General features: G+C 32.7%; 6 protein-coding genes and 1 long non-coding RNA gene across 9 annotated transcripts in view; 5 read left to right on the top strand and 2 right to left on the bottom strand.

Moving 5' to 3' along the window:
- The window catches only part of LOC133173535 (TBC1 domain family member 13-like), a 16,849-nt gene extending 12,521 nt beyond the window's left edge, over window positions 1-4,328 (top strand). The window contains exons 12-15 of the mRNA XM_061308520.1: window positions 1,936-2,017; window positions 2,782-2,839; window positions 3,024-3,103; window positions 4,069-4,328. Coding sequence (XP_061164504.1) covers window positions 1,936-2,017; window positions 2,782-2,839; window positions 3,024-3,086 — 203 coding nt within the window. The 3' untranslated portion in view covers window positions 3,087-3,103; window positions 4,069-4,328. The remainder of the gene's footprint in view (window positions 1-1,935; window positions 2,018-2,781; window positions 2,840-3,023; window positions 3,104-4,068) is intronic.
- A 2,121-nt stretch (window positions 4,329-6,449) lies between these two features.
- LOC133173534 (uncharacterized) lies at window positions 6,450-15,315 on the top strand. Its single transcript, XM_061308519.1, has 10 exons — window positions 6,450-6,519; window positions 6,698-6,934; window positions 9,787-9,930; window positions 11,017-11,199; window positions 11,381-11,443; window positions 11,524-11,688; window positions 11,794-11,875; window positions 14,041-14,219; window positions 14,892-15,053; window positions 15,182-15,315. Exons 1-10 carry the CDS (start codon window positions 6,450-6,452, stop codon window positions 15,313-15,315), a joined length of 1,419 nt encoding a protein of 472 aa, XP_061164503.1.
- A 711-nt stretch (window positions 15,316-16,026) lies between these two features.
- Window positions 16,027-17,032, top strand: LOC133173152 (uncharacterized). The gene is made up of 3 exons (XR_009718998.1): window positions 16,027-16,132; window positions 16,351-16,473; window positions 16,852-17,032. It is a non-coding gene; the product is annotated as an uncharacterized LOC133173152 (long non-coding RNA).
- A 473-nt stretch (window positions 17,033-17,505) lies between these two features.
- Window positions 17,506-20,147, top strand: LOC133173533 (protocadherin Fat 1-like). The gene is made up of 6 exons (XM_061308518.1): window positions 17,506-17,518; window positions 18,311-18,501; window positions 18,641-19,201; window positions 19,298-19,470; window positions 19,566-19,621; window positions 19,808-20,147. The coding sequence occupies exons 1-6, from the start codon at window positions 17,506-17,508 to the stop codon at window positions 19,996-19,998; spliced, it is 1,185 nt and encodes a 394-aa protein (XP_061164502.1). The 3' UTR covers window positions 19,999-20,147.
- Window positions 20,148-27,758: 7,611 nt separating this feature from the next.
- On the top strand, window positions 27,759-32,647 carry LOC133173771 (uncharacterized). Its single transcript, XM_061308802.1, has 5 exons — window positions 27,759-27,802; window positions 28,078-28,202; window positions 28,297-28,449; window positions 28,525-28,571; window positions 32,563-32,647. The coding sequence occupies exons 1-5, from the start codon at window positions 27,759-27,761 to the stop codon at window positions 32,608-32,610; spliced, it is 417 nt and encodes a 138-aa protein (XP_061164786.1). The 3' UTR covers window positions 32,611-32,647.
- A 6,105-nt stretch (window positions 32,648-38,752) lies between these two features.
- On the bottom strand, window positions 38,753-44,618 carry LOC133172971 (late cornified envelope-like proline-rich protein 1). 3 transcript variants are annotated; one of them, XM_061307840.1, is made up of 4 exons: window positions 44,609-44,618; window positions 44,449-44,523; window positions 42,698-42,730; window positions 38,753-39,566 (listed from the first exon to the last, which is right to left on the bottom strand). In XM_061307840.1, exons 2-4 carry the CDS (start codon window positions 44,501-44,503, stop codon window positions 39,070-39,072), a joined length of 585 nt encoding a protein of 194 aa, XP_061163824.1. In that variant the 5' UTR covers window positions 44,504-44,523; window positions 44,609-44,618; the 3' UTR covers window positions 38,753-39,069. The 3 variants fall into 3 exon arrangements, with proteins under 3 accessions (XP_061163824.1, XP_061163823.1, XP_061163825.1); XM_061307839.1 differs by lacking the exon at window positions 44,609-44,618 and having other exon boundaries at window positions 44,449-44,568; XM_061307841.1 differs by lacking the exons at window positions 42,698-42,730; window positions 44,609-44,618 and having other exon boundaries at window positions 44,449-44,568.
- Window positions 44,619-47,335: 2,717 nt separating this feature from the next.
- Window positions 47,336-62,057, bottom strand: LOC133173532 (phospholipase A and acyltransferase 2-like). Its single transcript, XM_061308516.1, has 4 exons — window positions 61,920-62,057; window positions 61,569-61,755; window positions 61,339-61,468; window positions 47,336-47,434 (listed from the first exon to the last, which is right to left on the bottom strand). The coding sequence occupies exons 1-4, from the start codon at window positions 62,029-62,031 to the stop codon at window positions 47,336-47,338; spliced, it is 528 nt and encodes a 175-aa protein (XP_061164500.1). The 5' UTR covers window positions 62,032-62,057.
- Window positions 62,058-72,089: the final 10,032 nt, after the last annotated feature.

Genomic DNA, 72,089 nt, shown 5'->3' with positions numbered 1-72,089 from the left:
GTCTTGCCAGGTATTAACACCTGTCTCTATGTCTTACCAGGTATTAACACCTGTCTATGTCTTACGAGATATTAACACCTGTCTATATGTCTTAGCAGGTATTAACACATGTCTATGTCTTACCAGGTATTAGCACCTGTCTATGTCTTACCAGCTATTAACACCTGTCTTTATGTCTTACCAGATATTAACACCTGTCTCTTTGTCTTACCAGGTATTAACACCTGTCTATATGTCTAACGAGGTATTAACACCTGTCTATATGTCTAACGAGGTATTAACACCTGTCTATATGTCTTACCAGGTATTAACACCTGTCTCTTTGTCTTACCAGATATTAACACCTGTCTATGTCTTAAAGGGTATTCACACTTGTCTATATGTCTTAACAGGTTTTAACACCGGTCTCTTTGTCTTACCAAGTATTAACACCTGTCTATATTTCTTACCAGATATTAACACCTGTCTATGTCTTACCAGGTATTTACACCTGTCTGTATGTCTTACCAGATATTAACACCTGTCTATATGTCTTACCAGATATTAACACCTGTCTATGTCTTACCAGGTATTAACACCTGTCTTTATGTCTTACCAGGTATTAACACCTGTCTGTGTCTTACCAGGTATTAACACCTGTCTATGTCTCACCAGCTATTAACACCTGTCTTTATGTCTAACCAGATATTAACACCTGTGTCTTTGTCTCACCAGGTATTAACACCTGTCTCTAGGTCTAACGAGGTATTAACACCTGTCTATATGTCTTACCAGGTATTAACACCTGTCTATGTCTTACCAGATATTAACACCTGTCTATGTCTTAAAGGGTATTAACACTTGTCTATATGTCTTAACAGGTATTAACACCTGTCTCTTTGTCTTACCAGGTGTTAACACCTGTGTATATGTCTTACCAGGTATTAACACCTGTCTTTATGTCTTACCAGGTATTAACACCTGTCTATGTCTTAATAGGTATTAACACCTGTCTATGTCTTATTGGGTATTAACACCTGTCTATAAGTCTTACCAGATATTAACACCTGTCTATATATCTTACCAGATATTAACAGCTGTCTATATGTCTTACCAGGTATTAACACCTATCTATGTATTACCAGATATAAACACCTGTCTATATGTCTTACCGTGTATAAACACCTGTCTATATGTCTTACCGGGTATTAACACCTGTCTATATGTCTTACCAGATATTAACACCTGTCTATATGTCTTACCAGGTATAAACACCTGTCTATATCTTACCAGATATTAACACCTGTCTCTATATCTTATCAGGTATAAACACCTGTCTATATGTCTTAGCAGGTATTAACACCTGTCTATATGTCTTAGCAGGTATTAACACCTGTCTATATGTCTTACCAGATATTAACACCTGTCTATATGTCTTAGCAGGTATTAACACCTGTCTATGTCTTACCAGATATTAACACCTGTCTATATGTCTTACCAGGTATTAACACCTGTCTATATGTCTTACCAGGTATTAACACCTGTCTATGTCTTACCAGGTATTAACACCTGTCTATGTCTTACCAGATATTAACACCTGTCTGTATGTCTTACCAGGTATTAACACTTTATTTAAAATTACACACATTAATGTTGTATTTATCATGTACAGTAAAAATGCTTACAAAGAACCTTATGAAGAAATATTGGTTATAAAGAAGTGAAAACATTTTTTGTCCAGTTTAATATTATCATCGTTTTATTTGGATATAAGGAAGGTTAGATTAAAGAATGAAAGCAAAGTCCCCCAATGACTTCCTTATAAGCAGTTTTTACTGCATGTAGAGTATACGCGTACTCATTTCAGTAGAGATCGTAATTGTGCAACCACATACAGTATATGCATATATCACTACATTATACCATGAAAAAATATATGTTTATATTATTTTCTAGATGTACTACGTATATGGGATTCCTTGTTTGCTGATGAAAACAGATTCAATTTCCTTATCTGTATATGCTGTGCCATGCTTATGTAAGAAATCCATTTTACAGAAACTCTAATACCTGAATATATCTAGACAAAAAATAAATAAATTGATTTGAAAGCATTGCAGGTATTAAATTGAAATATGAAGATAAAGAACAGTATTCAATCTCGAAAGTCCAATGAAACGATACAAATTTGGAGCAGAGCAAACACGGACCTCAAAATTTAGAGGTGTGATCAGGTGCCATGGAGGAGTGAGCATCCCCTGCCGACCGGTCACACCCGCCGTGTGCTCCTTGTCATGATCGGGAAACAAAAACCGTAAAAATCCGTAGACAGTTCAGTGTATAAATAATTGCCTAACAATTAGTATTAAAAGAATTCTGTGTTTTAGATTGTGTGCTAAGACTTACCTGGGCCTTGTTTCAAATTTTCTAAGACCTGCCCTGATGAACATCTTGACCAAAAAGCTTCTGCAAATGAACTCATATCTGATTAGAAAAAACTGATATGCGCTTTTTATTGGTTACCTCTTCAACATTTCTTTTACAAAATTTACGAATACTAGTATTAAAACAAATATGATTTTTTGTACTTTTTAAAAAACTTTTTTTTCTGGATTGACAAAATTTTGAATAACCCGCAGCCCTGTGTTCTTCACACTGATCGTGGAAAAATGTCTGTCCTCTAGAAATATAATTGAAAATGTATTAATACTTATACTAACGAACCTCAAATGCAAAATCTATACTTCTTGATATAAATAATCGAAAAATAATTGGTTGTACATGATTTTCCATGTTATTTAGGATTATCAGGGATGAAATTATCAACGAAGATTTCCCGACAGTGATGAAATTAGTGCAGGTAAATCTAGGTTAAAGTAATTAGTACATGTGAATCAAGAAGTAAAGGTAAACCAATCAAGAAATAAGAACAGTTCAAACAAAAATTTACTGGTACATGTGAACCTATTTAACTGTGTCGATCATCTGTTGAATGTATGCATATAGACATGCTTAAATCATTACAATATTTCTCTGTTTCTTAGAACTTCCAGTTGTCCAAAGTCGATCTCCAGTTGGTGCTATCTAAAGCAGTAGACATCAGATAACAGAAAATCACTCAAACGTACGTATACATTGGGGATTTTATATATTTTACAGGAATAGATATTGAAGAAAGGTCCTTTGATGTTGATTTCATAATGTTTAATTGTCAAGATTTAAGAGCAGTAGTGGCGATACTTTTGATCAGCCCTCATATTTTCCTGTAAATATATGTGTTGAATCAATCGTCATATTTTCCTGTAAATATATATATTGAATCAATCGTCATATTTTCCTGTAAATATATATATTGAATCAATCATCATATTTTCCTGTAAATATATATATTGAATCAATCGTCATATTTTCCTGTAAATATATGTGTTGAATCAATCGTCATATTTTCCTGTAAATATATATATTGAATCAATCGTCATATTTTCCTGTAAATATATGTGTTGAATCAATCGTCATATTTTCCTGTAAATATATGTGTTGAATCAATCGTCATATTTTCCTGTAAATATATGTGTTGAATCAATCGTCATATTTTCCTGTAAATATATGTGTTGAATCAATCGTCATATTTTCCTGTAAATATATATGTTGAATCAATCGTCATATTTTCCTGTAAATATATATATTGAATCAATCGTCATATTTTCCTGTAAATATATATATATTGAATCAATCGTCATATTTTCCTGTAAATATATATATTGAATCAATCGTCATATTTTCCTGTAAACACATATGTTGCTCCTTTCTTACAGTAAGCATACCATTAAATTGTGTCGTGTGTAAATTACAGATTTACATGTGACTAGCACCGTGAAATTGTCACGTTATTTCACGGGTACTACTTATTGCTAAAAGTTATTTCAAAATTTATTTCCTCACGAAATTTTTGACTTTCGGACGGTCATGCATAATATGTCTGACGTCACGATACATAAAATAAAGTATTGTTTTACAAGGAAAACAACTTTCGATATTGATATATTCAATTTATTTAGTAATTAACATTGCTTATTTTTTTCTCTGTAGCCTTAAGTGCAATCGCCTTGATATTTGCTGAAAGGGAAGGATAGCAGACAGCCTTCCATATTTAGAAAAGAAAGACTGCGCCATTGTCCGTGAAAACCCGTCTTTCATGGCATTTCTATTTTTACACGATGAATAAGTGTGTGTTGCGGGTCGTCATAAACTTGAACACATTGTATACTCATGTATTTTTGATACAATGATTGCCAGATTGTTTTGTTTATAATTTGTTGTTATGGCAATAAAGCAATATACATTCCTAAGTTCTGTTCATTTCTATTATATTTGAAATATTTCGAAAAATTGTTTAAGCTGTACCTTGCTAAACATTGTCATTAAAAGGAGAAATTGTAATTAGCCCTTTGCCAAATAAATTGTTATTTTAAAGAATGAAACCCCTCTCTATATTCCTTCCCTTCTCCAATCCCAAAACTATCAAACCCATTCAGAAAGACTAGGTCCAAGGACATCAATTAATTCGGATACTTCTGACCTCCTAGCCCATTTGCTGAAACCTTTTATGGAATTTGGCAAAACGTCTCCTTTGAAATAACGTATTTTAAAGATCAAGAGTCGGTTCGATTTGTACAAATTTTCTTTCAAAAGCAAATATATATGTAAGTAACAGTGATGTTGTCCATAACCTTGCATATCCTTCATTACAGAGAAAATTCTTGCAAAAATGTCTTTTTCTTCTCTCAGCCAAAGGTATGGTGATTTAGATAAACAGAAAATAAAAAAAATATATCAGGATGTCCTGTGGGAAACAAAAATTAATTCAGTTGTAGTTTTGTGACAATATGATAGCTTATATATGTGAACGAAACAATATTGTTTGTTTATTGTTGTTTATTTTTCACTCATATGGAGACGCCCCCACCTGCGGTGGAGAGCTACAAATTTTGACCTATACTTGGCACTCGGGACCATTGAGCAGTGAGGGATCTTTTTCGTGCCAGTAACAACTGCGACATGGGACCTCGGTTTATACGGTCTCATCCGAAGGACCGGTCTCCACGTCCCACATGGGATTCGAACCCGCGACGTAAGGATCAACTTCCTACTCTGCGACTCAAGAGCAAACGCTCCAATCATAGCGCAACGCGGGCGACACGAAACAATATGTAAGCATTGCTTAATAACACTGTGCTAAAGCTGAACACGATTTGTAAAAGGAATTTGTCCGCCATATTCTTTTATTCAGTCGTTATATCTGAGGGTCCATATATAGGCCGTTCACTAAGTCACTGAACACGATTTGTAAAAGGAATTTGTCCGCCATATTCTTTTATTCAGTCGTTATATCTGAGGGTCCATATATAGGCCGTTCACTAAGTCACTGTTCAGTGTAATCGGTCATCACCTATGGTACATAGCTATTGTAAAACACTCGGTAGCGACAAAAATAACTGTTTACTTCTTCCACGGCAGGAGGGAAAGAACACTTACAACTGTTGCACGCGTCAGTGTAGTATACAAACAAATACACTTCAACTGCTATGAAATGTAAATAAAAGTAATGTAAGATAAGCAGCACGAACACGTGTCGTCCATTCCACGCTGGTACCCGTCACAATAACGCAGTCAGGTGTCACGAATGCGAAGGAATTACCCCAATGCTGATATCGAATATAGTGAAATCTAATTTGGCGTATGCCTATTTACGAGTCATCTTCAGCTTTAAATAGAATTCAAAAAAGCATTGCTAACACTGTGAATAAATAAAGTTTAAAAATAGATTTCTAGTGGTACATAAGTTTTGATTGGTCAATAAGTTTCATCCTTCAGAGATGGTGTGTCGTACATATATGGTCAACTATTTTTGATTTCAGTTTATAACAAGTTGTATGTGTTAAGGGATAACAAGTTTGATAAATATCGCACCAAATCACAAAACATGGGGGTATCTTTTTATCATTTTGAAAAGAATTTTATTTTATTAATTCCTTGAATTTCATATACCCCAATATCCTAACTCATCTATATATTTAGGTTCTTCACACGTCATAGGCGCAAAGGGTGAAACTTTTTAGAACGACTTTTACTTGGTGAAGCAGTAAACCTGAGAAAAAACAAAATATTAGATCTATATGAATATTTTTTGTATGAGCGAATAAAATGTGATATTTTAAAAGTGAAAACAATATTTTATTGGGAAAACTACAATCGGTCTGGTTCCATAGAGTGGTAATTCTTAACAACCGTTAATTGTAAATTAAATAGTTATCAAATTTCATTTTGTACTCAATACTTTCTCTAAGATCTTTCAGAACAATAGATAAACACAATCGCTTGATTGCCTCGGAAATAGAAGATTGTAAGAAAGATAATTGGTCTTTTAAATATATAAAGTAGATGATCGAACGTTTAGAATATCATACTTAATGGAGATGATCAAAACAGGAGATCTTTACCTTTGGATATTCATCCTCCAGATCTTCATAGACACTTCACGTAAGTTATAGCATTCTGATCTTACAGATTTGATATTAAATCAAAAAGTACTTTATATTTCTATGATTTGAAACATCTTAATTCCTTTGTAAATATACAAGTGTTACAATGTCTCCACACACTACATTGAATCGTTAACATATAAAAACCGTAGTTCCGCTTTTTAAATATTCCACAGAATCAAACCCAATAGTTGAAGGTAGTCAGAGTTATAGATCGTGTTCCTCTAACCGGTTCCTGACATTTACAAGTGCCTCGTATTACTACGGAAGCTGTACCTGGAACGCTAAGAATGCATTAAACAGTAACTGTAACTATCCTACGTCCTGTACAATCCATGCTTCTAACACCTGGCTAGGACATGACCCCTGTGTAGGATATGTCAAATACCTCACCTGGACGGAAACATGCACAGGTAACACTTCTCATGACAAATTAGAATATTGTTTTAATATATACACATATTTTTAAAAAAAACATTTTTGTTTTGGCTTTCAAAGAAAGAATTAAACAAATCAAAGATCTTTTGGAATATTGGAAACACACATTAATTAGTATAAACTAAGAATTAGAAAAGAATGTCGAAATTTATATATGTGAATATCAGTGCAATAGCAGTTGTGACAACAAGATTGTGAAATGCTGGATCGAACATTTTCACTGACCATTTTTAACAACTGCATAAACAATTTATACATTTTTCATCCGAGTAATCGGTGAAAATTTAGATAAAATTAATTACATTGTATATATACATGCATTAGAAAAAATTACGTTACTGTATGTAGGCATTAATTAAAATAAAATTTACATATTGTATAAAAAGTGTCATAATGTCTTCTATTTCTATTAAAAAAAAGGTTCTCTATTTGATATCTATGCATACACAATATCATTTTTCAATTGCATAATTTTAACATTTAGAAAATGTTTTTCTCTTTATAGTAATATCCCGCTATCACCTACAATTGTTGTTTACATCTCCCAACTTATTCGATACTCAAGAGCATGCTACGAGTACGATCAATTTTTTAAACCAAGACAGGCTACTGAGAGATAAGTTGATGTTACAGGGATTTCAACAACATCGTTTAAAATCAGCATTGAGTAAATTCTATGGTCGCTATAATGGCCTTTTTTTTTTTAGCAAATAAACGTGGTAGTGGATCGTATTTTGGCTGACGTGTTTCATATCAATTGTTAGGCCTTTGTTTTTCATAATGAATTTGACTACGGAATGTTCTGTCTACCTGATCAATACATAGGGCTCCTGGTGGGCGTGACCGGTCAACAGGGGATGTTTACTTTTCCTAGGCACCTCTGGAATTTCCAGAGGTCCGTGTTTTATTCCCTCTTCACAGATCTGTATTGTTTATAGATTTTTTGAGATCGATCACTGTTTATTATCATCACCTTTTTCATTACACACTTTATGCCGATATCTTAAAGGGTTTCCTATCATCTTAATTTTCACCATGTATAGCTACATTACTATACAGTTATGGACTCTTTCAGTGGTGAATATGGTTTGTTATTCACCAGAAAAATATCAATATTGATATTTTTCTGGTGAATAACAAACCATATTCACCACTGAAAGAGTCCATAACTGTTTTATTATATAGTCAGGATTTGAATGAATCAGACACTGAAGGCTGCATGACGATTCCATTTTCATTAACTACATGTAACTTCTGTCGTAGAAAAATAAAAAAAATAATGTCCAGATTACGACGTATAACTTGCGTGTTTCCCTTTTGCTGTGTGTAAGACATAGAATTAAATGTTTGGAAAATAATCCTGCGATAAACTTGCCTAAAATTTTTCCTGTTCATATATACAGCTGGCTCCGGCCGTGGCAACCATTGTTTTCAACGTTATTTGAGGTATTGATCGATTGTGACGTCACAATGCCGCTGCACGCGCACTGGTTCTCCGTTGAATACGGCTTCAAATCCAGTGAATATGTAGTATTATGAACTGTTTGCGTTTGTATAGATTATATAGGGACTATTTATAGACTATATAATAATTATATTTATTGTCTTTGGTTTTTCTGTATCCTTATAGATTTCCTTTGGTTGTACTGTTCTCCTTTTCCGACTCTTTATAGAGATTTAGTAATCATTCGTTCGTAATGTTTAATAATATAAAAATAGCTAGGTATGCTAATTCTATTGTCTTTGTTTTTTTTCTGACTCTATATAGATATCTGACCCCATATAACGATTTTGATATCTTTGGGCAGAAATGTCTTAGATTAATCTTTGACTGTATGTAGATATCTGGACATATTTTGGTTGTATTGTTTTAGATATTTATCGGTATCTCTTAAACATCTTCTTATTTTAGCAGTAGAGTTTAGACTTTATCTCTGACTCTTTAAAAGATATTTGGACAAATGTCAGTTGTATTGTTTGGCTTTTATTCTGATTATTTATAGAAATCTTGACTAGGCATTGGATACTTGTATCAGCTGTAATCGATTACAGTGTTTGATGTATTCATGAGTAAATCAGTAATCATCGCTTTTTTGTTACAAGTAGTTGTAATGTAATCAATTGCAAATGCTCTGAAAAATTCCTGTTATCAGGATTTCGACCTGTCACAACCGCCGTGTGCCCTTTGTTATGATTCTGTCAACGGAAAATCCGTAGATATTAATGAAAAGAAGACCTAACAATTTGTATAAAAGATTTCAGACAACCATTCGTCCTAACGGCCTTTGTTTTTGCAAAGAAGGCCATTATATCGACTCTAGAATTTACGAAAAGTTGACTTTGAACGAGAATGATGATATTCGCGTATCCCTCGTTTAGAAAGTGTACATACGTAGAACATGTTCTTATGTATCGTATCAACTGGGAGACATAAACTCTAGGTGATAATGGTATATTGCTACATAAATAAGGAAAGTTGAAGATGAAGATAGAAAATTGAAGTCACTCCGTTTACCATAACGTATAGTTTACCATCAATATCTTTCTCTAATAAAACGAAATAAAACGACACTACAGATGTGTCAGACTCTGTGATGTCTTTTATTTCAAGTTCAATGGGATATATCGAATCAACGTAGGAATGAAAATTGATATTGGTAATAATGATAAAACGTCTAAATATTTGAACTGTGCTGATTTTTTTCTTTGACTCTGTATCGATATATGGACATAATAGTTGTATTTTCTTTGCTAATTTTCTTTGACTCTAGATCGATATTCATCATAGTTTTGTATTGATTTGTCTTTTTTCTCTGACTCTTTGTAGATATCTGGACCACGTGGACTTCTTGGAGTTGTCCCAGCACCTGTACCACACAGACACTGACCAGAAGCAGGTCATGTAACAGACCTAGTGGATGTTCCGGGTCCACAAGCCAATCTAGTAGTTGTCTGTCTGTAGGATGTCCCCGTTAGTATATAATCAAAAAAACTCAATATATTGAATATAATCAAACAAATCTCAATATTTTGCTTCCAGAGTGACGCAGAGTTTGATTATTGTCCGTTTTTAAAGTTTTGTTTCTTAGGGTCCCGCATCAAAATTCAGGTGATCTACAGTAATCGGATAATCCGTTTGTCCAGTTGTTTGTCTGTTTGTATGTCAATAGATATATGTGACAAAATGACTTTAGTTATATGTGACATAATGACTTCAGTACTTTTCATCCTACCGACTTAAAATTTATTTTACCGGTATCGGAAAAATAAAGCAGGGCGCCAGTAGTTTTACAGGTCACATACTCGAAGACCAAGATCAAAAACAATATTATTACCATTTAACATTTTTGCAATCTATCTTATTTTAAACTTCAGACTTCATAATATATTTATATAATTTAATGTTGGTTGTAACGCGTCATTTGATTGGATAACAAATTAGTTCATATCGTATAATCTGTGTTGCCTACGTCACAATGACTTACGTCAAAAACGTATCATTCCGTTACATTTAAAATAAGTACAATTTAAAGGCATTTTTGAAGGAGAAATTGTCTTATTTTTTTTACACTTAATGATGGAAAATTAAATTAAAGAGATGAATTTAATACTACCCAAGTTATACTGGTATAACCTGGGTTGGAAAAGATTACACTTTTTTATTAAACGCTTCGTTTTTTATAAAGCGTTAACTGCCCCAACCCAGGTTATACAGTAAAACTTGGGAAGCTATTAAATTCATTCTTTTAACAGATGGAAAACTGTAAGAGAAAGACATCTAAAGATTTTGTTGTCACTAAGCCAGAAGTCAATGGTTAATGTTGAGATGATTGATAAAGCCACTGTAATGCAATAATTTTTTCGTAACTTACAATTAGGAGCAAATTGCCTGGAAACAACCCCTATAGTTTTTCGAATTTTTTAGTCAACGTCAATGACATCGATTTTTCAATGAACGGATATTTCATGGTGTACATAATTATATTTTTTACAATATAGAACTTTGATCCAAATCTGAAAAACAAAACTATCTTTTTCTTTCTATGCTCTTCTTTAGGACATGGTGAATGGGGATCGTGGGACACGTGGAATTCCTGTACTGTTACGTGCGGTGGGGGTACTAAAATACGGTCAAGAGAGTGTAACAACCCCTCCCCCTTAAACAGTGGTAACAACTGCGGATATCCCGGCCCATACACAAGCACAGAGACTATCAGCTGTAATACCTTAGACTGCTTCCGTAAGTACCGTTAAAAACCATCGTAATTATTTTAATCGTCCTTAGGTATCTTGATTTATAATCAATAGTACAAATATATTTATTTACCTGGTCATTGTCTATTACCAAATTTTTATTATGAAAATTAAATGTATTTGTATATATCTCATGTATATTGTATAACTATTAAATTATATATTAGGTTGTGGAAACAGGGATTACGTTTACTCTCTATCAACGACTTTGTCAACGGATTCTACTCAAAGTAAGAATAACATTTTAAAGTAAATTTTTTCCATTCTGTAAGTTTACAAATAAATGGACATTTAAAAAAATCTCTATTAGGGCAAATTATTTTGCTGGAAGACGCCTCCCTTCGCATGTCTTGTTGTGGAGTTATAAAGAAGTGGACTTTCCATGCCGGAAAATCAGGTGAAATCAAATTCCAGGTGTGGAGAAAATCTGGAACCACTTACACATTGGTAGGACAAAATAGCTACACAGTACCAGGTAGGCAGGAGTCTTGTCGGGGCTATTGAATGACAGTGGACAATTCTAACAATTGATTGTCAGTGTAACTACGTTTTAATGATTGTCCTTTCTGTTTATTCCTAGCTGGTGCCACTGGTGTAACACACACTTATCAGGTGCCAGAGTTCGACAGAATAATAACACAAAGCGGCGATCTTATTGGATGGTTTGTAGAAACTTATATATTATATATATCCTTCTTTTGTATTGGAACTCCATAAAATAATAGTTAGTCATTTGCAAAATTATTTTGTTATAAAACATTCTGATTGTACACACAAGTACTCTGAAGTTGATATTAAAAAGAAGCTCGAGTTTCTGATAGACAATATCTATGTGGTTTTTGGAGACTAGGTCTTCCAACAATCTATTGGAATTCCCATGGATACCAATTGCGCCCCGTTGTTAGCAGACCTAGTTTTGTATTCATATGAAGCAGAATTTATTCCAAATATATACATGAGAAAAATAAATTTCTTGCTGTGGCCTTCAACTCGACATTTAGATATATCGACGACGTATTATCAATTAACAATACAGTTATTTCCATTCATATGTCGACACGATATATCCAAGTGAGCTTGAAATAAAAGATACTACAGAGTCTGACACATCTGTTTCATATTTGGATATTTTACTTGAAAAAGACGTTAATGGTAATCTAACAACTAATCTTTATGATAAACGTGATGACTTTTACTTTTTAATCGTCAACTTCCCTTACTTATGCAGCAATATACCCTTATCACCTGCATATGTGGTGTATATCTCTCAGTTGATTCGATACGCAAGAACATGCTCTACGTATGAACGATTTCTGAATCGAGGTAAGTTATTGAAAAACAAGTTGATGAAACAAGAATATCAACGGTCTCGTTTAAAGTCATCATTTTGTAAGTTCTGTGGTCGATACAATGACCTTTCAGCAAATACAATCTATCATTAAGTCATATGCTGACTGACGATTTTCATACTAATTGTTAGGCCATTATTCACACACTGAATTGTCGACGGATTTTTCCGTTATTTACCGATCATGACAAGGAGCACACGGCGGGTGTGACCGGTCGGCAGGGGATGCTCACTCCTCCATGACACCTGATCCTACCTCTGTTTTTCGAGGTCCGTGTTTGATCTGCTCCTGTAATGTTTTAATGGACTTTTAGCTTGAATACTGTTCGTTTTTTCCATATTTCATCTACAAGAAAATACCAGGTATTTCAAGTTCTTCTGTGATTTATGTCTTTGTTCTTAATTTTTCTGTTTTTTTAATTGTTGTTCACGCAAGTCTCCAACCTGACCCACCTCTAGTGTTTCCAGAGGTGTTTCTGCCCTATTCATGTTTTTTATTCCTTACTGGATTTCTGAGATTGGTCACTGTTCATTATCTTCACCGTTTACATCTATATATTTACATTTCCAATAAATTTCCCCTATAATTCTTTACAAAATAGAATACAGTTCATTTCCTCATGAACTACCATGAATGGACATGAATATCTTCATTGTTATGTCATAATACCTTACTTGACGTCAAAACTATAGTGCAAACTGTTTTGCTTAAAAAATGACAGTTGAATGGCGTTATTAGTGGCAAATCATCAGAAAAATAATGTAAATATAAGAAATGAATTTAACTTTTGAAAATTCATGAGGTACATGAACTACAACGCTTCACGCCGGCATATTTATCATGAAGCGCGTTACGCGCTTCATGAAATATGCCGGCGTGAAGCATCGTAGTTCATGTCCTCATAAATCTTCAAAAATTAAATTCATTTCTTAAATAAATTACGTATGACTACAATTTTGTAACTATTTAAGCGTACTGTATAGTACTATATAATATAACTGTATTCATGTTAAGTACAATTTTTAAAATTGATTATATTTTAATATTTACATTTCCAAATATTTATCCTTTAGATTCTTTGTAAATAAGAATACTGTTCATTTTCTCATGAACTACCATGGATGAGCAAGAATATCCCCATTGTGACATCATGATACCGTACTTGACGTAAAACTATAGTGCAAACTGCTTTGTTTCAAAACGGATCATTGAATGACATAAATTGTGACAAGTCATTAGAAAAATAATGTAAATATAAGATATGAATTTAATTTTTGAGAATTCATGAGGCACATGAACTACAACACTTCACGCCGGCATATTTATCATGAAGCGTTAAAGCGTTATCATGAACTCTCAAAAATTAAATTATATCCAATACTAAAAATAATAAATAGACTTGCACAAGTTAATGCAAGTAAACAAACTAATTTTATCATATAAATCATTCGTTAACAATCAGAACTCTTGTATGAAAGGTTCTGTCTCTCCGACCCGGTGGTATCCTACTCCGCTGGCAGTGCAATGTATCCAGATAACATCAGAATTGGGACGTTAACGGCTGGTCTGACGGTGTACGAGGGGGATACGTATCCATGGTCATCAGTGACCTACACTAATGATATCTCATACGCCGTGAAAGTTTCCACAGCAGACAGTCAGTAAAATTAAATAAATTTACGACTTTACTGTTTTGAGTATACTAGTATATGACATATTGTAATCTCTTGTCGTGGTGTTTTGCTTTACGCATTAGTTATTCAGACAAGGTTATCAACAAGAAAGCTTAAGCAAACAATTAAGTAAAATTTACACTGTGTATTGTAAATGAAAAGAATTTCTGTCAAGAAATAGCAAGGGTCCTTAGTTTAGTTTAAAAATATATTTATTCATTACAAATGAAATGGATTGAATAGCAGGCATAATGCCTATAATCGTTCTCTCCATAGGTCAAGGTACATATAACAATTATTGGTACATTTAACATTGAAAACAGTATGTAAAATAGATCATTAATTGGTACATATATAAGGTGAATCCAGAGAAAGAGAGAGTAAAATAAAGAGAAAAAAAACATAATAAAGTACATTTAACATTGAAAAGCAGTATATAAAATAAACCATTAATTGGTACATGTATAAAGTGAATCCACAGAGAGAGAGAGAGAGAGAGAGAGAGAGAGAGAGAGAGAGTAAATAGAGACAGAGAAAGACCATAAAAAGAGAAAAAAAACATAATAAAGTTGACTTAAAAAGGGTCCTTAAAAGACACTATATATTTGCTCAATATTTTTAAATTGTAAAATTGTTCAGGCATGTATCTAATATAGGTGGTTCTCCGTACTTTGTTAACATGGGACTGACTGCCACGGTGTTTGATAATACAGCTATAGGAAGTCGGGTGTACACTGTCAGGGTATGGGACCCCGATAGACGGGAGGATCTCATCGTAACTCCAACTACCTCAACCACTTACCTCAACTATAAAAACGGTTTGACATGTTCTTTGTTAGAACTTCAAAACTTAAAATCTTGTTTTTAAATTGTGCTTGTAATTTGAATTTTTCTAAATTCCTTCGACATTGTTTTGTCGGTTCGAAATTTTTCTGGTTTATTACAGGTTACATTGTGACTGGGTCGGCGTTGTCAGTCGGGACTTACTCGCTGTCACTCAGTGTGACAGATACTTGTCAGAACGCGGCAGTAGCCACAGCAACCATTCAAGTCGTAAACACAGTAAGGGTGCCATATTAATGTTAATGATTTTATACAGCATTTGGCAATTGTTGTCACCTATTTATAACCGATCGGTATATTTTAGCCTCCCATAATTACCAATTTACCAGACGGTTGTCTTCTACATGAGGACACGGTTAACCGCCTACGTCTGTTTACGTTAAGTACGTCTGACCGCCAGTCTGATGTTGTCACCTGTGCTTTGTCCTCTACGTCGCCATCAAACGCACCGTTTGAAGTTCAGCAGATCCAAGGAACTACAGGTTTTTCCGTTAAATTGATAAAAAATGGATGTGAAATAAAGAGAATTTCTATTAATATTAAGTAAGTTTTCATTTTCATTTCGTTATAGATTATGGGATATTTTCCCTGCCCAATCCAAACTTAAGTTTTGACACAGTTAAGCAATACAAAATTGTGGTCACTTGTTCCGACATAGCTGGTGGATCAAACTTGGGTGAATTCTATGTTGACATCCAGAAAAATTCGCCACCGTTCATAAAAAATCTTCCAGGTAAGTTTTTTTCCTTTTCATAAATTATTGAAGATTTTACAGAGATTTAAATGTAACGGTCTTGTTGGCAGGAAAAAATAAAAATATTGAAAGTATTCCTGAAATAATTTTTACACAGTAATTTTACTAAAGAGTACAATATTTCCTATTTAGTTGTGCTTCATGATGGTTAATCTATCTTTTTTCAAGCCGACGTCACTTTGAATGCATCTGGTGTACATACAGGGGACGTGGTATTTACTGTTACCACTCATGATGATGAAAACGACACGCTGACCTTTACACTGAGCCCTAGCAGTGCTCCATTCCAAATACTCAACTGTGAGACCCACTGTTTTGATAACCAAGACTTGGAGAATTGTACTATTTAATTATAAAGAACCATCATTACAAACATGGTTTAGGGGAAAAAACTTTATTATCAACATGATTTTAATGATACCATACCTGGTGAATATGCTTACTCTATTGTTTTTCTGTTGATTGTAAACCATTTGCTATTGACATCGTATATATATTTTTACTTGCTTTCCAATTAGATGGTGTTGTACAGGTGACAAGGGACCTGTCAGAAGTTTTTCAGGCGGGATACGATCTGTCCATTTCCATTGCTGACCTTCGTACAACAATACCAGCTAGAGTTTTAACTATCCATCTACAAAGTCAGTTAAAATATTTGCTTTAAAGAAATTTTGTGACAAATTGTCGGCCCTAAGTGTTGCACACGAAACAGATAGATATATAACATCATAAGTCACTATGAAATATGGAGATAGCAAACAGTAATAAAGCTCAAAAGCTCGAAAGCTCAATTGTAATGTTAAAAATATTCTAAAATATCACACCTCAAAAGAAAAATGACACTAAAACCCAGATCAAACAATTAAAATTATTAATCTTTCGACTAATATCGAAGGATATTTTCCTTATAATATTGTAATAAAGTCATCTTTGTAGGATTTATTTCAAATTGACAATATCTATAGTTGAACTTCGTATTTGTATTATGTTTGCAAAATTATAAACATTCTTTATTTCAGACGTAAATGACATTCCCGTTTTCGGCAATCTGCCTGTTGGTGCAGTTTGGAACGTGCTGGAGAATACACCCTTGGGAGTTATTTTGTACAGAGTCGACGTCAACGACCTAGATTTAACAGACACAATACAATTTGATGTAGAATTTAATCCAACAACAGGATCATCATACTTTGCAATTAACAAAACAAGTATTTCACAATTTAAACCTTTTAATCAACTAAACACTTTTAAACAAAATAGAAAGACTATTGTTAATTAGATGGATAGATGATAAAGCGAAAGTGATTTTTTTCTTCTGATATTAGTCATCAACAATATTACTTTATTGAAAATCACTCTGATTCTACACACAAGTAATCAAAAGTTGATATTAAAAGGATGCTGGAGTTTTTCATTGACAATATTTAGATAGTGTTTGGAGACCAGGTATTCCAACAAACTGTTGGAATTGCGATAGGCACTAATTGTGTTCCTTTATTAGGCGACCTGTTTTCACATTCCTATGAATCAGGATTTATTCAAAAACTTCTCATAAGAAAAAAAATCTTGCTGTGGCCTTCAACTCGACATTCAGATATATCGACGACTTTTTATCAATTAACAATAGTTCAATTCATACGTCGACTCAATATATCCCAATTTACTCGAAATAAATGACACCACAGAGTCTGCCAAATCTGTTTCATATTTGGATGTTTTACTGAATATAGACGAAAAGGGCCAACTAACAACTAAATTGTATGACGAACGAGATGACTTCAACTTTTTCATCGTCAGCTTTCCTTATTTGTGTTTTAAAATTCCGTTATCACTTGCATATGGTGTTTACGTCTCAAACATATTGGATACTCAAGAGCATGCTCTGAATACGGTGAATTTTTTATCAGAGGCAGGCTCCTGACATATAAGTTGATGTTACAGGGATTTCAACAATTTCGTTTAAAGTCAGCATTTCGTACATTCTATGACCTTGTTAGCAAATATAACCTATAATTGGGACGCATTGTGGCTGACGGGTCTTATACCAATTTTTATGCCTTTGTTTTATGCTAAATTTGACTGCAGAATATTCCGTCTACCTGATTAACACCCAGGGCTCACGGCGTATGTGACCGGTCAACAAGGGATGCTAACTCCTCTTAGGCAACTGATTACACCTCTAGAATTTCCGGGGTCTTCGTTTTTTGTCCTGTTCACGGATTTGTTGTCATAGATTTTTTTTTATCGATCACTGTTTGTTATCATCACATTTTTCATTTGGAAAGATTAAGAAATTAATATATAATCATTAGCGTGAATTTGATTTATTTATTTGTTTATGTTATAAATTTAAAGCCCTATACTAAACTTTTCTTAGCTTCAATGAAAAAGAGATTTTGAATTCTCTTTACTGGTTTCGTCGTCTGTTTTAGGTTTTTTCAATACTTTCAAGACTTTTTTTCTATTTCACTTTTACAGATGGAGAGGTGACAACAACTTCTACCACACTGGATTATGAAACTGTTCCTTCTAAACAATACCAACTGATCATAACGGCAACAGACGGTAAAGACACCTCAACAGCCACAATGTCAGTCTCTGTAGCTGACGAAAACGAGTCGTGTTCCTTCCACCAAAATCAGTACTCGGTCACGGCCGATGAGGGATCGGTAAGATGGACGCGTCTGTCTGAAAGTTCTGTTTTCTGTAGGAACTTTTTTTTGTTTTGTAAAACATTTACCCTGTTTGTTTTTCTTCACATTCAATCCAGGGTATACTATTCATTTATATAATTATTTTTTCACATAGGCTGGGACCTTATTTTCTAATGCTGGATTTGTGATCGCAGAAGAAGATGCTGGTTCCTCTCACACTTTCCAACTTAGCTGCGGAGTAGATTCGTGGAGATTCTCCATGAATTCAAATTCAGGAAGAGTATCATATTTTTATTCCTATGACCTTGACACAGAAAAGATTTCTAGCTACGCATGTAAGGTGACAGCCACTGACGCAGGATGGTTATCGTGCACCACTTCTCTGGTGATCAGTATTTCGGATATAAATGACAATTCTCCAGCTTTTGAATCGTCAGAAGTCCCAGTTTATGTCACACCGTACGAAACAACTGGAACAGTTCTTGTAAATGTCACAGCAACCGATGCAGATGTATCAAGCTTTGGTGACGTCATATATAGACTGGATATGTCGTCATATAATTACAAATATTTTGATGTTACATCCAGTGGAACACTATTCGTTAACAGAAAATTAACGGACTTTGAGGCAGGAGATACGCTTGATTTGATTTTGTCAGCCATCGATTTTGGAGGAAATCAAGGAACTGTAAAAATACGAATCGTATTTTACGAGGTATTCTTACAAAACTATTGTAAATCATTGCTGCAGATAACTTCCAGGTAAATAAATGCATGTTTTTTAAACATGTGTTCTCTATATATTTTGCAGCTAAATACTACGACCACCACAACAACAGAGATGCCAGAGAAGTTTATCACATCATCGTGGAATACCCTGTGGTTAACGTGTCTGGTTGTTTTTATAGCAACAATGGCAATACTTTCTATTTTCTTGTTCTTTACATATACCACGCCGTTAATGAATGGATTGCTAACTACAACGTATGTAGTCATAGGTGATATGTATGTATTTACTTTTTGATTTCTGTTTATAGGGGTAAATATTTAGTAAAATGTTTATTTTTTCACTGCTTCAGGGCTAAAAAGAGAAGACTAGAAAGAACGAACGGGAAAAAGATGAAAGAAGGAAAAAGTTCGTATGAGTTTTGCATTATATGTGAACTAATCAGTATTCTTCACCGTATATTAGGCATGATTTTCATATATATATATATATATATATATATATATATATATATATATATATATATATATATATATATATATATATATATCTGTAAGTGTGTGCATTGTTCTCTTTTTCTTTTCAATCAAATAGGTGCAAAAAAATCAAAGAAAGGAAAAACAGAAGCTTATCAAAATATCATCCAGCAGATTTCAAGTCTTGATACAAAACACAAAGAAACTGTGAGAGATGTGCAGTCAAGTCCGGTACCTAAAGGCGTATTCCCTAAAAACTATGGAGAAGATTTACCCCATGCATCAGAATACTATGATGTGTGGAAATAAATATACATCTACTGTGCAAAAATGACTCTAATGTTATACCGGTATATATTTTCATATCTGTATACAATTTTTACCACTTGAAAATCATCGACAGATGTATTATTATTTCTTATTAAAACACTGCGATGTCAATTTTTTTCTAAACAAAAGCTGTTTTGTAATTTTTAAACTCTTACACAATTGCTTGATGGTGCTTGAAATGTGTTATTTTAAGAGTATTTTGCATTTCTGTTTTACATCATAACATGGACTGGTCTCTATTTTTATGTGGAAAACGAGAAGAAAATTTAAACAATGTTTGAAATCTAGACTAAAACTTGTACACATTTTATAATGGTAACATATTTGCTCAGTGGTCGTGTGAAATGTGAAGATAAGGAGCGGTGATTCAGCTCATAATAATTTTAAAAAATACAGATTGAAATCTGGGCAAACGTACCTGTGGAAACATCAGAGGCTGGATTGGGTGCCATGGAGGAATAAGCTTCCCCTTTCATTTTCATCAGAGAAGCGGAATAATGTGTCATTTAAAAACCATAAAGTTTGCGAAATGCTGACTTTCAACAAGATTGTGGGAACCCTGTAACATCAATTTATTTATCAGTACCCTGTTTGAGTTTAGAAATTGATCGTAGATTAATGAACTTGGAATACGTATGGAGACATTAATACGTCAGACAGATCACAAATATATTCGTACATAAATAAGAGAAGTAAACGATACAAAGGTTGAAGTCATCTTGTTTATATATATTTAGTTTATATTTTATAGTTTAGATGGTAGCTTGCCATTCTATGTTTAATAAAATACATATATAACTATGAAAGAGGTGCTTCAGACTCTATGATCTTGTTATTTCGAGTTCAATGAGATATATTAAATCAAAGCATAAAGTGAAAATATCTGTCAAAATGAAGGCCACAGCAAGATACATGTTCTTTTTTCTAAGAACAAAAAGCAGGTATGCTAATAAAGAAGTACAGAGAACCCATGAGAAAATTTTCTAGTTCAAAAAGTCTGGTCTTAAATTTTTTTGGGGAATAAATGAATGACATGCTAAAGCGTCGTACGTTTTGATACTGTTGCTATTAGAAAAAAAAATCTTTAAAATATTTTTGGAGTTTGTGAGAATCAGCATTTAAATTACACCACGATTTGAATATGTTGAGGAACAATACACATCTGGAAATGTAACAGTGTTTTTGTGAGGAGTAAAGATAGAAGTTTGGTTAAACATTGCCTTAACCCTGCTTTATATCTTTGGAAGCATGTGAGTTTTGGCAAAAGTTTGAAGGTTTGTTACTCATATGCTCTAGTTGACTGGGATGTTTAAAAACTTGGTTTTGAAGAATTTCATCCTTTCAAAGGGAATTGGGAGCATAAGCAAAATTTAAAAAAAAAAGTCACATTCACTTTGTTAAACTATAGAGTTAAATACTGTAATAATTAACTGATATACTCTTAGTGTTCGTATTGTATTTAGTCAAGGTTTTTCTTTGTTGGATTTCAAAGCCGTAGATCCGAAGGAAATTCGTGCTAAATGACCTATAACTGTGTTACTAAACTGCATTCCATAAACGCTCATTTAATCATTGTAATCATTTTTCATGGCCTGCAACTATATTTGTAACACGTGTCCAACAGTCGGTGGTATAATTATCTTGAATTATGAAAAATCACTACTGTATGTGCCAGAGGAAGTTTGATAATGCAAACTCTGCTACGTACATTGCTGATTACTAGTAATTAAAATGTACCATGTAATTGTCAACACTTTGAAATGCGTCTCTTTTTTAAACCTGCAAGCTGTTTTGAATAACATATATTACACTGACTAATGAATACCATTTCTCTTTGACATTCGGCGATAAATTGAGAGCATATCATTTTCACTTTTACACATTTTCATTTTGTGATATATATAAAGCACTAAAAATGACCAACGACACGAACAATAATAATTGTCAAATTTTCGGGACGACCTGTCCCTTCCTCAGGACAAAGAAAAAAGTTAAGAAGTCATAAAACTTCTTAACTTTTTTCTTTGTCCTGAGGAAGGGACAGGTCGTCCCGAAAATTCGACAATTATTATTGTTCGTGTCGTTGGTCATTTTTAGTGCTTTATATAAGTTTCCATCCGTGACCTTGTATCTACTTAGTAGATCCGACACTTAGGATATACAGTGTTGTTGGTTTTTAGTGCTTTATATATATATATATATATATATATATATATATATATATATATATATATATATATATATATATATATATATATATATATATTATATATATATATATATATATATATATAAAGCACTAAAAATGACCAACGACACGAACAATAATAATTGTCAAATTTTCGGGACAACCTGTCCCTTCCTCAGGACAAAGAAAAAAGTTAAGAAGTCATAAAAACAAAGGAAATAGAGAAGCAAAAACAACTAGCACTACTACTAAACTACCAAACACTAAATATTTACAATGTTACATGTTTAATTTGGAGTTTATAAACAGTTGTGAACAAAGAAATCCGGAGCGCTATGAATTGCGTCCGGTCTATCGGGTGTAGTCTGGTGAAGTGTGATTTACATAATTGAACGAATTAATTATCGCTAATTAATTACGGCCAACAGTAAATCGTACATTGTCTTATTCTCTCAAAATAGCGTAACTCTACATGATAAAAAGAAATTAAAGAAAGATAATATTGAAGGACAATTTTGAAATATGAATTTGGATATATTATAAATTTGGAAATCGGAAAAAAGAAATAAACAAAAATGTGAGCTGTAAATATTTGGGTAGGTTGTTCCAGGATTACTAATACGAATTAACGGTAAAGTTTACACTATATAGAGAGAATGAACTTGTTTGTTACAATCCGGGATTGGGTCTAGTTCACGTTCATCCTGGTGAAGTCATTAAGTTTGTTAATACCATTAGGGCGGAATGACTTCAGCCTGTGCATCCAGAACTTTTCCTTGCCTTTTCTCTGCGCGTCTGTCCATCTTGGATCATGGTCAATAACCACTACTGTCATGTCCTCCCATTTGTGACCTTCAAGGTTGAAATGTTCCCCAACGGGTTCATTGAGTTTTTTGGTCCTAATGGTAGAACGGTGATTATTGACCCTCCTGCGGAGATCTCCTGTTTCACCAACATACTGTTTGGAGCAAACTTTGCAACTGATGAGATAAATGCAGTTGTCTGTTTGACAGGACAAATTCCCTAGTATGTTGTAGCTGCGGCCTGTAACGGGGCTGTTAAAACTGTCTGTGTCAGAGCTGTACTTACAGAGAAGACATCTTCTGTCAGAGCAAGTTTTAAAGCCCCCGTTAGGTAATGGATTGTCCAATCTGGTTCTTACTACCATGTCCTTCAGGTTCCTCGGGCGTCTGTAAGCAGCCAATGGGGGCTCCTTAAAGACCTCTGCCATTCGTTTATTTGAGTGGAGAATTGGCAGATTCTTTTGAAGGATACCGCTGAGGTTCTTAAGGACGGGATGGTACGTGGTTACCAGAGGGACCCTGCCGCTATTGTCTTTTTCCTTGTAGCGTAATAGGTTTTGCCTGTCATATCCCGCCATCTCATCAATAGCAGTTTGTACGGTGCGGGCATTGTAGCCTCTCTTGCATAAGTGGGACTTAAGGAGACCGCTTTGTTCTTGATATAAGGCAGGGGATGAACAGATGCGCCGAATTCTGGTGGCTAGACCCTTAGGCACACCCTTGAATGTGTGTGGGGGATGACAGCTAGTTGGCATAAGATACAGATGGGAATCTGTGGGTTTCGTGTGGAGACTGAACTCGATTTCACCATCAGTCAGGGTAGATGTAGTATCTAGGAATATGTTTTTCGAATTAGATACGTCTACTGTAAATTTGATAGACTGATGAAAGGTGTTGGCAAACGAAATGAATGCCTCGAGGCTCTCGCGACATTCCACCCACTTCATCTCTATATCGTCAATGAAACGCAACCAGCTAAGGGGCTTAAATGGTGCTTGAAGTAGCAAGTTGCGTTCCAGTCTGCCCATGAAAATATTGGCATAAGATGGTGCCATTAACCTGCAGGTAATGTTCTCCATTAAACATGAAGTTGTTATACTTGAGAACATGTTCAAGGAGCTTGGCAAGGGACTCGGTAGAAGGAATTTGTATGGATCTACTTTCCCAGACTTCTCTACAGGCTTCGATACCCTCATCGTGCGGAATATTGGTGTACAAAGATGTGACGTCCATAGTCACGAGAAGGGTATGATCTGCCTTACAATCATTAAAGAATGAGAAGTTCTGGATGCACAGGCTGAAGTCATTCCGCCCTAATGGTATTAACAAACTTAATGACTTCACCAGGATGAACGTGAACTAGACCCAATCCCGGATTGTAACAAACAAGTTCATTCTCTCTATATAGTGTAAACTTTACCGTTAATTCGTATTAGTAATCCTGGAACAACCTACCCAAATATTTACAGCTCACATTTTTGTTTATTTCTTTTTTCCGATTTCCAAATTTATAATATATCCAAATTCATATTTCAAAATTGTCCTTCAATATTATCTTTCTTTAATTTCTTTTTATCATGTAGAGTTACGCTATTTTGAGAGAATAAGACAATGTACGATTTACTGTTGGCCGTAATTAATTAGCGATAATTAATTCGTTCAATTATGTAAATCACACTTCACCAGACTACACCCGATAGACCGGACGCAATTCATAGCGCTCCGGATTTCTTTGTTCACAACTGTTTATAAACTCCAAATTAAACATGTAACATTGTAAATATTTAGTGTTTGGTAGTTTAGTAGTAGTGCTAGTTGTTTTTGCTTCTCTATTTCCTTTGTTTTTATGACTTCTTAACTTTTTTCTTTGTCCTGAGGAAGGGACAGGTTGTCCCGAAAATTTGACAATTATTATTGTTCGTGTCGTTGGTCATTTTTAGTGCTTTATATAAATTTCCATCCGTGACCTTGTATCTACTTAGTAGATCCGACACTTAGGATATACAGTGTTGTTGGTTTTTAGTGCTTTATATATATATATATATATATATATATATATATATATATATATATATATATATATATATATATATATATATATATATATATATATATATATAGATAGATAGATAGATAGATAGATATATGGCAAAATTGGAAATATACAGCTTAAGTCATTTCCATCTGTTACAGTCAAAACATTTAATGATAGACAATGAAATGGGCGGGTACAATTCGACACGGACATCCGTGAAAACATTGGATTGAAATTCTAGTTTGAAATTCAATTTCAATCCACCTGAGCTGTTTTCAAACGCAAAGTTTGAATGTATGATCCAAAAGACAAATATTTCAATTCCCAAATACATGTTTATTTATTTTAAATTTATATGAGTTTTTTAGCCCATAGTTTTAAGGACACGTAAAAGTAATAGAAGACAGAGATTATTTTTTCAGGGGACGGCCATTTGATTCTAGAAGGGGAGGGAAGGGCAGGGGGTCAAAAATTGGCGAGTCAGATCATGCCGTCACATGACAAAATATATTTATAGAGCTATATTCTTTAGTTTTGTTTTCACTGAAAAATGTTTGACAATTAAAAACAGGGAGTGGTTGTCCAAACTAAAAAAATAAGCTTTCTTTTTTATTTCCAAGATCGTACCCCCCCCCCCAACACACGTATGCACATACCAAACAGGAATTAAATGTTTGTCCCTTTTTTATTTATTTAAAAACACTGGACAGAAATTTTGATTTATATACATTTCAAATTATTCCGAAATTGAAATATTTGTCTTTTGGATCAATCATAACACCATGATTCGTAGCTGAATTTTAAACTAGAATTTCAATCCAATGGTACCCACCCATTCCAATGTCTATCATTAAATGTTTTGATTGTAACTGATAAAATCAATTCAAAATGTCGTTTAGGTAAAAGCTTGTGTAATAAAATTAAAAGTTTTATATTTATTCTATCCATGACGTCTAGTGCAGAAGTACTCAAAATAATCGTAATATTGTATAAGGACATGTAGAATGTACCGCATACAGTGTACTATCAAGCGAATGGTACAACAATGTAAAGATATTACATTTATAATTAGTTACCTGAAAAGTACTTAAAGGGATTACAAGTGTATCGATGACAGTGATATACATTACATGAAACAATTATTGTCTTTAAAGATAAAATTTAGAGAATAAAGGTAGAAAATGCTTTTTTATATTAAGCATTTGATGCAAACACATTTTATCATAGTGTCTCCAATTACATCGGTATGTTAGAAAGAAGCAGAACATTTTTGCTAGACCGCCATCAGTTTATTTTGTGTGTTCTATATCCTGACATCTCCTAGAACCACTTATCTGATCATGAAGCCTGCACTATGTCGATGTATTTGTAGTATTCTACTTGCTTATAAACACTTGACCCTAACTAAAACAATAATATGCCCAAAATAATAAACCAAAGTTATAATAAATCAACATAATATACTCCTCTCCTCTGAAACAATAAGAACACCTTAAATATTTAGTTATAGCCCAGTGTAAGGTGTAATGTAAGGTCAAGGTTTGTTCAGATCAGAAAGGTTATCTTTAACATGTGCACGATGATCCTGTTTATTATACAATTATAAATTTTCATGTATATCTTCACACAACTAATAAACGATTTTAATTAAGTTTGCTGGTCCAATAAAAGTAAAACTAATAAAATCCAACAAAGGGCTCCCCTGCAACTATTTAATTTTTTCCTTAGCTCATTTTGAACAAGGTTTGAATCTTTTTTATTTAAAACAAAACAACAGCGGGTCTTTCCTTATTTTGTGTGATACAACTTACACAGCCTAATTTCATGAAATTACACACGTGTATAGTACACCCTGTGTAATAAAATTGTTACTTTAAAATTAAAAGGTTGCAGCGTTTACACACTTCTCATTTTCATACCCGTATTAAAACGTCTCACATACGTCAAAGTCATAGAAGAGTCATTGATAAATAAAAATGATTTTTATATAATTAATTAAACTGATTACAAGAACATTTTTGAAACGTTTCTTACGTTATGTGAGAAAGGTGAGGATAATAAACAGAAGATAAAAGAAGATAAAAAAAACCCTTAACAATAAAAATCAGTAATCAGGACCTCTGGAAATTCTAGAGATAGGATTAGGGGCCTAGGAGGAGTAAACATCCCCTGTCGACCGATTACACCCGTTGTGAGCCCGTTTTTATTGATCAAGTAGTTGGAATTTTCTGTAGTCAAATTTAGCATTAATAACTTTAAAACTTTCGTTCTCTTGACGCTAACACGTGTGCAATGTTCCTCACCCAATTAATTAATATAAGACAGGCTACGACACTTTTATTTGTTAATAGTGGACATAATTAAAAATAAAATGTTTTGAGAGGTCGCTGTTTTCAAAATTGGGAGAAAACCTTAACCGAAAAAAGCAATTAAGAAACATTGTGCCTTATTTGCGATATATGCCATGCTGCATATAAAAACTTGGATTGAGACATTGTCTCCTTATCTTTTGCCACAATATCTTATCTGAAACGTTTGGGATTCCATGTATAAAAGTATTCACACTGAGAGAAAAGTTCCCCTGTTTACCTCGCGACACAAATCGAAAAGGTAGGTCTAAGGTAGGGAAAAAAATATGTCGAAAGTTGTATGTGAGGAATCTTGATAATTTGATTTTTTACAGTGTATGTCTATTTGATGTTTACTTTAGACAATGAAGTACCTCATCCTTGCTTTCATCCTTTCGTATATATCTGCGTAAGTTTTCTTTTTTCTTATTTTTATTGTGTCTTTAAGTATTGACATTTTCTATGAAAACATGTAGTTTCTTACAAGGAAATTAAACAAAAAACAAAGAGAACCGTCTCAAATAAAAGAAAAACGGCATGGAATATATACACGCTAAAATAAAACTAAGACGTTAATTTATACATGTATTCCACAGGTTTAATAGTGTATCTATCCAATCTACAAATACCTTTCACATTGAACAAATATGTACAATCCATTGTTGAATATTTTGAATACTTTAGACAACACCATCATGACGTTGCCCTTTTGGTGGACCAGGCATTTGTACGTCTTGATGTCAACCCAAAAGACGGTCTCCTAGAGTTGGCAGAACTCACAAGCGTGTTTGATAACAGGGATCTTGACGGTATCTCACATTTTAAATCAGAAAACTGTTGTATCAGAAAACAGTCACTGTTGTAAGGATTTGTAGATTTCAATGCAATTTTACTCTATGGTAGGGGACGGAAACCTGACTTTCACCGAGTTTCAGCATCATGCCCCAGACAATCCTATTCGACAGGAAATTTTTAACCACTTCGATACAAACAAAGACGGCATGCTTGATAAAGTAGAATTCGTGGATACAAACTTCCATGCTATGGACCACAATGGTAAGAAATCTAAATCTTTTATAAATCGCATATATGAATTAATTGATAACTGTTATGAATCATTATTTTTTGCAGGGGACAACCAGGTGACTAGGCATGATTTCGACCATTATTATACAAATGTAAGTATATTAGAAAAATTGTGATGGATATATATAATCATTTCGTTAAACATCTGCGCTGTTTAGTTCTTTTATTCAATTTAACAGAGATAGTTCAAGGATTCAATTGAACATTGAATAAAATTATCGAACTTAGAAAATCCTATCTGTTTACTGGAGTTTCCTATCAGTCATGATTAAAATCTTCACCGTGATTTCTACACTTAAGGTCTACTGCAGTTTTTGAATAAGTGCTTTTTCGATACCCTTATTCCAGTTGTTGAATTGTCACAACTATTAAAAAATTCCTGATATTGCACATATCGATTGATCTTTCTTATTGAATAGAGATTAAACTGAAATCAAAACACAAGGCCCATGGACCAATACGCTCACAGAGTTACAAATCAGAACTAGAAATATGTCCATAGGACATGAATGCCCCGCCGAGGGTATATTAGTAACACAACATTTTAACACAAATTGAGAAAAGTGAGGTCAAGGTCAAAGGAAAGGTCAAGGTGAAAAAATATTGATGCAGTTGAATAGCTTACATCAGTATGTATCAGCATATGAAGTTTGACACTAATTTAAGAAAAGTGAGGTCAAGGTCAAAGGAAAGGTCAAGGTCAAAAATTGTTGATGCAGTTGAAAATGTTACATCAGTATGTATTAGCATATGAAGTTTGATAAAAATATTAGGAATGGTTTCTTTAAAACTGAGCTAAACAATAATTAAAGAAAAGTGAGGTCAAGGTCAAAGGAAAGGTCAAGGTAAAAAAATATTGATGCAGTTGAATAGCTTTCATCAGTCGGTATCAGCATATGAAGTTTGACACTAATTTAAGAAAAGTGAGGTCAAGGTCAAAGGAAAGGTCAAGGTCAAAAAATGTTGATGCAGTTGAATAGCTCTCATCAGTATGTATCAGCATATGAAGTTTGATAACACTATCTTGAATGGTATCTTTAAAAACTGAGCTAAACACTTATTTTAAAAAAGTGAGGTCAAGGTCAAAGGAAAGGTCAAGGTAAAAAATATTGATGCAGTTGAATAGCTCTCATCAGTATGTATCAGCATATGAAGTTTGACACTAATTTAAGAAGTGAGGTCAAGGTCAAAGGAAAGGTCAAGGTCAAAAAATGTTGATGCAGTTGAATAGCTCTCGTTAGTATGTATCAGCATATGAAGTTTGATAACACTATCTCGAATGGTATCTTTAAAACTGAGCTAAACACTTATTTAAGAAAAGTGAGGTCAAGGTCAAAGGAAAGGTCAAGGTAAAAAATATTGCTGCAGTTGAATAGCTCTCATCAGTATGTATCAGCATATGAAGTTTGTTAAAAATATCTTGAATGGTTTCATTAAACTGAGCTAAACACTAATTCAGAGGTTAAGGTCAAAAGAAAGGTCAAGGTAAAAAAATGTTGATGCAGTTGAATGGCTTACATCAGTATGTATCAACATATGAAGTTTGATTACACTATCTTGAATGGTATCTTTAAAACTGAGCTAAACACTAATTTAAGAAAAGTGAGGTCAAGGTCAAAAGAAAGGTCAAGGTCAAAAAATGTTGATGCAGTTGAATAGTTTACATCAGTATGTATCAACATATGAAGTTTGATTACACTATCTTGAATGGTATCTTTAAAACTGAGCTAAACACTAATTTAAGAAAAGTGAGGTCAAGGTCAAAAGAAAGGTCAAGGTCAAAAAATGTTGATGCAGTTGCATAGCTCTCATCAATATCTATCAGCATCTGAAGTTTGATAAAAATATCTTGGATAGTTTCTTTGAAACTGAGCTTTGAACAGAGCTAAACGCAAAGTGTGACGGAAGGACAGACGGAAGGACAGAAGGACGGAAGGACGGAAGGACGGAAGACGGACATGACAAACACTATATGCCCCGGCCATATTCATGGCGGGGCATAAAAATGAGACCCTTTACTGTAGTCCTCATTTACATGTACAAGTCCACTATTTTAAATATTTTTTTACGGTATACCGAGACTTGAAGTCAAGTTGACGAATTATTTTATTTTTCTTTAGAATTATTTTAAATTTTGTCTTTTTATATTTTCCTTGAAAACTTGTATCCAAGCTGAGGCTCTCTTCCTCATTTTAATTTTTTAACTTTTTTTTATTTTGGCAATGGTCGGGGAAAATTTGATTCCGCACCAAACGGGAGTGATGATATATTGAAATGAATAGATGCTGTTCTGTAGTTCTCGTATAGATCTTACTTTGGCTACGTGAATCTTGAGATGAAGATTCTTCGATGACTTGCCTATTTTAATCATATCTCAAATTTCCCGTTTGAAAAAAAGTCTTTGTCTTTCATTTGTTCAAACTTGAATCACCCAATGGTGTTCATTTGCCAAGGTTGATTGAAATAAACTCAGTGGAACTGGAGAAAATGTTAACATGAAATATGAAGAAAACAAAGAGTAATCATGCTTAAAAGTCCACTGAAACAACCACTCAAAGCAGAGCAAACACGAACCTCTGAAAATATAATAGATTGCATCAGTGATGGAGTAGGCATTCCCTATCGACCAGTCACACCCGCCTAGTGCCCTTGTCATGCTAGGGTAAACGAAGAAATCCGTGGTCAATTCAGTATGAAAATAAATATTGCTATTTGGAAAACAAATATGTCGATATATGTACGTTATCTCCGTGTTTCATAGCTGAATTTTGATCAAATGCCAGAGCAAAAACAGGCCTGCTAATAATGGGACACAATCAGAACTCATGGGAATTCCAAGCTATTGCAAAACCTGGTCTTCAAAGATTACGTAGATATTGACAATGATGAATTCAAGCTTCTTTTTAATATCAATTTCAGAGTATTTGTGTGTAGGATCATAATGTTTTTTTTAACAAAGTATGTTTGTAGAAGACCAATGACAAGATAGAAAATTTGCGAAGTCTATTCTTATTAAAATGCAGTTATCTATGATGTAAAAAACCCAGGTCTTCAAATAATCATGGGGAATAGTTATAGAAAGTGTTGAAAAGTGATGCGTTTAGATGCTATTTATTTTGGTAAATTTTTTTGATTTCAAATTTTCTAAAATTCTTTGTAGATTTTAGTATCCATATTTGATTAACACCACTTCTTGATTATCTTGTTTCACTGCTGAAGTTTCTGTTTCATTGCTGTTAGTATTTACGTAAGGAGTAAAGAAAGAGGCTCGGTAGAACATTCGCTAGTTCCATCTATGTATCTTTGTTTGTAAGGATTTATCTGAAGTTTTTTTTTTAAATTCAATTTAGGTATGGTAATTCAAAATCAATTTGATTGTTCGGAATTTTGAAAATATTTAAAAATGACGTATGATTTTGAAGAATTTCCTCCTTAGAAAGGAAAGAATGGGTATAAGTTGGATTACCACTTGAAGAATTAAATCCGAGTTCCTTTAAAATGCAATTATAATAATGGACCTAACAAGACGGACTGTGTTGTTATCTGCTTTGTCTGCTGGGACCAATACATATTGACCATTCTTTAGGCACTTCTGAATTATGAATACAGAAGAATAGATGGGTTCCCAGATTGCCCCTCAGTCGTTTTAGACGAGATTTTAACGTCCGCCTTTTACTTTTTATCCATTCTGAGAAGTGTCAAGGGCTTCTCTTCATATTTAACCAATCAGCTGGCATAATCTTCGACAGAATTCGTAATGTTTATAAAATTCTATCGCTAATTGAAAGTTCGGGGTTCCCTTATATACAAACAAACAGTCAGACAGACATAGCGACAGGCATATGAACTTGGGTAAGAAAAGGTTAATGGTCTCTTTAGCTAAGTTGAGCTAAACTCTTTGATTCGAAAAGATTTCTTTCATGAACCTTTGGTTTAAATGATTATATTTTGATTAATATTGATTAATATTTAATTATATTATTAGGGAATATTTAGGCACAAAATAGCTTACCTTGTCATACCTTGTCAAAAATTCTGAAAGCATGTCAATTTAATTAATCTTAAGATTTTACTTTCTGTCAGATTGTCCAACACCTCATCCACCCGAACCATGGCCATGCTGGACGTTAATGAGTGTAAATTATTAAATTTATATATTTTGAAATTATCTACCTGTGTTTTATTGTTATTATTTTATGTTTTTAATATGAACAATGATCTTATGTTTTACTGTAAGCACTAAACATTAAGTCCGTTTATGTTAATGATTGTACGCTATTTCTTGATATAGAAGAGACCCTTATGCAAGAGTCATCAATTAATGGAAGTTTTTTCTAAGTCATATAATGTTTTCGTTTTCATCTGCTTGGTGATTCTTCAAGAAATGATTTAAAATGACATATTTTCATTTTTTAGAGTCTTACCTTGAAAAGTGGTCTGATCCTTTATTTATTTTAATTTGAATTCCTATCACTCAAGGATGTTTTAATATTGTCGTGTTACTTTGGAGAAATTGAAAATGTAAAAAGTTGAAAGTACCGTACGACGGATAACGGCGAATAACAGATAGCAATAATATCTTTAAAAGTGACTCGGGTATTAAAACGTCGCAGTCCTCTCGTTTTAATTGTAAGCACTAGATGGTAAAGTACTACACAAGAGTAACAGTGATCGATGTCATAAATTCCATCAAATCACGAATCATGAAAGATAAAAATACAGACCCCTGGAAACACCAGAGGTTAGATTTAGAACCTGGAAAGAGTGGGCATCCCAGTTGAACAGTCACAACTGCTGTTAGCCCATTGTTTTGATCAGAGAAGCGGAGAAATCGGTTGTCAAAATTAGCATAAAAACAATTACCAAACAATTGGTAAGAAACATATCATTTTTGCAAATAAGGTCATTACAAAGTCCAAATAACTTACGAAATAATGACGTTATCGAGAATATTGAAAGCCTTGTAACATCAACTTATTACGCTGCATCGATTTAAAAAATGATCATACTAAAACATGCTTTTGCGAACAGAATAAGTTTGAAGACAAAACACCATATGCAGGTGATAGGAATATTATTACAAAAATACGTGAAGCTGACAATGAGCTGAAGTCATCCCCTTTGTCATATAGTTATTTCCCAATAATATCTATAGTTATTAAAACTATCCAAATATGAAACATATGTGGTAGACTCTGTGGTGTCTTCGAGTTCTCTTAGAAAGATCGAGTCGATATACGAATGAAAATGATTACTGTTAGTTGATAAAACTAAATATCAATGAATGTAACATCAAGAGTTTTCTTCTCATGTAGAAGTTTTTTAATTTAAAAAACAGGTCAGCTAATGATAGAGTACAATTTGTGCCCACCAGAATTCAAACAGGTTGTTGAATGAAATATGTGGAGATAACGAACAGTATTCGAGCTCAAAAGTCCATTAAACATTACAAAATAAGAGCAGAGCAAACACGGACCTCTAAGACATCAGAGGTGGGATCAGGTGCCATGGAGGAGTGAGCATTCCCTGCCGACCTGTCACACCCGCTGTGTTCTCCTTGTCATGATCGGGAAATAACGGAAAAATCCGTCCATAATTCAGTGTGTAAATAATGGCCTAACAATTAGTATGAAAATAGTCAGTCAGCATTTGACTTAATGATAGATTGTATTTGCTGACAAGGTCATTGTTTCGACCATAGAACTTACGAAACTGCTGATATTCTTGTTTCGTCAACTTGTTTGTCAATAACTTACCTCGTTTTAGAAATTGTTCATACGTAGAGCATGTTCTTGCGTATCGAATCAACCGAGAGATATAAACTCCGTATGCAGGTGATAAGGGTATATTGCTGCATAGGTAAGGGAATTGAAAAGTAAAAGTCATCACGTTTATCATAAAGCTTTGTTGTTAGATTACCATTAACTTCTTTTTCTAATAAAATATCCAAATATGAAACAGATGTGTCAGACTCTATGGTGTCTTTTATTTCGAGCTCACCGGGATATAGCGTGTCGACATAAGAATGGAAATAACCATTGTTAATTGACGATACGTTGTCGATATATCTAAATGTCGAGTTGAAGGCCACAGCAAGTGTTTTTTTTTTTATTCTTTTCACGTAAAAGATTTTTTACAAATTCTGCTTCATATAAATACAAAAATAGGTCTGCTAATAACGGGACGCAATTGGTACCCATGGGAATTCCAATAGATTGTTGGAAGACCTGGTCTCCAACAAGAGGCCCAGGGGCCACATCGCTCACCTGAGCACTATGGCTAGGAAAAAGCAGAAATCACTTCAATCTTGAAAGGTTGAAAAGTTTAAATATAAAAGTGATTGGGGGGGGGGGGGTGTCAGGAATTGAACAAATTTGAATCTACATTATCTGAGGATGCTTCCATGTAAATATGACCAATCATGGCTTTGCTGTTCTTGAGTAGAAGATTTTTAAAGATTTAACCTATGTATTCCTATGTAAAACTTTGATCACCCATTGTGGCCCCACCCGACCCCCAGGGGTCATGTTTGAACAAACTTGAATGTACACTATCTAAGAATGCTTCCATATGAATATGACCAATCATGGCTTTGCTATTCTTAACAAATAGTTTTTTTAAAAGATTTTTACTATGTGTTCCAATGTAAAACTTTGATCGCCCATTGTGGCCCCACCCGACCCCCGGGGGTCATGATTCGAACAAATTTGTATGTACACTATCTGAGGATGCTACCATATAAATATGACCAATCATGGCTTTGCTATTCTTAACAAATTGTTATTTTTTTAGAATTTTTACTATGTGTTCCTATGTAAAACTTTGATCGCCCATTGTGGCCCCACCCGACCCCCGGGGGTCATGAGTTGAATAAATTTGAATCTACACTATCAGAGGATGCTTCCATGTAAATATGACCAATCATGGCTTTGCTGTTCTTGAGGAGAAGATTTTTAAAGATTTTTCCTATATATTCCTATGTAAAACTTTGATCGCCCATTGTGGCCCTAACCGACCCCCGGGGGTCATGATTTGAACAAATTTGAATCTACACTACCTGAGGATGCTTCCATGTAAATATGACCAATCATGGCTTTGCTGTTCTTGAGAAGAAGATTTTTAAAGATTTTTCCTATATATTCCTATGTAAAACTTTGATCGCCCATTGTGGCCCCACCCTACCCCCGGGGGTCATGATTTGAACAAACTTGAATCTACACTACCTGAGGATGCTTCCAAGTAAATATGACCAAGTATGGCTTTGCTGTTCTTGAGAAGAAGATTTTTAAAGATTTTTCCTGTATATTTCCTATGTAAAACTTTGATCGCCCATTGTGGCCCCACCCTACCCCCGGGGGTCATGATTTGAACAAACTTGAATCTACACTACCTGAGGATGCTTCCAAGTAAATATGACCAAGTATGGCTTTGCTGTTCTTGAGAAGAAGATTTTTAAAGATTTTTCCTGTATATTTCCTATGTAAAACTTTGATCGCCCATTGCGGCCCCACCCTACCCCCGGGGGTCATGATTTGAACAAATTTGAATCTACACTACCTGAGGATGCTTCCACCTAAGTTTCATGTTTTCAAGCACAGTTGTTCTTGAGAAGAAGATTTTTTAATGATGCCATTAATTTTTCACGAATTCTTAATTATCTCCCCTTGGAAGAGGGCGTGGCCCTTCATTTGAACAAACTTGAATCCCCTTTACCCAAGGATACTTTGTGGCAAGTTTGGTTGAAATTGGCCCAGTGGTTCTTGAGAAGAAGTCGAAAATGTGAAAAGTTTACAGACGGACAGACAGACGGACTACAGACAAAATGTGATCAGAAAAGCTCACTTGAGCCTTCGGCTCAGGTGAGCTAAAATCCACATATTGTTTTTGTTCTATAAACTTTTTATCAAAGTTTTTTTTTTCTGACATGAACAACCACAGGTCCGAGGTCATCTGGTTCCGAAACATTTACATTGTTAACAAGAGGCCCATGGGCCACATCGCTCACCTGAGCACATTGGCTAGGCAAAAGCACAAATCAGTTCAGTATTGAAAAGACCGGGGGGGGGGGGGGCTTGAATTTTAAACTACCTGATGATGCTTCCATGTCAATGTAACAAATGGCTTTGTTGTACTTGAGAAGATTTTAAAAAAAATTCCCATATATTCCTTTGTAAAAATTTGATCCCCCATTGTGGCTCCTCCCTATCCCAGGGGTCATCATTTGAACAAACTTGAATCTACACTACCTGAGGATGCTTCCATATCAATATGACTAAACATAGCTTTTCTGTTCTTGAGAAGAAATATTTCTTCTTTATGTTCTTATGTTAAACTTTCCATTCCCCATTGGGCCCCACCCTACCCCTGCGGGTCATCATTTGAACAAAATTGAATCTACACTACCTGAGGATGCTTCCATATCAAAATGACTAATCATGGTTTGCAGTTCTTCAGAGGAAGATATTTTCCTTTATATTTCTATGTAGAACTTTGATCCTCCATTGTGGCCCCGCCCTACCCCCGGGGGTCATGGTTTTAACAAACTTGAATCTACACTACCTGAGGATGCTTCCATGTAAATATGACTCATCAGGGCTTTACTGTTCTTGAGAAGAAGATTTTTAAAGATTTTTCCTATATATTTCTATGTAAAACTTTGATCCTCCATTGTGGCCCCGCCCTACCCCCAGGGGTCATGATTTGAACAAATTTGAATCTACGCTACCTGAGGATGCTTCCGTATAAATATGATTAATCATGGCTTAACTGTTCTTGAGAAGAAGATTTTTAAAGATTTTTCCTATATATTTCTATGTAAAACTTTGATCCTCCATTGTGACCCCGCCCTACCCCCGGGGGTCATGGTTTGAACAAATTTGAATCTACACTACCTGAGGATGCTTCCACATGAATATGACTCATCATGGCTTTGCTGTTCTTGTGAAGAAGATTTTTAAAGATTTTTCCTATATATTTCTATGTAAAACTTTGATCCTCCATTGTGGCCCGCCCTACCCCCGGGGGTTATGGTTTTAACAAACTTGAATCTACACTACCTGAGGATGCTTCTACATAAATATGACTCATCATGGCTTTGCTGTTCTTGAGAAGAAGATTTTTAAAGATTTTTCCTATATATTTCTATGTAAAACTTTGATCCTCCATTGTGGCCCCGCCCTACCCCCAGGGGTCATGATTTGAACAAACTTGAATCTACACTACCTGAGGATGCTTCCATATAAATATGACTCATCATGGCATTGCTGTTCTTGAGGAGAAGATTTTTAAAGATTTTTCCTATATATTTCTATGTAAAACTTTGATCCTCCATTGTGGCCCCGCCCTACCCCCGGGGGTCATGGTTTTAACAAACTTGAATCTACACTACCTGAGGATGCTTCCATATAAATATGACTCATCATGGCTTTGCTGTTCTTGAGGAGAAGATTTTTAAAGATTTTTCCTATATATTTCTATGTAAAACTTTGATCCTCCATTGTGGCCCCGCCCTACCCCCAGGGGTCATGATTTGAACAAACTTGAATCTACACTACCTGAGGATGCTTCCATATAAATATGATTCATCATGGCTTTGCTGTTCTTGAGGAGAAGATTTTTAAAGATTTTTCCTATATATTTCTATGTAAAACTTTGATCCTCCATTGTGGCCCCGCCCTACCCCCGGGGGTCATGGTTTTAACAAACTTGAATATACACTACCTGAGGATGCTTCCACATGAGTTTCATCTTTCCTGGCCCTATGGTTCTTGAGAAGAAGATTTTTAAATGATGCCATTATTTTTTCAGTAATTCCTAATTATCTCCCCTTGAAAGAGGGCGTGGACCTTCATTTGAACAAACTTGAATCCCCTTTACCCAAGGATACTTTGTGACAAGTTTGGTTGAAATTGGCCCAGTGGTTCTTGAGAAGAAGTCGAAAATGTGAAAAGTTTACAGACAGACAGACGGACAGACAGACGGACGCCGGACAAAATGTGATCAGAAAAGCTCACTTGAGCTTTCAGCTCAGGTGAGCTAAAAAGTGTTTTAAGAGAACATAACTAGGAAACATGTCACCTATAATGTTAGAAAAAGGTTGGGACAATGAAAATAGAACAGAAGAATATTACGAATGATTTGGTTTTACACTAACATTGATCGGCAATGCTCGGTTTGTTTTTATTTTAGCAAGTATTATTGACCTACCCTCCCTTTCCTTTCTCCCAAGGAAAAGACTATAGATCTACCAAAGTCTATAACAACAAATCGTTGATATCGTATTTAATATTTAATGTATGTTAATTTTTGGTCATATTTACACATTAATGAAGTCGATCATCTACAAATCATAAAAATAGAGTCTCAGAGTAACTAAAACCTAAGGAATAGTATGTTATAGCAAACTACTCTATAAATTTTATGTATGTATTTATATTTTTAAAAAATGCAATGAAACAATATCCTGGAAATACAACAATTTACATTATGCTTTATTGCAAAAACACGCTAAGGACTGTATCATTGGTTTTAAGCATTGTAGCAATTCACAGGGCATTCGAAGAAGAATGTCTAAACTGTTACAGAATGTTTTCATCGCCTTTTAAACGTGGCGTGGTTCGGATCAGGAACACAGAAACATCCTGTAGCGCACTTCTTTCCTTTGATTGTCTTGTACTGTGTATAGGTGGACACGCAGTAGACGTTATTTGGATCTGGTTTTGGACACTTAACGTCTTTTTTACAACATTGGTGCAGACACTCCCAGGGACATTCTCTGTTGTTGATAATCTTGTTCCTGTTTATTGTGATGCAATCCTGGGAGGGTGGGGGAGGACAAGTCGGTTGAGGGGGGCACTCACATTGAAGTTCACACCTAGTGGGACACACCTTGTCTGAGCTGATATGGGAGTACTTATATATTGTAGTACACCCTTCCTTGATCGCTGGACATTGTGGCAGTGGGGGGCACCTGCTGTCACATTTAGTGTCACATCTTACTGCACAAACATTAGAGCCTATATTTTCATACACAAGTGTAGCACGACAATTGGCTGACCCTGAACATGGTGGTTTAGGTGGACATCCTTCTATAAACAAAAAAAATATAAAAATTAGTATTTCAAATAATTTTATGTCACTAAATATGTCTTAGAATTTCATTCATTTTCTTTAAGGGAGATGACTATCTACTAAAACACACATATTTTTTTTCTGTAAATATGATGAAATTCTTAAAAAAAAGAGCTAAAAACGAAATTAAAGCAAAATTAGTTTCAATTTTTTGGGAAATTAAATGCAAATTATTGTTGATGATGAAAATTTTCTGAAGGAAATAAAGTAATTAAACAATTATAGAGTTTCTCTCTTAGCAGATAGTCATTTTTCCTGAAAGATAAAGTATATTTTTAAATTTTATGAGAAATATATAAATTATATGCATAACCAGATTACTGTGATATACGGTATAGCAGGTTTCCGTGGCGGGTGTTAGATTTGGTGTTTTGCCTGCTCAAAGGTATGCTTATAATTTTGGCGTAATTTATTTTAGCGGACACGGGGTTCCAACTCTTTGCAAAAGAACACTAAGAAGAGTACTGAATATTTTAGCGATTATAATTTTAGACTTCGAATCCACTGCGGGACGTGGAGACCGGTCCTTCGGATGAAACCGTATAAACCGAGGTCCCGTGTCGCAGTAGGTGGCACGATAAAGATACCTCACTGCTCAATGGCCCTGAGTGCCGAGTATAGGTCAAAAATTTGCAGCCCTCAACTGGTAAGTGGTGGCCTCTCCATATGAGTGAAAAATTCTCGAGAGGGGCGTTAAACAACTAACAAAGCCAAAACGCCAAAATAAGCCAAATTTAGCACCCCGCTATAGTCTATTTGTATTCGTTTTTATAGTTTATTGTGACAACTTTTTATTAATCCCTTTATTTATGAAATGTGTTTCAAACATGCTGATGCTATATGCAAGATATTTCGATATACTTGTCGAAATTTATAAGAATTTTGTACAGAAAGTAATTTCTTAACATAGAGCTGCCATATTTTTATAACCTTTATCACATAGTCAAAAATGCTCAAACTTACGAAAAGCACTGTAAGAACCATCCTGAAAAAGTATTGACTACAAATTCGCCATTTTAATTGATAGCATTCCTTTTTTTCCTTTAAATATCAATAAGCATTTTAAAATTTTGCTTTTATAGAAAATTGCCTCTAAAGGCCATACACACGTTGCGATTAATCTTCATATATTTGATGGGATTAATGCAGCATGTGCACGATTAATACCACTTGAATACAAAAGTTGTGACGGAACATGCGATTTTTCCGGAATATTGGACTGTCCTATTGTAATTGGAAATTTTTATCAGCTGTAACCAATTAAAACATTGAAAGAAAGGTCATATATACATGTAAAATATATCAGTTATTTCTATATATGAATAAAATCAAATGAAAAGGGATAAAGATAACGAACAGTGATCAATCTCATAACTCCTGTACACAATACGAAACATACATAGGGGGAAAACATAGACCTCTGGAATCACCAGAGGTGGAATCGCGTGCCTAAAAGGAGTAAGCTTCCCCTGTCGACGAATCACATCCGCCGTGAGTCCTCTGTATTGATCAGGTAAACGGAGTAATTCATAGTAATACTCAGTAAGAATAAAATCAATACCCTAACAATCGGTAATATTGGAAATATTTCAGTCAAAGTAAAACCTAAGAATATGCTGTATTTGCAAACAAGGTCTTCATTTCGATCATAGAATATGCAAAATGCTGACTTAAATCGAATTTTTTAAATCTTCGAAACTTCGACTTATTTGTCAGTAGCCTATCTCGGTTTAAAAATCGATCGTTTTCAGAAAATTCTGTTGCGTATCAAATCAGTTGGGAGATTTGTGCAATTATTTGTAGCGTGCATACAGAGAGTTAGATGCAATATAAATTATATATTAATTGCAGTGTGTGTATATCGGCCTTTTAACACGATTGATCAATAGTTTCTACTTAATTCATTCTCATACATCAAAATCAGTTGTAGCAGTTCAAGAAAACTTTAAAATATTTCTAACTAGTTATTCAATACAATCAGTTCAATTTCAATACATTAATTCAATGAAAAATTATGAATCCGATCCGTATTTGCTGTAACTGTTTGACTGTATATATAATTAAAATATTAGAATACAATCTCAGAAATAAACTTGATGAAAAAGGTGAAGATAACGAACAGTGTTCGATCTCAAAAAAACCCATACACTATACAAATCTGTACAAATACAAAACTTATCATCTTCGCTAGCTAAGGGTTTCTGATACGCTACTCTCCTCATAAACCCTTGGCATACGGTGCTGACAAAAGACGGGATTGTTTTTGTCACGTGATCATGATTCTTACCAGGTACGCACAGATTGCGTCATCGACATAAATAAAAGCGTATTTAAAAAAAAATTGTTTTTAAAGAATAATTAACAAGAAGGTATTGAGTTATGTTAATTTGTTATTTAAACATGTAAAAATGCAAATCTACATCTTCAGTTTAGATTCTTAATCACATATTTTACACGTAGCTTTAGATATTGAATGACACCATATAGCAAATGATTGCATTACATAATTATTATACAAATGATGTGTGATTTATAATTATGTATAGCCTCACATTCTATACTAAAATATTGTGTATTTATGTATGAACAATCGATTTTTCTTATAATGTGTTGTGCCTTTGCCAATTATTGTAATTGTGTTTGTGCCAATAAATATTTGTATTTGTATTTGCTATTCATAGAATGGCATGTTATCTTACGGATCATTGTTTACTTGCGTTTTACATTACCGATATTATAGAGTCAAGATATATCCCGAACGCAAATATCGTCATTTACAAAAAACAATTGCTGATTGGTCGAACGATATCGATCAACTCCAATCACAACCTGAGAAAAAAAAATCCCAACTTTTTTTAACACCGTATGCCAAGGGCTTATGAGGAGAGTAGCGTATCAGAAACCTTGGCTAGCGAAGATGAAAACTTATAAGCTGCAAGTATTTCCCCTTCACCATAACCAAAATTATGATCAATTCATCAGGAATAGAGACAGAATAAGTCGAAATTATGAACCAAAAGTAAAAAAAAAAAAATAAACTTTGCCATTAGCCAAATTTGTATTCTAGAGAAAACTAGAAAGCACATACCTAGATTATCTTTGATAATGACCTGGGCTGCTTCTGAAATAAAAAATAATGAGTGAAAGTTATTTATAGAATATATTTCTTTGTTTGATTATAGGAATCGTTCAGAGTGGAATTATTAAGCTTTACTAATATTTTCTTTTAATTTTTTATTGTTATTTATTTTGTCGAAATCTATTTAAGTTTGTGTTTACCGCCCCTTCCTTTTTTTTATAATAAGTTTTCCGTAGATCGCCAGTATTCTGCATTCCTTTTTTTCCTAATGTTTTTTTCTTTATTTAAATTTTGTTTATTCGTTAATCATACTCTGTTTATAATTCTGGTTACTTTTACATAAAATTTCATCACTTGGTGTTGCTGGTATCAAAATCAATTTTGCTAGATTTTTGTCAAAAAATAATCAGGCACCAAATAGAAACCACAGCAGCTAAAGACGAGGATAAAGGTGAATTTTCATTAATTATGCAACTGATAAGTTATCCAGTAAATAGAAATAATCCTGTGTTTGAAATTGGACATGTTTTGTTTGTTTGTATGTTGTTTAACGTCCCTCTCGAGAATTTTTCCACTCATATGGAGACGCCACCACTTGCCGGTGGAGAGCTGCAAATTTTGTCCTATACTCGGCACTTATGGCCATTGAGCAGTGAGGGATCTTTTTCGTGCCAGCACCTACTGCGACACGGGACCTCGGTTTATACTGTCTCATCCGAAGGACCGGTCTCCACGTCCCACAGTGGGATTCGAACCCGCGACGTAAGGATCAACTCCTTACTTCGCGACTCTAGAGTAGACGCTCTAACCACTGGAAATTGGACATGAATCAATTGTGTTTATTTAATTAAATATCTACAAAAACAAAACAGTGCTACATTCTACATTATTCATTATAATTTTTGTAACAACTAGAGTAAAAGAGCACTCTACGGTATAAGATATAAAGTATAATGTAATCCTGCTGAATGTCATGATAAAGGAAGGTAATTAATGTTCTTGTCTGCACAAGTTGTATATGTATAATTACTTCTACGCTCCTTGTTGCTCGGCCATTTTATTTTGTAAACATTGCTGTTAATATCTAAGTTGATATAAATTTCCTTTTTTTGTTTTATGTAAACATCATGATTAGTGAATGAGTGCTTTCAAATTTAGTTTAAACATCCCTTGTGCAATGTTTCCTCTTTTTCTGGCAATTTACAGGAAAACACTTAATTTGAAATTCATCGTAATCGTCCAAAATCGAAAATAAGATGATTACACTTGACATAGTCTTATAATCTTGACGCCTAAAGCTATAAACATGTTTTGATATAATTATAAGTACACGATTTGAACTTGCTGAAAACCCAGAGGCGTGCACATGATGTAAAATGCTGATTTATACACAAGTAACATGTTTAACATGTCATAATTTTCGTAACATTAAGCAAACATTACAGATTACATATATAAACAGTGGCTTTTTAAAAAATTCTTTTATATTTACAAATCAATAAATAATCTTGTATGATCAAAAACCCATATAATAGTTACTTAGTCTATTTTTCAAAATATTACACATTCTTTGAAGGAATTTATGTATTTTCATTTTTCAGGTGCTCTTCAACTAATTTTTTTAAATTAGTGCTTAGACAAGCATTTATTTTGAAGTCTGCAAAAGAAATATCTAAAACATAAAACTTTTTAATATTAAATGATTTCTATCTAAATTATAAAAACGTTTTGAAATTAAAGATTTCATTTGATTTACGTACCTGCTGTACAAGAAAAAATTGCACAGACAAATGTTATTACTTCCCTCAGTAACATATCTGTCACAGTGAAAACACCTTCAATGGCGAATGTTCCGCTTTTTATACAGGGTTTTTTGTCGGAATGACAGCTTGGTCATAAATAGTCATCGTCGTAAGATACATTACCTGCGCGCGCTCTGAACTACGCAACACGAAATGTACGTCAAAACACGCTAAAATATTCATTCGACTAATTATTTTTTATTTAAATGAGTCATATAAATATTAAAAAAAAAATAAATAAATAAGAATGAAAAATCACATTTACCTTAAAAGGCTGTTCATAATATTATAATAAATTCTTTATTCAAGACAAAATATAAACAAGAAAAAAAGTTGGCGACATAATAATCTAATTCAATTTAAGAAAGTTTAATCCAATGCAAAACTGGAAGGGCTTTGATATTAACATTCTCAGTTTTTTTGAAATCAACAAAAAAGAATTGTTCAGTTTCTGAGATAATTAACATTATGCAATGCATGTATTTACATTGACATACATGATTTCAACAGCACAAACAGTATTTTCTAAATAAAGGTATTGAAGGGAGTGAAATTTCTTTTTATATTTAAAATTTTCCTTTATCAAAACAGAATCAAAACCATTTGTAACATACAAGTATTGTGAAAAAATGTAAAAATATACAAACTTTATATGTTAGTGTGATCAATGGAAAATGTATTATTATACAATATTAACTAGAGGAATTGTGAGAACTTAACTCACAAAATGATACCCCCTGCTCCAAAGAGTATAATGGCAAAGTCCATATTTTGCTTTGGGAAACCCCAAATATCTTTCCGATCAGAACATGAAATAGGAGTTGCACAATGGAACTATGTAAGAAAGATTCTGTGAAAGTCTCATGAAATTTTATTCATTGGTATAGGAGGAGTTGTGGATAAGAGATGGATCCCCCAATATAAATGAAAGAGTGGCAGTGTTCATGCTTTGCTATTGGAAACCCTATTTATCTGCCTGGTCAAAAATTAAAATAGGAGTTCACAATGGTACAATGTCAAAAAGATTCTGTGAAAGTCTCATTAAATTTTATTCAGGATAGGAGGAGTTGCGGATAAAAAATGAGTACCCCCCAAATGTTACCGACCTACGGAAGGACGGATACACTTATCACTATATACCCCCCCCCCCCATTTTTTCAAACAGGAAGTGGTATAAAGATAAATGATAAATAATGGTCTAGTACTATTAGCTTTAATTTTAAGTAAAGAAATGAGAAAAAAATAATGAAAATCGCATCTTTCTCTTTTCTATTTTGTTTGAGTTTTTTCTTCTTCAAGAACGTCATGCCATTTTTTTTGAATTTGTGTACATACTGGAGTATAAACCCCATATGCAGGTGATAAGGGTATATTGCTACATAAGTGAGGGAAGTTGACGATTGAAAAAAAAGAAGTCATCAAGTTTATCATAAAGATTTGTTGTTAGGTTACCATTAACGTCTTTTTCTAGTAAAATATCCATATATGAAACAGATGTGTTCGACTCTGTGGTTTCTTTTATTTCAAGCTCACTGGGATATATCGAGTCGACATATAAATGGAAGTAACTATTGTTAATTGATAATACGTCGTCGATATATATAAATGTCGAGTTGAAGGCCACAGCAAGTGTTTTCTTCTTCTCATGTAGAAGTTTTTGAATAAATTCTGCTTCATATTAATACAAAAATAGGTCTGCTAATAACGGGGCGCGATTGGTACCCATGGGAATGTTGGAAAACCTGATCTCCAAAAACTACATAGATATTCTCAATCAGAAACTCATGCATCCTTTTAATATCAACTTCAGAGTACTTGTGATCAGAATCAGAATGTTTTTTAACTAAATAATTTTGGGACAGCGTAATTTTATTTTCAAGTTCCATTTTTATTGAAAAAGCAGCTTTCTGTGATGTCAAAAAGCCTAGACTTCAATTCATCGCGGGGAATGGTTGTATAAAGTGTTGAAAAGTCGTACGTTTTGATGTGATTGATTTTATTAAAATTTTGTGATTTCAAATTTTCTAAAATTTCCTTGGAGTTTTTAAGTATCTACATCTGATTTATACCACTTCTCGAATACGCTGTTGCACAGTACTCCTGAAGTTTCTCCTTCATTACAGGTTTAACCCAAAGTAGTAAAAAAATTCCAAAATTGAAGAACATTATTTCCTAATAATGGTTATCAAGAGAAATGATGATTTAATATACCAGTGTATAATATATTTGAGAATATAAGAATTATCACTAATTAACCCTGGGGAACATAGAGAATCATCGCTGCATTCCAAATGGCATTGAACAACACATGTTGCAATAGCCCCGAGTTAGTATTGAATCATCAAGGAAGATAAAACTATTTTTGTTTTTAATTGGATTGTTGTGGATTTATTTTTGAAATGACTGACAAGAACAGGTTGTATTGAGATAAATACTAGATTCTCTTGGTTTTAATTTTACTTATTCTTGAAAAGTAAATGCATTTAATAAATCTTTACGTGTACAGTATTTCAGAAACTTTAAATCAACAAGCTTTATCCCAGGAATTCTATTTAAAGCATGGATAAATATTTACTTTTCAGAATACACACAGATACTGTAAAATCGGTATGTATCGTACAGGTTCAATTTTGCCAATAATTTTCTGTGTATCCCTTACCCACTGTTTCACAATTTCGAAGAAATTTGACTTTTTAAAAATATATCTGTTATAACGAGACGTTGGCCTGGAAAATACGTTCTTAAAAATATTTTGATTTTAAGCAGTCAAGAAAACGTCCCCATGACTTCAAATGATTCCCAAGTATTTGAACGTATGGAAACTATGTTTGAAGATGTCACTTTTTCAATCTTTCTCTTTCTTGCCTTTACACAACTCTCTGATTATTCCTCCCACTACCACAGATGCTCCCACTGCCAAGATCCCTGTCAAGGCTTTGTCTGCCTGCGGTGGAAAAATTCATACATTAATTCAAAATTTCAATTGTGTCAAAGGAGATGGTTGAATAATCTGGCACAAAAACTACACCTTTTTTCTTTTACTTTATTATTCTGTTTTAATGAAATGTGAAGATAGCGAACAGTAATCAAAGTCATAATTCTAGTGAATGTAAAATGTGAAGATAACGTACAGTAATCAAAGTCATAATTCTAGTGAATGTAAAATGTGAAGATAACGAACTGTAATCAAAGTCATAATTCTAGTGAATGTAAAATGTGAAGATAACAAACAGTAATCAAAGTCATAATTCTAGTGAATGTAAAATGTGGAGATAACGAACAGTAATCAAAGTCATAATTCTAGTGAATGTAAAATGTGAAGATAACAAACAGTAATCAAAGTCATAATTCTAGTGAATGTAAAATGTGGAGATAACGAACAGTAATCAAAGTCATAATTCTAGTGAATGTAAAATGTGAAGATAACAAACAGTAATCAAAGTCATAATTCTAGTGAATGTAAAATGTGAAGATAGCGAACAGTAATCAAAGTCATAATTCTAGTGAGTGTAAAATGTGAAGGTAACAAACAGTAATCAAAGTCATAATTCTAATGAGTGTAAAATGTGAAGGTAACAAACAGTAATCAAAGTCATAATTCTAGTGAATGTAAAATGTGAAGTTAACAAACAGTAATCAAAGTCATAATTCTAGTGAATGTAAAATGTGAAGATAACAAACAGTAATCAAAGTCATAATTCTAGTGAATGTAAAATGTGGAGATAACGAACAGTAATCAAAGTCATAATTCTAGTGAATGTAAAATGTGAAGATAACAAACAGTAATCAAAGTCATAATTCTAGTGAATGTAAAATGTGAAGATAACAAACAGTAATCAAAGTCATAATTCTAGTGAATGTAAAATGTGAAGATAGCGAACTGTAATCAAAGTCATAATTCTAGTGAATGTAAAATGTGAAGTTAACAAACAGTAATCAAAGTCATAATTCTAGTGAATGTAAAATGTGAAGATAACGTACAGTAATCAAAGTCATAATTCTAGTGAGTGTAAAATGTGAAGATAACGTACAGTAATCAAAGTCATAATTCTAGTGAATGTAAAATGTGAAGATAGCGAACTGTAATCAAAGTCATAATTCTAGTGAATGTAAAATGTGAAGATAGCGAACTGTAATCAAAGTCATAATTCTAGTGAATGTAAAATGTGAAGATAACGAACAGTAATCAAAGTCATAATTCTAGTGAATGTAAAATGTGAAGATAACGTACAGTAATCAAAGTCATAATTCTAGTGAATGTAAAATGTGAAGATAACAAACAGTAATCAAAGTCATAATTCTAGTGAGTGTAAAATGTGAAGATAACAAACAGTAATCAAAGTCATAATTCTAGTGAGTGTAAAATGTGAAGATAACAAACAGTAATCAAAGTCATAATTCTAGTGAATGTAAAATGTGAAGATAACGTACAGTAATCAAAGTCATAATTCTAGTGAGTGTAAAATGTGAAGATAACGTACAGTAATCAAAGTCATAATTCTAGTGAATGTAAAATGTGAAGATAGCGAACTGTAATCAAAGTCATAATTCTAGTGAATGTAAAATGTGAAGATAGCGAACTGTAATCAAAGTCATAATTCTAGTGAGTGTAAAATGTGAAGATAACAAACAGTAATCAAACTCATAATTCTAGTGAATGTAAAATGTGAAGATAACGAACAATAATCAAAGTCATAATTCTAGTGAATGTAAAATGTGGAGATAACGAACAATAATCAAAGTCATAATTCTAGTGAATGTAAAATGTGAAGATAACGAACTGTAATCAAAGTCATAATTCTAGTGAGTGTAAAATGTGAAGATAGCGAACAGTAATCAAAGTCATAATTCTAGTGAGTGTAAAATGTGAAGATAACGAACTGTAATCAAAGTCATAATTCTAGTGAGTGTAAAATGTGAAGATAACAAACAGTAATCAAAGTCATAATTCTAGTGAATGTAAAATGTGAAGATAACGAACAGTAATCAAAGTCATAATTCTAGTGAGTGTAAAATGTGAAGATAACAAACAGTAATCAAAGTCATAATTCTAGTGAGTGTAAAATGTGGAGATAACAAACAGTAATCAAAGTCATAATTCTAGTGAATGTAAAATGTGAAGATAACGTACAGTAATCAAAGTCATAATTCTAGTGAATGTAAAATGTGAAGATAGCGAACTGTAATCAAAGTCATAATTCTAGTGAATGTAAAATGTGAAGATAACGAACAGTAATCAAAGTCATAATTCTAGTGAATGTAAAATGTGAAGATAACGAACAGTAATCAAAGTCATAATTCTAGTGAATGTAAAATGTGAAGATAACGAACAGTAATCAAAGTCATAATTCTAGTGAGTGTAAAATGTGGAGATAACGTACAGTAATCAAAGTCATAATTCTAGTGAGTGTAAAATGTGGAGATAACGTACAGTAATCAAAGTCATAATTCTAGTGAGTGTAAAATGTGGAGATAACGTACAGTAATCAAAGTCATAATTCTAGTGAATGTAAAATGTGGAGATAACGAACAATAATCAAAGTCATAATTCTAGTGAGTGTAAAATGTGAAGATAACGAACTGTAATCAAAGTCATAATTCTAGTGAGTGTAAAATGTGAAGATAACAAACAGTAATCAAAGTCATAATTCTAGTGAATGTAAAATGTAAAGATAACGTACAGTAATCAAAGTCATAATTCTAGTGAATGTAAAATGTGAAGATAACGAACAGTAATCAAAGTCATAATTCTAGTGAATGTAAAATGTGAAGATAACAAACAGTAATCAAAGTCATAATTCTAGTGAGTGTAAAATGTGGAGATAACAAACAGTAATCAAAGTCATAATTCTAGTGAATGTAAAATGTGAAGATAGCGAACTGTAATCAAAGTCATAATTCTAGTGAATGTAAAATGTGAAGATAACGAACAGTAATCAAAGTCATAATTCTAGTGAATGTAAAATGTGGAGATAACGAACAGTAATCAAAGTCATAATTCTAGTGAGTGTAAAATGTGAAGATAGCGAATAGTAATCAAAGTCATAATTCTAGTGAATGTAAAATGTGAAGATAACGAACAGTAATCAAAGTCATAATTCTAGTGAGTGTAAAATGTGGAGATAACAAACAGTAATCAAAGTCATAATTCTAATGAGTGTAAAATGTGAAGATAACAAACAGTAATCAAAGTCATAATTCTAGTGAGTGTAAAATGTGAAGATAACGTACAGTAATCAAAGTCATAATTCTAGTGAATGTAAAATGTGAAGATAACAAACAGTAATCAAAGTCATAATTCTAGTGAATGTAAAATGTGAAGATAACAAACAGTAATCAAAGTCATAATTCTAGTGAATGTAAAATGTGAAGATAACGAACAGTAATCAAAGTCATAATTCTAGTGAATGTAAAATGTGAAGATAACAAACAGTAATCAAAGTCATAATTCTAGTGAATGTAAAATGTGAAGATAACAAACAGTAATCAAAGTCATAATTCTAGTGAATGTAAAATGTAAAGATAACGTACAGTAATCAAAGTCATAATTCTAGTGAATGTAAAATGTGAAGATAACGTACAGTAATCAAAGTCATAATTCTAGTGAATGTAAAATGTGAAGATAACAAACAGTAATCAAAGTCATAATTCTAGTGAATGTAAAATGTGGAGATAACGTACAGTAATCAAAGTCATAATTCTAGTGAGTGTAAAATGTGAAGATAGCGAACAGTAATCAAAGTCATAATTCTAGTGAATGTAAAATGTGAAGATAACAAACAGTAATCAAAGTCATAATTCTAGTGAATGTAAAATGTGAAGTTAACAAACAGTAATCAAAGTCATAATTCTAGTGAATGTAAAATGTGAAGATAACGTACAGTAATCAAAGTCATAATTCTAGTGAGTGTAAAATGTGAAGATAACGTACAGTAATCAAAGTCATAATTCTAGTGAATGTAAAATGTGAAGATAGCGAACTGTAATCAAAGTCATAATTCTAGTGAATGTAAAATGTGAAGATAGCGAACTGTAATCAAAGTCATAATTCTAGTGAGTGTAAAATGTGAAGATAACGTACAGTAATCAAAGTCATAATTCTAGTGAATGTAAAATGTGAAGATAACGTACAGTAATCAAAGTCATAATTCTAGTGAGTGTAAAATGTGAAGATAACGTACAGTAATCAAAGTCATAATTCTAGTGAATGTAAAATGTGAAGATAGCGAACTGTAATCAAAGTCATAATTCTAGTGAATGTAAAATGTGAAGATAGCGAACTGTAATCAAAGTCATAATTCTAGTGAGTGTAAAATGTGAAGATAACAAACAGTAATCAAACTCATAATTCTAGTGAATGTAAAATGTGAAGATAACGAACAATAATCAAAGTCATAATTCTAGTGAATGTAAAATGTGGAGATAACGAACAATAATCAAAGTCATAATTCTAGTGAATGTAAAATGTGAAGATAACGAACTGTAATCAAAGTCATAATTCTAGTGAGTGTAAAATGTGAAGATAGCGAACAGTAATCAAAGTCATAATTCTAGTGAGTGTAAAATGTGAAGATAACGAACTGTAATCAAAGTCATAATTCTAGTGAGTGTAAAATGTGAAGATAACGAACAGTAATCAAAGTCATAATTCTAGTGAGTGTAAAATGTGGAGATAACAAACAGTAATCAAAGTCATAATTCTAGTGAATGTAAAATGTGAAGATAACAAACAGTAATCAAAGTCATAATTCTAGTGAATGTAAAATGTGAAGATAACAAACAGTAATCAAAGTCATAATTCTAGTGAATGTAAAATGTGAAGATAACAAACAGTAATCAAAGTCATAATTCTAGTGAATGTAAAATGTGAAGTTAACAAACAGTAATCAAAGTCATAATTCTAGTGAATGTAAAATGTGAAGATAACGTACAGTAATCAAAGTCATAATTCTAGTGAGTGTAAAATGTGAAGATAACGTACAGTAATCAAAGTCATAATTCTAGTGAATGTAAAATGTGAAGATAGCGAACTGTAATCAAAGTCATAATTCTAGTGAATGTAAAATGTGAAGATAGCGAACTGTAATCAAAGTCATAATTCTAGTGAGTGTAAAATGTGAAGATAACAAACAGTAATCAAAGTCATAATTCTAGTGAATGTAAAATGTGAAGATAACGTACAGTAATCAAAGTCATAATTCTAGTGAGTGTAAAATGTGAAGATAACGTACAGTAATCAAAGTCATAATTCTAGTGAATGTAAAATGTGAAGATAGCGAACTGTAATCAAAGTCATAATTCTAGTGAATGTAAAATGTGAAGATAGCGAACTGTAATCAAAGTCATAATTCTAGTGAGTGTAAAATGTGAAGATAACAAACAGTAATCAAACTCATAATTCTAGTGAATGTAAAATGTGAAGATAACGAACAATAATCAAAGTCATAATTCTAGTGAATGTAAAATGTGGAGATAACGAACAATAATCAAAGTCATAATTCTAGTGAAGGTAAAATGTGAAGATAACGAACTGTAATCAAAGTCATAATTCTAGTGAGTGTAAAATGTGAAGATAGCGAACAGTAATCAAAGTCATAATTCTAGTGAATGTAAAATGTGAAGATAACGAACAGTAATCAAAGTCATAATTCTAGTGAGTGTAAAATGTGAAGATAACGAACAGTAATCAAAGTCATAATTCTAGTGAATGTAAAATGTGAAGATAACAAACAGTAATCAAAGTCATAATTCTAGTGAATGTAAAATGTGAAGATAACGAACAGTAATCAAAGTCATAATTCTAGTGAATGTAAAATGTGAAGATAGCGAACTGTAATCAAAGTCATAATTCTAGTGAATGTAAAATGTAAAGATAACGTACAGTAATCAAAGTCATAATTCTAGTGAATGTAAAATGTGAAGATAACGTACAGTAATCAAAGTCATAATTCTAGTGAATGTAAAATGTGAAGATAGCGAACTGTAATCAAAGTCATAATTCTAGTGAATGTAAAATGTGAAGATAACGAACAGTAATCAAAGTCATAATTCTAGTGAATGTAAAATGTGAAGATAACAAACAGTAATCAAAGTCATAATTCTAGTGAATGTAAAATGTGAAGATAGCGAACTGTAATCAAAGTCATAATTCTAGTGAATGTAAAATGTGAAGATAACAAACAGTAATCAAAGTCATAATTCTAGTGAATGTAAAATGTGGAGATAACGTACAGTAATCAAAGTCATAATTCTAGTGAATGTAAAATGTGAAGATAACGAACAGTAATCAAAGTCATAATTCTAGTGAGTGTAAAATGTGGAGATAACAAACAGTAATCAAAGTCATAATTCTAGTGAATGTAAAATGTGAAGATAACGAACAGTAATCAAAGTCATAATTCTAGTGAATGTAAAATGTGGAGATAACGAACAATAATCAAAGTCATAATTCTAGTGAATGTAAAATGTGAAGATAACGAACTGTAATCAAAGTCATAATTCTAGTGAGTGTAAAATGTGAAGATAGCGAACAGTAATCAAAGTCATAATTCTAGTGAGTGTAAAATGTGAAGATAACAAACAGTAATCAAAGTCATAATTCTAGTGAATGTAAAATGTGAAGATAACGAACAGTAATCAAAGTCATAATTCTAGTGAGTGTAAAATGTGAAGATAACAAACAGTAATCAAAGTCATAATTCTAGTGAATGTAAAATGTGAAGATAACAAACAGTAATCAAAGTCATAATTCTAGTGAATGTAAAATGTGAAGTTAACAAACAGTAATCAAAGTCATAATTCTAGTGAATGTAAAATGTGAAGATAACGTACAGTAATCAAAGTCATAATTCTAGTGAGTGTAAAATGTGAAGATAACGTACAGTAATCAAAGTCATAATTCTAGTGAATGTAAAATGTGAAGATAGCGAACTGTAATCAAAGTCATAATTCTAGTGAATGTAAAATGTGAAGATAGCGAACTGTAATCAAAGTCATAATTCTAGTGAGTGTAAAATGTGAAGATAACAAACAGTAATCAAAGTCATAATTCTAGTGAATGTAAAATGTGAAGATAACGTACAGTAATCAAAGTCATAATTCTAGTGAGTGTAAAATGTGAAGATAACGTACAGTAATCAAAGTCATAATTCTAGTGAATGTAAAATGTGAAGATAGCGAACTGTAATCAAAGTCATAATTCTAGTGAATGTAAAATGTGAAGATAACGAACTGTAATCAAAGTCATAATTCTAGTGAGTGTAAAATGTGAAGATAACAAACAGTAATCAAAGTCATAATTCTAGTGAGTGTAAAATGTGAAGATAACGAACTGTAATCAAAGTCATAATTCTAGTGAGTGTAAAATGTGAAGATAACAAACAGTAATCAAAGTCATAATTCTAGTGAGTGTAAAATGTGGAGATAACGAACAGTAATCAAAGTCATAATTCTAGTGAATGTAAAATGTGAAGATAACGAACAGTAATCAAAGTCATAATTCTAGTGAATGTAAAATGTGAAGATAGCGAACTGTAATCAAAGTCATAATTTTAGTGAATGTAAAATGTGAAGATAACAAACAGTAATCAAAGTCATAATTCTAGTGAATGTAAAATGTGAAGATAACGTACAGTAATCAAAGTCATAATTCTAGTGAATGTAAAATGTGAAGATAACGAACAATAATCAAAGTCATAATTCTAGTGAGTGTAAAATGTGAAGATAGCGAACAGTAATCAAAGTCATAATTCTAGTGAGTGTAAAATGTGAAGATAACGTACAGTAATCAAAGTCATAATTCTAGTGAATGTAAAATGTGAAGATAGCGAACTGTAATCAAAGTCATAATTCTAGTGAATGTAAAATGTGAAGATAGCGAACTGTAATCAAAGTCATAATTCTAGTGAGTGTAAAATGTGAAGATAACAAACAGTAATCAAAGTCATAATTCTAGTGAGTGTAAAATGTGAAGATAACGAACAGTAATCAAAGTCATAATTCTAGTGAGTGTAAAATGTGAAGATAACAAACAGTAATCAAAGTCATAATTCTAGTGAATGTAAAATGTGAAGATAACAAACAGTAATCAAAGTCAAAATTCTAGTGAATGTAAAATGTGAAGATAACGTACAGTAATCAAAGTCATAATTCTAGTGAGTGTAAAATGTGGAGATAACGTACAGTAATCAAAGTCATAATTCTAGTGAGTGTAAAATGTGAAGATAGCGAACTGTAATCAAAGTCATAATTCTAGTGAATGTAAAATGTGAAGATAGCGAACTGTAATCAAAGTCATAATTCTAGTGAATGTAAAATGTGAAGATAGCGAACTGTAATCAAAGTCATAATTCTAGTGAGTGTAAAATGTGAAGATAACAAACAGTAATCAAACTCATAATTCTAGTGAATGTAAAATGTGAAGATAACGAACAATAATCAAAGTCATAATTCTAGTGAATGTAAAATGTGGAGATAACGAACAATAATCAAAGTCATAATTCTAGTGAATGTAAAATGTGAAGATAACGAACTGTAATCAAAGTCATAATTCTAGTGAGTGTAAAATGTGAAGATAGCGAACAGTAATCAAAGTCATAATTCTAGTGAGTGTAAAATGTGAAGATAACAAACAGTAATCAAAGTCATAATTCTAGTGAATGTAAAATGTGGAGATAACAAACAGTAATCAAAGTCATAATTCTAGTGAATGTAAAATGTGAAGATAACGAACAGTAATCAAAGTCATAATTCTAGTGAATGTAAAATGTGAAGATAACAAACAGTAATCAAAGTCATAATTCTAGTGAGTGTAAAATGTGAAGATAACAAACAGTAATCAAAGTCATAATTCTAGTGAGTGTAAAATGTGAAGATAACAAACAGTAATCAAAGTCATAATTCTAGTGAGTGTAAAATGTGGAGATAACAAACAGTAATCAAAGTCATAATTCTAGTGAATGTAAAATGTGAAGATAGCGAACTGTAATCAAAGTCATAATTCTAGTGAGTGTAAAATGTGAAGATAACAAACAGTAATCAAAGTCATAATTCTAGTGAATGTAAAATGTGGAGATAACAAACAGTAATCAAAGTCATAATTCTAGTGAATGTAAAATGTGAAGATAACGAACTGTAATCAAAGTCATAATTCTAGTGAATGTAAAATGTGAAGATAACGTACAGTAATCAAAGTCATAATTCTAGTGAATGTAAAATGTGAAGATAACAAACAGTAATCAAAGTCATAATTCTAGTGAATGTAAAATGTAAAGATAACGTACAGTAATCAAAGTCATAATTCTAGTGAATGTAAAATGTGGAGATAACGTACAGTAATCAAAGTCATAATTCTAGTGAATGTAAAATGTGAAGATAACAAACAGTAATCAAAGTCATAATTCTAGTGAGTGTAAAATGTGAAGATAACAAACAGTAATCAAAGTCATAATTCTAGTGAATGTAAAATGTGGAGATAACGTACAGTAATCAAAGTCATAATTCTAGTGAGTGTAAAATGTGAAGATAACAAACAGTAATCAAAGTCATAATTCTAGTGAGTGTAAAATGTGGAGATAACGTACAGTAATCAAAGTCATAATTCTAGTGAATGTAAAATGTGAAGATAACGTACAGTAATCAAAGTCATAATTCTAGTGAATGTAAAATGTGGAGATAACGTACAGTAATCAAAGTCATAATTCTAGTGAGTGTAAAATGTGAAGATAACAAACAGTAATCAAAGTCATAATTCTAGTGAGTGTAAAATGTGGAGATAACGAACAGTAATCAAAGTCATAATTCTAGTGAATGTAAAATGTGAAGATAACAAACAGTAATCAAAGTCATAATTCTAGTGAATGTAAAATGTGGAGATAACGAACTGTAATCAAAGTCATAATTCTAATGAATGTAAAATGTGAAGATAACGTACAGTAATCAAAGTCATAATTCTAGTGAATGTAAAATGTGGAGATAACGAACAGTAATCAAAGTCATAATTCTAATGAATGTAAAATGTGAAGATAACGTACAGTAATCAAAGTCATAATTCTAGTGAATGTAAAATGTGAAGATAACAAACAGTAATCAAAGTCATAATTCTTGTGAATGTAAAATGTGAAGATAACGTACAGTAATCAAAGTCATAATTCTAGTGAATGTAAAATGTGAAGATAACGTACAGTAATCAAAGTCATAATTCTAGTGAATGTAAAATGTGAAGTTAACAAACAGTAATCAAAGTCATAATTCTAGTGAATGTAAAATGTGAAGATAGCGAACTGTAATCAAAGTCATAATTCTAGTGAATGTAAAATGTGAAGATAGCGAACTGTAATCAAAGTCATAATTCTACTGAGTGTAAAATGTGAAGATAACAAACAGTAATCAAAGTCATAATTCTAGTGAGTGTAAAATGTGGAGATAACGAACAGTAATCAAAGTCATAATTCTAGTGAATGTAAAATGTGAAGATAACGTACAGTAATCAAAGTCATAATTCTAGTGAATGTAAAATGTGAAGATAACAAACAGTAATCAAAGTCATAATTCTAGTGAATGTAAAATGTGAAGTTAACAAACAGTAATCAAAGTCATAATTCTAGTGAATGTAAAATGTGAAGATAACGTACAGTAATCAAAGTCATAATTCTAGTGAATGTAAAATGTGAAGATAACGTACAGTAATCAAAGTCATAATTCTAGTGAGTGTAAAATGTGGAGATAACGTACAGTAATCAAAGTCATAATTCTAGTGAGTGTAAAATGTGGAGATAACGAACAGTAATCAAAGTCATAATTCTAGTGAGTGTAAAATGTGAAGATAACGAACAGTAATCAAAGTCATAATTCTAGTGAGTGTAAAATGTGAAGATAACGAACTGTAATCAAAGTCATAATTCTAGTGAGTGTAAAATGTGAAGATAACGAACAGTAATCAAAGTCATAATTCTAGTGAGTGTAAAATGTGAAGATAGCGAACTGTAATCAAAGTCATAATTCTAGTGAATGTAAAATGTGAAGATAACGAACAGTAATCAAAGTCATAATTCTAGTGAATGTAAAATGTGAAGATAACAAACAGTAATCAAAGTCATAATTCTAGTGAATGTAAAATGTGGAGATAACGAACAGTAATCAAAGTCATAATTCTAGTGAATGTAAAATGTGAAGATAACGTACAGTAATCAAAGTCATAATTCTAGTGAATGTAAAATGTGAAGATAACGAACAGTAATCAAAGTCATAATTCTAGTGAGTGTAAAATGTGGAGATAACGAACAGTAATCAAAGTCATAATTCTAGTGAATGTAAAATGTGGAGATAACGAACAGTAATCAAAGTCATAATTCTAGTGAGTGTAAAATGTGAAGAAAACGAACAGTAATCAAAGTCATAATTCTAGTGAGTGTAAAATGTGAAGATAACGTACAGTAATCAAAGTCATAATTCTAGTGAATGTAAAATGTGAAGATAACGTACAGTAATCAAAGTCATAATTCTAGTGAATGTAAAATGTGAAGATAACGTACAGTAATCAAAGTCATAATTCTAGTGAATGTAAAATGTGAAGATAACAAACAGTAATCAAAGTCATAATTCTAGTGAGTGTAAAATGTGAAGATAGCGAACTGTAATCAAAGTCATAATTCTAGTGAATGTAAAATGTGAAGATAACGAACAGTAATCAAAGTCATAATTCTAGTGAATGTAAAATGTGAAGATAACGAACAGTAATCAAAGTCATAATTCTAGTGAGTGTAAAATGTGGAGATAACAAACAGTAATCAAAGTCATAATTCTAGTGAGTGTAAAATGTGAAGATAACAAACAGTAATCAAAGTCATAATTCTAGTGAGTGTAAAATGTGGAGATAACGAACAGTAATCAAAGTCATAATTCTAGTGAATGTAAAATGTGAAGAAAACGAACAGTAATCAAAGTCATAATTCTAGTGAATGTAAAATGTGAAGAAAACGAACAGTAATCAAAGTCATAATTCTAGTGAGTGTAAAATGTGAAGAAAACGAACAGTAATCAAAGTCATAATTCTAGTGAATGTAAAATGTGAAGAAAACGAACAGTAATCAAAGTCATAATTCTAGTGAGTGTAAAATGTGGAGATAACGAACAGTAATCAAAGTCATAATTCTAGTGAATGTAAAATGTGAAGATAACGTACAGTAATCAAAGTCATAATTCTAGTGAGTGTAAAATGTGGAGATAACGAACAGTAATCAAAGTCATAATTCTAGTGAGTGTAAAATGTGGAGATAACAAACAGTAATCAAAGTCATAATTCTAGTGAGTGTAAAATGTGGAGATAACGAACAGTAATCAAAGTCATAATTCTAGTGAATGTAAAATGTGAAGAAAACGAACAGTAATCAAAGTCATAATTCTAGTGAATGTAAAATGTGAAGAAAACGAACAGTAATCAAAGTCATAATTCTAGTGAGTGTAAAATGTGAAGAAAACGAACAGTAATCAAAGTCATAATTCTAGTGAATGTAAAATGTGAAGAAAACGAACAGTAATCAAAGTCATAATTCTAGTGAGTGTAAAATGTGGAGATAACGAACAGTAATCAAAGTCATAATTCTAGTGAGTGTAAAATGTGGAGATAACGAACAGTAATCAAAGTCATAATTCTAGTGAATGTAAAATGTGGAGATAACGAACAGTAATCAAAGTCATAATTCTAGTGAATGTAAAATGTGAAGATAACGAACTGTAATCAAAGTCATAATTCTAGTGAATGTAAAATGTGAAGATAACGTACAGTAATCAAAGTCATAATTCTAGTGAATGTAAAATGTGAAGATAACAAACAGTAATCAAAGTCATAATTCTAGTGAATGTAAAATGTGGAGATAACGTACAGTAATCAAAGTCATAATTCTAGTGAATGTAAAATGTGGAGATAACGTACAGTAATCAAAGTCATAATTCTAATGAATGTAAAATGTGAAGATAACGTACAGTAATCAAAGTCATAATTCTAGTGAGTGTAAAATGTGAAGAAAACGAAGAGCGATCAATGAAGCAATGCAAATTGTGAGCAGAGCAAACATGGACCTCTTAAAACATCAGGTATTGGATCAGGTGCCATGGAGAACTAAGCATGTCCTGTCTTTTGAGTTAATTAAAACTATTACAAGTTATTCTTTTAAAACGTTAGATGAGTTAGGTCTTTAAAACAAAGTAGTAGATTTCAGAACTATTGGTTTAATTTGCTAAATCGTAAGATGATCAATAGGAAGACACAGTGGTGCACTAAGAGTGGGCTTCATGCCGGCAATGGTATCACTGTGCTTAAGTAATCTGTATTCACTATAATTTCAACATTGAGGTGGAAAATATATTAATTTTAAAAGATCGATAGAACCAATAAACCACTTGTTTAAAATATTCCAATGTGGTACTGTTTTACAGCAATCACATCTTGTCAGGCCTTTCTGAGAGGCTCAGAAAACCTTACATAACTCAATGTTAAAAATTCATTAAATAGAAAATGGAGTATTGGCTGGACAAAGTTGACATTTTCTTCTGTGGTCTATTTTATGTTATATATCGTACATCTCACATAAATGAAGGTTAGACCCAGGCTCGCTATTTAAGAGGTCTTCCTATATTTATTTCAATGTTTGTGAAAAAGGTTGTCGTGAACGCTTTTTAAACACATTCGAGGTTGTTTTTCCGACCTTCGGAAGAAACCTAAGATATATGAATTTTAAGATGATTAAACGAAACTGACACGATTCTTTTCCCAGAATGCCCTACTGTGAGTTCGAGTATTCCAGTAAAAAAGATAAATCCTGGATACCGCTAACTGTAAATGAAATACACCTGTTCTGACCAGCTGACACCATATCTGCAGAAAGCTGCGAAATGTTCACAGTTCTTCCAGAGAACATTGTAACCAATCTCTCCAAGCTTATTCAGTGCTTCTCTAACAATCACATGAGCTGGTTTGGGCCTGGAATGAAAAAGTTATTCATTGAAATGTTCTCTTGATAAGAAACGTTGAAAGTTACAAATTAAATCTGGAAATCTTAATTTAAAAGAAAAAAAATTACCTGCATTTTCTGTCTTTAGTGTTGTTGATTTCGACTTTGGAGTCAAATACCACTTTCCAGAAGTTCTCTTTCTTCACTACAGCTTTGTTAAATGTTTTCCCGCAGATCGTGAAAACGTGATTGGATTTTAAGGTACCATTGATTCCATCATTGTCGATACCACCAAGATGCACGATCTCTTCGTTCCCTTGAAAAATAGTTTATCATTTACGTATTGTACATTCTATTCTCTTTTCTAAGAATTTAAAGTTGGTAAATATAGCCTGATGTATTTTTCTTTAAATGATTCATATATGTTATCAGATCCTTAAATCTTGGTTAAGTTTATCACTATGTATAAAAATCTTTTACCAATGTAGACTGCCCAATGGGAGTACCATCCACGGTTGAATTCTAATAAATCCCCCGCACGTGCTCGACGAATAACACTTCGGTTATGTGAGTAGTAAGTGTCCACTGCCATAACGGACTGGAATAGTTATTATCGACAGACAAGCTTAAGATAATATTCCAACAGGAAACTATGTAAATTGAAAATAAAATACGGAAATTTTTAACCAAATTGAAAGGTTATTGACAATATATGACATCAATATTATATTAATTGGATAGAATAATATAAGAGTTCAAGGCTATACCAATGCTTAAAATACTGATGTTTGTAAGGAAACTCTAAAGCTTTACAGATCTGTTAAAGAGAAAAATCAAAATATGTCCATTTTGTGAAAGAAAGAACTGGTCTAGCTATAGGACTATAGGCCCGAGATTAGTTCTTCCTCTTTCAGAATGGACAGTGTAAGAGGTTTCTCCTACTTTAAGGTGATCTCAAATGCTCATAGGCTATTGTTTAAGAATGGACAGCACCAAGTAATTTTACACCTGGAATATCTCCTCACTTTTGTTTTGTTTCTTTAATGTGTTGTTAAAGAACGGAAAGGATCAATTATTCATGCAACGTATTTTGTTTGCACAATGGAATGTAATAATATGTGTATATAAATCATAATATACTAGGATGAAAAATAACAAGGCCTCTGCTGCCCCCCCCCTTTTTTTAATGTTTTCAAAGTTCAGTTTCTGTTTATTGCTAAACAATTTTGCTTCAACGTATTTTCTGTTTGGATTTTCTTTACACTCTTCCTTCAACATCTAGTCGGATAGTCTGTCCAAAACGATGGTTTTGTGTCAATTAAGTGGTTTACTAAGGCGCTTTCATGTATATTTCCTGGCTTTGCTGCAAGTGGAAAGTTACTTTAAAGACTATTGCTATTCATTTTGAGTTTAAACACTTTTTTTCACCATTTCCAAAATAGAAAGACAGTGGCAACGTTTCTCTAGAAATGTTTAGTTAACGCCAAAGGTCATCAATAATATTACTCTACTTGAAGAGGATTCGCATAAAACTCAAAAATATTTTTTTTTAAATATTATTTTTAAGTATTAAGACAAAGAAATCAATATAGAATTCGGGTAATATATATCGAGTTCGAAAAGCTATCAAAGAATATAGTATTTAGAACTTTTTTGTTTATGCCTGTAAAATACACAATGCATTATACTGGAAGCGGATAAAACTTTATGATTGAAAATTAAAAAAAAAAAAAAAAAAAAAGGAACAGTATAACAAATTTTCTGTGTACTGTTCAAAATAGAAACGTTAAAATAACGAACAGTAGTCAGAAATGTGAGGATAACAAACATTGATCATGTTCAGATGTCCAATTAAACAATGCAAATTAAGAGCTCGAGCAGAGCAAACATGGACCTTTGAAAATATCAGAGCTAACATTAGGATGGAAAAGTATGTTACCTCTGTCGAGTGGGTACACCCGCCCTGAGCCCATTATTTTGATTGGATGAACGGTGTAAACCGTAAGCAATACAGTATGAAATTAAGGGCCTAATAATTTGATTGAAAAACGACCGTCAAAAATCGACCAAACTACATGTACAGGTTGTAAATGCAAATACGATAATTGTATCGACCATAGAGTTTGCAAAATTATGACTTGTAACTAGAGTATTAATACCTTTGTAACATCAACTTATTTATCAGTAGTCTGCCTTGGTTAAGGAATTTTCACATTTTTGACTTTGAATCGATTTCCATATCTCTTCATGCTGATAATTATGCCCGAGACTAGCTTGTGATCATGGACTTGATATTGTGATTTAATATCGGTAAATCAGTATAGAACTGTGTTTTGCTTTGAATGTTATAACATTGTACCTAACTAAAGTTTACAATTCGAACCTTTATTTTTCTCTTTTATTGTTCATTAATTAATTAACAACGAGAATGATTCTTAATAATCCGGAATTTAAACTCGAAATACTTCAATTTTGGAATCTCCTTGTCAGTTAAATTGAACTTAAACATAGTCGGACTATTGTAAAGGATCGGACTCATACATTATATTACAAATTCAAACATTCATAATGTTATTAAGTCATAATCATAATAAGGAACAAAGATAAGAAATATTAAATAGAAATTTTCATATCATAATGTTATCACGTATTGTAAAATATAAAGTACAAAGATAAATATGGCACCCTTAACGCACAAACCGAGGGGGAGAGGGGTACTTAAAGCTGAACACGACTCGTAAATACGCATACACCATACTCATATATCCGATATCAACACTAGGGTATACCCTTAGCATTTGTTACACCTGACTACTTTTTTGTCACGGGTCACATGGACGAAGCGTGTCCGTATTGGTTTTTGTCTGTTTGTTGTTTAACGTCCCTCTCGAGAATTTTTCACTCATATGGAGACGCCACCATTTGCCGGTGGAGGGCTACAAAATTTGACCTATACTCTGCACTCAGGGTCATTGAGCAGTGAGGGGCCTTTTTCATGCCAGCACCTACTACGACACGGGACCCCGGTTTATACAGTCTCATCGAAGGACCGGTCTCCACGTCCCGCAGTGGGATTCGAACCCGCGAGATAAGGATCAACTCCTTACTCCGCGACTCTAGAGCAGACGCTCTAATTACTGCGCCACGCGGGCGACCGTTCGTGTTGGTTATCTTACATTACAGTTGTTTACATTTTATTGCAGTTTACGTGTATTTGTGTTTTTTGTGTACTGCACTGACCTATGCAACTGTTTTAATGAAATATGGAGATAACGAACAGTAATCAAGCTCAAAAGTCCATTGATACAATACAAATCGGGAGCAAAACAAATACAGACCTATAAACACATCAGATGTGGAATCAGATGCCATAAATTTCGAAAAAGTAAGCATCCCCTGTCGACTGATCACACCTGTCGTGTGCTTATTGTCATGAATAGGCAAACGGAAAAATCCATAGACAATTCAGTGTGTAAAAATGGCCTAACAATTAGTATGAAAAACGTCTGTCAGCACTCGATTAATGATAGATTGTAATTGCTGACAAGGTCATCGTATCGACAATAGAACTTGCGAAATGATGGCGTTAAACTAATCGGTTGAAATCCTTGTTTCATCAACTTCTTTACCAATAGCTTGCCTCGTTTAAGAAATTGTTCATAAATATTTTGTATCTACCGGTTTCCGTACACACTGTAAAAGTCTATAATTGAGTTAATAAAATCAAGTGTTTCAAGGAATTTTTCTCCGGAGTGGGATGGTTGGATGATAACCGATTTAAAAAAAATCCCACTCGGAAATACTTTGAATTAAATATAAATTATACCCAGATGCGAAAATCGTATATCTTTGGAGAGGAGGGATTCTTTTCATGTACCATCCGCTTTAGAAAGGGTTTTCGCTACAGGCAGGGGAGCTTAATGATCCAAAAACCCTTGATAGTGTAAACCTATTAGGTTTACAACTGACATTTTATTTCAAAATTTAAAACTTAGAATATATTTATATCATAATCATTTTAATTATTAATAGTGAACTTGTTGGTGACAGTAAAATTAAATAAAAGACTTAAGTTTATCAAAACAGGATGAACATTAATAGTGTACAAAATACAGTGACTTTATAATTGGAAAAGAAACTTTCATTTAACATATATTAATCAGAGCTGCAATACAATGCCAGTCTTTGCTTGTACAATTTGTAAGTATTGTTAGAACAAATTGGATTGGATGATGGTACAGTGAACTATAATTTTGAAAATTCTTTTGTAATGGAATTGATCAGAATAGAAACCCATCGATACTGAGTAATAAGATTTAAAAGCTAATGCTATTAAGATTTTTGACCAAAAGCATGAAAATTAGAGACTTTAAAATTGATACTTTATAGAGTTAGGTATAGAACTCCTGTTCTGCAGAAATGGGGACTGAGCCCATAAATAATACAATCGTAGGTATACCTTGATTGGAGGGTGATGCCATGTTGGGGTTCATTGTTATCGGACAGAACTAGGGACAAAGCGTAGGAAGCAAGGCAATGGAAAGACACCAATAAAAAGTACTTTTATATCTGGGACCAGGAATACCCTCAGAACATAAGATATCCTTTTCCCGGAAAACCAGCAGGCATGCATGTTTACGAAGCTACAAAATGTATCTTAAGATTCAAAATCGTCCTAAGATATACATGTACTAACATGTAGGACTCATTTCACTTCTTCGCGAAAGTGTCTTATCTAAAGAAAATTCTTGAGAATCGTCTTAAGATTAAGACTGAAGTATCCTAGGTTGATCTTAAGAAAAAATGCCGTGTCTATGTTGCTTGTGGCTAGTCGAAATCGCCGTATTAGACCTGATAAAGAGTTCAGGCACATTGACAATAATTTTCATTGACTGTTGACCAAATACTGCAAAAGAAAATGCATTAAATATATCTAAATATATTAGTTCATCAAATTTTATCTACATCAATATATCTATGTTTCCTTAATTATACATCTCTCTCTCTCTCTCTCTCTCTCTCTCTCTCTCTCTCTCTCTCTTTGATAAAACAAAACATTAAAGGGCAATTTTTTAAGGAGTTATTAATATTTTATTTCAAATTTAACCCTTTCCTTTGCTATTTATCCTTGATGACGTTGTTTTCCTCATGTAAGAACACCAGTTCTTCATCACCTCATCCTTAGTTCTTCTGTGGTCAGTGTTATAAGCATTATTCACTTTTTCACATATTGCCTATCATTCTCTCTTTTTGAAGAATTATAGACACATTTGAGCATTTGGTAAAAAAAAACCCACAGCTTTGTTATTCTATGCTTTATCAAAGGGGATATGAATTTTCGATTCAGAAAAGTTGGAATTCATTTTTCAAATCGTAATGCAAACACGTATTAAACGAACATGTTTCACTGAATATTGTATAACATTGTCAACGTCCACGGACAATTTGAATGTCGAGACTTTTTCATGATACAGGTACGTAGCATAGGGGTCGAGGTGAGGTGGGGGCTGCCGCCCTTTTTTTTTTCCAAACATAGCTTTTTACAATTGAAAATGTTCATTGAAAGGTCGGTTGCACCCCCACCCCCTTTTCGTTGCAGTATAGTTAAACAAGGGTAATGTAGTAGTGTATGAATAAAATTTGATACTGAAAGAATTTGGACCCCCACCCCACCCCACGAAATAGTATTTTCGCGTTTAAAAATTTTTTTTTTTATTTTTATTTTTTTATTTTTTTTTTTATTTTTTTTTTATTTTTTTTTTTTTTTTTGCTTGATACGTTTTTTCAGGTAAGTTGAATTTTTTTCTCTCTTGCTCCCCTCCCCCACTTACACAAACGATGATATTCTATAACAGATTTACTCTGACAAAAAAAAAATAGTTAACTGTAATTTACTCTCAAAGTATCAGTTTTTAATTACTATGGACCTCAAATCGTTGTATTTCATTTTTACATGCTTTTTTATGTTAATATGAAATATGACATATTGACATATTATTTATATTAGGATTCTTCTCATATTTCTTATTTAAAAATTAATGAAATTTTCATTAATTCAAGAAGACAATATCATTAAGTGATGGTATCAATTAGATTAAATTTGATCGTTTTATTTTAGAGGCAAGGTCAGGTCAAGGTCAATTTTTTCCATTGACATTAAGAATAAAATATTACTATTACCAATCATGTGATGCCTTCTATTTCAAATAATAAAATGTTTTTCTTTTTGCATTAAAAGATATTACCATACAGAGTCTATCAGATGATACTACCAAATTGACATGAATAATTTAACGGAAATGGATATTGGATAATCCGAATTTTCTCTATTTTTCTTAATTTTTTAGGGAATATTAGTTATTATTATATGTTTCTTATATTTAAATTTTTCTTATTTTCACATATTGTAAAGAAGTCATATAAAGAAACAAAATGATACAAAAACAAGGAGTTTTGACCGTTTACTTACAGAGAAAAAACACTTTTTTACTGATATTTTGCTCAAATCTGTTTTTAGATTGGAAGTTTTTAAAAGCTATCAAGATTGTAGTTTGTTTGGAAAATCTTATCTATTTGATATATTTTAAAAATTTAGTCTATAGTTATTAATTTTACTAACAATCAATTTTTTTTAAGCCTTTGATTGTTTAAAATTTTAATTAAATTCATTGTTTTGTAGTAATTTCGAAAAGCAGGAAATGAGATATTTTCATACGCTGTCGTTCCGCCAAAATATAGTCCCTGCTATATTTTAATCTCAGTTTACCATTTCTATTTTAAGTTGTATAATTATGAAGAGGAAAGAAAAATATGGTCATTTAGATCCCTTACACCTAATTATATAAGAACTATAAGCAAATATACTTTAAATAGTTCATTTAGTTACAAACCAGACAAGAATTCCTCCTTAAGGGTCCAATCCCTCCCAAAAAGTTATTTAAAGATTCATAGTAAATCAAAGTATTAAAATAGTTATTATAGTTAACGTTAATCTGTTAGGATAGTGTAAAAAGTAATCATATCAAGTTTATCATCATTCTCATTTTCATTTAATTTTCTCTTAAAGCTATATATGGTGTATCTGAGCTAAAAAAAATAAGAATACATTGTAGAGATTGAGTGTAGTTGAACATGGTATTTGTTATTTACGTTCAAATTAAAATTTTCACCAATTTTGAACTTGAATAACCCCTCATTTTTATTGTTAAATTGAATTTAAACTGTGTCTGATATTTAAATGCGGAGTCGGTAAATAAATCGGTTATTGTTTTAAATTTCTAATGTCTATTAAACGCGATTGATTTAAACTGTGTAATTTACAGGAAAGTTCTATCTTTATATAGAGTAATAAAACAAATAGAAAGATTCTTTTAATTTTAGTTGTCTGAGCTTATCAAAAATACGCCATATATGACTTTAAAACAAGCATCTAAAGAGAAAAAATATCAATTAAATAAACAACATTATCTTGATACTGGTATATTGTACATTGTGTTTTAAGGTATTATTCAGCGAAATAAACTAATTTTCTTGTATGTCCATTTTTAATTTTATGCACGACCATTTCACACTCACTTAAGACAGCCTAGTTTAAGATAATCCTCAGCCAGCTTTGATTTACATGCCTAGGTTTGTCTTAGGACTATTCTAAAATTTTTCTAAGATTATTCTTGGGAACTTTTTTAGGACACTACTTTGGAAAGTTTTTTAAACATGCCTGCAGAATTTCACGTTTGGACTTAATATCTTTTTGGGCTTATTGAGTGATTCTTATGTTTTTATTCCTTTTGATTCTAGATGTAAGTTCTTGGGTATTTTGGACTTTTTACAGTTTCGGATTTATCTTAAAAAACAATTGTTTATACCTATTGTGATGGTTTATTCTGATGAGATTTCAGGAATTATATTAAAAAACCTATACAATCTCCGTGTATTAATAAAGTTTTGAAAAAAGACACTCTGTCTTATTATTGACTTACAGTAGCGTCGATTTTCAGTGCTTCATTTTGAGAGAATAAGTTCATTTTTGTCCTCCACTCATTCATAGTGGATATATTTACTGATTTAAGAAATGAATGTAATATTTTTTTCTTTGACCGAAGTATCAAAGAAAAATTTGGACGGAAAACGTCATCAATGCGCGTAGCGCATTGATGAAAACGTTTTCCGTCCAAATTTTTCTTTGATACTTTGGTCAAAGAAAAAAATATTACTTTCATTTCTTATCATTTAATTATGATTTAAAAATAATAAAATGAAACTTTCTTTCACTTTAATATTTAATTTACGCATCAAAGACTGTGCGTAGGTATACAACACATCAACGTTGCTGAAATTCAAAATGGCTGAATTTATAGATCTACGCGCATTGATGAAATTTTTTGTCCAAGTTTCTTTGATACATCGACCAAAGAAAAAATATAAGATTTATATCTTATCATTTAATATTTATCTTTCAATGATGAATTTTACCTGAGAACGATTGACTGTCCAACATACAGGCCTACCTTAGTTAGGCTCCCTAAATTTTCAGATGCATAGTAATACATAACGAAGAAACAACGTTCTCAAATATTGTCGTGTCATTACCAGCACTTTCTAACAATAACAGTTTAACACAAAAAAATTACCTGACGTATTATTAATTTTTGCTATATCCCAATGGGTATATTTTCCCCGGTAAGCTGATATATCTTTAGGTTCGTAAATGCAAAGGGAAACTACTCAAAGAGAACCCTAACAAGTCTTTCTAGGTCACAGAAATTTTGGATTTCATTTGCGCATCTCTTCATCTGAATTTCAAACCTAAGAAATGAATACGTATCACAACCTGTCCATGCATAACACAACATGCTGTAAAATCTTGAAGAGTCTGTTGCCGACTGTTTAACATTGAAAGAATTCCGTCCTCGCTCAGTGTCGTTTTTCTCATGCATTCAGTTCCCAAGAATTAACAGATTAACGGCATTACCCTGCTTTGGTAGCATAAAAACATTTCTTCACAGTTCTAAATGTTCATACAAGTTATCACGAAGACAAACATTTAACATACGTATGATGATTTCTTTCCTTCTTTTCCGCAACTGCATTGTTGTCATGCAGACGATCTGATTTGTTTAGCAAAGGGGGATAATTCGAAAAGAAACGAAAGTAGAAAATAACTCAGGAACGTAACGGACAAGTTTTAAAATTCAGGAAAAGAGAGTAAAACTATTTTATTTTTCTTTCACAAAGTAATCTAGAAGCGGGAAATAGATATGAAAAGACAGCCAAAGTAGTTCCGGCTGCTAAGTGCAAGTGAACTCCAGATTTTATTGATGCAGATATCAAAAGAATTTTTTATCCAATCAGAATCAATTATTTTATAGAAATTAAATGATATATATTTCTGATTTATTCCTGTTGGAATTTAAACTAAATTTTCAATCACTGACCATCGACTTCGAATTTGTATGAAATACATGTATGTTTGTATATATATATATATATATATATATATATATAGAGAGAGAGAGAGAGAGAGAGAGAGAGAGAGAGAGAGAGAGAGACTGCCCACCAGCAGAGATCCATGTTCGGTGGTTAAAATAAAATGTATGGAGATAACGAACAGTATTCAAGCTCAAAAGTCCATTAAACAATACAAATTTTGGAGCAGAGAAAACACGGACCTTTAAAACATAAGAGGTGGGATCAGAGGAGTGAGCGTCCCCTGCCATGGAGGAGTGAGCGTCCCCTGCCCACCGGTCACCCCCGCCTTGTCCTTGTCATGAACGGGAAATAAATCGGGTAATTCCTGAAGTTTATCCTTCACTACTGTTAATATTTTACTGAGTAGTAAAGAAAGAGGCTTGGTAGAACATTTACTGGAACCCGCTATGTATCTTTGTTTGTAAGGATTTTATGAAGTTTCAGAATCCAGTATACATATGGTAATTAAAATTCATGTTGGTTGTTTGGAATATTAAAAATATTCAAAACTGACATATGATTTTGAAGAATTTCCTCCTTAGAAAGGGAGCTATGGGTATAAATTGGATTACCACTTGTAGAATTAAATCCCAATTCCTCTAAAATACAATTTAAATAATGAGCCTTACAAACAAAGACAATGCTGTTACCTGCTTTGTCAGGGACCAGTACATACTGATCGTGTAATCTATTTAATTCTTTTTTCACTTCTGAATTATTGAACACAGAAGGATAGTTGGTTTTCATTTTGCCCCTCAATCGCTTAAAGCGATATTTTAACATACATCCGATACATTTAATCCATTCTGACAACGTGTCAAGGTCTTTTTCATGTCTTTCCCATCGCCTAATCTTCCACAGAATTCATAATATTTACGTCACCAGTAATAACGTGTCCAGCAGGACTATAGTTATAGGGTGAAGAAGAACATGAACAGGTAGGAGGATTATGTATCAGATGCTTCATATCGAGGCTCTGTAAAGTTTTCTTGTAATTAAAATGCTTGGAAGCAATATATATAGTCGATGTATATTTGGAGGAAATAAAGGTTGTAGTCTTCATCTTGAAATATGGTGGAATACAAGACTGAACCCTTTTGTGATTAAGAATATTACGTATATTAACTGCGTCAATTCCTTTGTTGATCTTGGAGTTTAAAGAAAAAATCCAGGTTGTTTTAG

Source organism: Saccostrea echinata, unplaced genomic scaffold, assembly GCF_033153115.1.
Source record: "Saccostrea echinata isolate AGI-Se365-2 ecotype Australia unplaced genomic scaffold, CSIRO_AGI_Sech_v1 ptg000056l, whole genome shotgun sequence".
Lineage (NCBI taxonomy): Eukaryota > Metazoa > Mollusca > Bivalvia > Ostreida > Ostreidae > Saccostrea > Saccostrea echinata.
The sequence above is the reverse complement of the archived record's forward strand: the minus strand, read 5'-3'. Positions and strand labels throughout refer to the sequence as shown.

Bases quoted from the DNA above. Each gene is read 5' to 3' on its own strand.
- LOC133172971 (XM_061307840.1), bottom strand. From the start codon at position 44,503: ATGTTACTGAGGGAAGTAATAACATTTGTCTGTGCAATTTTTTCTTGT. The intron at 42,731-44,448 runs GTACGTAAATCA...TTTTTATTTCAG, and splicing joins AATTTTTTCTTGTACAGCAG to AAGCAGCCCAGGTCATTATC. The intron at 39,567-42,697 runs GTATGTGCTTTC...TTTTGTTTATAG, and splicing joins CATTATCAAAGATAATCTAG to AAGGATGTCCACCTAAACCA.
- LOC133173532 (XM_061308516.1), bottom strand. From the start codon at position 62,031: ATGGCAGTGGACACTTACTACTCACATAACCGAAGTGTTATTCGTCGA. The intron at 61,756-61,919 runs GTAAAAGATTTT...CTATTTTTCAAG, and splicing joins CCATTGGGCAGTCTACATTG to GGAACGAAGAGATCGTGCAT. The intron at 61,469-61,568 runs GTAATTTTTTTT...TTTTCATTCCAG, and splicing joins ACTAAAGACAGAAAATGCAG to GCCCAAACCAGCTCATGTGA.
- LOC133173533 (XM_061308518.1), top strand. The intron at 18,502-18,640 runs GTAAGATGGACG...TTTTTCACATAG, and splicing joins TCACGGCCGATGAGGGATCG to GCTGGGACCTTATTTTCTAA. The intron at 19,202-19,297 runs GTATTCTTACAA...TATATTTTGCAG, and splicing joins TACGAATCGTATTTTACGAG to CTAAATACTACGACCACCAC.
- LOC133173771 (XM_061308802.1), top strand. From the start codon at position 27,759: ATGAAGTACCTCATCCTTGCTTTCATCCTTTCGTATATATCTGC. The intron at 27,803-28,077 runs GTAAGTTTTCTT...TGAATACTTTAG, and splicing joins ATCCTTTCGTATATATCTGC to ACAACACCATCATGACGTTG. The intron at 28,203-28,296 runs GTATCTCACATT...ACTCTATGGTAG, and splicing joins TGATAACAGGGATCTTGACG to GGGACGGAAACCTGACTTTC.
- LOC133173534 (XM_061308519.1), top strand. From the start codon at position 6,450: ATGGAGATGATCAAAACAGGAGATCTTTACCTTTGGATATTCATCCTC. The intron at 6,935-9,786 runs GTAACACTTCTC...GACTCTTTGTAG, and splicing joins CTGGACGGAAACATGCACAG to ATATCTGGACCACGTGGACT. The intron at 11,200-11,380 runs GTAAGTACCGTT...ATTATATATTAG, and splicing joins TAATACCTTAGACTGCTTCC to GTTGTGGAAACAGGGATTAC.